Here is a 72,089-nt window from a genome sequence, read left to right as displayed (position 1 = left end):
TAGTTACATAGCACATGAATCCCCAGATTCTTCTCAATTAAGGATGCCCATAAGCACATTAAAGTTTGCCAGGAGGGAGCACAAAGCAGACATGATTCGTGTTTGTGGAACATGTTTAAAACTACAATGAAAATGTATGTTTCCAAATGCAAAGATTATGACTGGTAAAATGGGAGAGCTGGAGGGAAAATATGATGTGATTGGTGAGGCTGAAACATGGCTGAATGAATCACATTACTGGGCAGTTAATATCAGTAGCTATACTTTGTTTTGGAGGGACAGAGGCAATAGAAAAGGAGGAGGAGCATGTCTGTTTGCTAGACAGGATTTAAAAAGCGTATATAAAGGAGGAGGTTATGTTAGAAAATGAGGGGGGGAATCTCAATGGCATACATCCCCGAGTTTTAGACCGGCCCTTATTTCTGATTTTCTTAGATTCACTTTCATCTGGTATGGTACCAATGGATTGGAGAAAAGCTGATGTCTTTCCAAAATTTAAAATGGGATTATGATCTCTCTGGCAATTATAGGCCAGTAAGTTTGAAATTTGTGGTGGGCAAATCATTTGAAGGCTTGTTAAGGGATCGCATTGAAAATGTTGTCCTAGTGAATGGCATTATGAGCAGCAATCAGGAATGGATGGCTTTATGAAGGATAGGTCATGTCAGACAAATTTGATTGCTTTTTATGATGAGGTAATTCCATCCAGGATGTGGCATCCTTGCAACAGGAACTTGACAAACTGGCAATCTGGGCAGTTAAGTGGCAAATAAGATTCAATGTTGATAAATGGAAATTCATGCACCTGGGATGTAAAAATATCCACTTATACCCTTAATGGGACTGCACTAGGCAAATCCATTATGGAAAAAAACAATGGAGTACTTGTAGATGATAAACTTGTCTGTAGCAAGCAATGCCAGTCAGCAGCATCAAGGGCAAATAAGGTCTTGAGCTGTATTAAAAGGGACATTGATTCACTGGAGGAGGGAGTCATTCTTCCACTGTATAGAGCTCTGGTAAGGCCCCATCTAGAATATGCCGTACAGTTTTGGTCTCCATCACTCAAACAGGATTATTGTATTAGAGAGGGTACAGAGAAGGGCAACTAAGCTGGTAAAAGGAATGGAAAATCTTAGCTATGAGGAAAGACTGGTCAAGTTGGGGATGTTCACGCTGGAGAAGAGGCGCTTAAGGGGTGATATGATAACTATGTATAAATATATAAGGGGATCATATAATAATCTCTCTAATGCTTTATTTACCAGTAGGTCCTTCCAGTTGATGCAAAGTCACCCAATCCGATTAGAAAAAAAGAGGTTCCGCCTTAATATTTGGAAGGGGTTTTTTACAGTGAGAGCTGTGAAGATGTGGAATTGTCTCCCTGAATCAGTGGTACAGGCTGATACATTAGATAGCTTTAAGAAGGGGTTGGATGGTGTTTAGCAAGTGAGGGAATACAGGGTTATGGAAGATAGCTCATAGTACAAGTTGATCCAGGGACTAGTCTGATTGTCATTTTGGAGGCAGAAAGATTTTTTTTCCCCCTCTGAGGCAAATCGGAGAGGCTTCAGATGGGGTTTTTTTTTTCCTTTCTCTGGATCAACTGGCAGTTAGGCAGGTTAAAAAAAAGAGAGTTAAAACTCGATGGATGTGTGTCTTTTTTCAACCTAACTTACTATGTTACTATGTATGTGCACTATAACAAAGGCTATAGAACAAAATCCCAAGGAAATACCTAGATCCAAGCAAAAACAAAAAATCTCATCATATATTAAAAATGTATTTGGGAGTGGGGCAAAAAACAGTTTCCTTCTTCTGAACCGAATACAGTGAAACCTCAATTTTACATTGCCTGGTTTCATCATCATTTATCATCATCATTTATTTATATAGCGCTGTCAAGATACGCAGTGCTTCGGTTTTAATTTTCCCTCATTTACATTTAGATTACATTACATTACATTGTTGTTTTGTGGTCCCAGAGTTTACATTTTTTTCTGGTCCCCTGAAAAACATAAAATGGGGGTTCTACTGTATTATTATTGACTATTACATCCCTGAACAAAGAGCTCTCCTGCAAGGCCCTTTTAATTATCATCTTATTAATTCAACACATAAGCAAGACCAGTATGTCTGAGATCTCTAATTGAAGTGGATGGTGGATATCCAACAGCTTGAACAGCCCAATTTTTTTGTAAATCAAACAAACCCAAACTTCTTAGGTTGGTTGTCACGTAACCCAAACCCCAAGGGGGAGTGATTGGACTATAGCATCCTAACTTTGGCCTCGGGCCTAACCCTCAGGTACTTGGGTACACAGGGGCAAGAGAGGGAGCCAAACATATACTGTAGGGAAAGAGTATGTAAGGGCAGAACTAGACATAGTCAGGCAGGATGAATCAGTACCCAATAAACTTGAGACAAATTCGAAATCAGGAACAAGTTGGGGTCAAAACAAGGAAACAAAATAATGAACAGGACCAGGGAAAAGGGGACCAGAAAAATCAGAGCATCTAGGAACAAGCAAACTTAACTACCAAAGGCAATGAATGAGCTCAGAATGGGAATTTATATAGACAGACTGATGTCTAACTCTGAGCATTTGTGGCCAGATTAAAAACAGCTGAATCCAATATGCCTCACCTGGTCCCACAACACCATCTACCTAGCCAAGAAAGCCCAACAGCGCCTCTACTTCCTGCACAAGCTGAGGAAGTCCCATACAGAGGGACTATCGAGAGCATCCTGAGCAGCTGTATCACACTCTGGGCTGGGAACTGCACTGTCATGGAGCGTAAGACCCTACAGAGGAAAGTGAAGACAGCAGAGAAGATCATAAGTGTCTCTCTTTCTTCCATCGTGGACATTTACACCACTCTCTGCATCCGTAAAGCCACCAACATTGTGGCTGATCCAACACACAACTCACTGTTCACACTCCTGACATCTGGAAAAAGGTACCGAAGCATTAGGGCCCTCATTACCAGACTGTGTAACAGTTTCTTCCCCCAAGCCATAAGGCTCATGAATACTCAGGGACCGGACAGATCTCTCTCACACACACTCCATCTGACCTTACTATATACCACAATGTTACACAGCCACTGTAAGCCATTGTATAAATAAATAGCCATTGGATAGAATTGTTCTCTATGAGCACATCTGCACTTTATCATGTTCTTACTACTATTGTATCACAATGATACACCCATCATGTCTAACGTTTAGCATTATTTACTTAACATATTATATCTGCTGAGTGTGCACTGTCTTGTCCTGTCCCTGCACTATGCTGACCTGTCTTGCAGGAGTTGCATATTTTTGCACTTGCACTTTTTGTTTGTTGTACATCTATGTTGTGTGTAGCACCATGGTCCTAGAGGAACGTTGTTTCATTTCACTGTGTACTGTACAAATGTAGATGGATGAAATGACAATAAACTCACTCTTTACTCTTGAAACTAAAGGAGAACACAGTGTAAAGCTAGGAGCCTGGTTGTCTGATTAGATAGAGCAGCAATAATGCAGACTATGTAGCAAACAGCAGGTCACTGGCTCAAATCCAGGCAGCATATTACATTGGATCAGTATGTCTTTACATATGTATATAAAAATGCATCTTCAGAATCTGTTTCTTGAATTTACCATATACTGCCCTGGTAGCAGACCATACCTGTTTATTTCTCAAGCTGTAGACTATTGGATTTAACATTGGAACAAGGCCAACATAAAGAAAAGGAATCAGTCTGTCTAGTTCTTGAGAATCTTCTGAATTAGGTTTCACATACAAGCTAAGGGATGTCCCACAGAACATTAATACAACTGTGAGATGAGAGGAACAGCTTGAGAAAGTCTTGAGCCTGACAGCTGAGGATTTTATCTTTAAGATGGTTGCGATGATGTTCACATAGGATGTTAGAGTGAATGTAAGAGGAAGAAACCCAAAGACAACAGCTTCAACTGATATTAATGTCTGAATATGTGCGGTATTGCTGCAGGAGAGCCCTAACACAGTTTTAATATCACAAAAGATGTAATTTAGATCATGTGACTTACAGAATGATAGAGCAGAAAATAGAAAACAGTAACAAATGCCATTACAGACATACAAAATCCATGGAGTTGCTACCAGGATGATACATAGCCTTGGGCTCATGATGAAGTAGTAACGCAAAGGAATACAAATAGCCACAAAACGATCAAATGCCATGACTGCCAGTAAGAAAAAGTCTGTATCGACACATATTGCAAACATAAAAACCTGTGTTAAACAGGCAATAAAAGAAATACTGTTGTCCCCAGTAATTGTGATGGCTATCAGCTTTGGCAGAATAGCAGAAACAAACATAATGTCCTGGACTGCCAGGTTGCACAGAAAGAAATACATGGGAGTGTGCAATCTGTAATCTAAATATACAAGTATAATAATAAACAGGTTTCCAAGCATGGTTAGTAGGTAAATTAGCAAAATGACAAAGAACATTATATGAGTGTCTATTCCACAGCTGGAGAATGCAATGAGATGAAACTCCTTCCCCGTTGTATAATTCTGTTCATTTTTCATTTTGCTGTGCATCTGCACTTGGACTTTTTTGATTGCTTGAAATTTCTTTAGAAACTTACTGCTGCTGTCTTTGTAAGCACAGGTGTTTCAAAAAGAACTGAAGGACTGTAACAGCTGCATTTAAAGCTACTTTAGTCCCTTTGGGGGTGTTATTCAGGCCCAAATGTGTTAATTAAAGAAATGTTTTTCCTAGTTATTATGTGACCGCAATTAAATGCTTTCATATTTTAACCTTCTTTGCCATTATTCCAAATAACAAAAACAGATTATAATTTATAAACATATACATTTTCAAGGTATGCTTGCTAGGCAGTGGTCCCCAAACTGTGGGGGCAGCCTGAAAGGCAGTTAGGGTGTGATTTTGGAAGAATGCAGACTTGCCTTGTTAAATTCTCCTGAAAAGCCAGTTTGAAGATCAATTAGAGTAAGACTTGGGATAAACACTGAAAAAGCTATATGTTATCACAGAGCCGGGCCAAGCCGGCTGGGTGCCCTAGGCAACCCGGCTGGCCAGCCCGCTAGCCACTGTGCGTACTCCCAAATGTGTGTGTATGCACCTGACAAAGACTGTGTGCATGGGCACTAACAGAATGCTGGGGAGGGGGGAGGAAGAAGGGGAACGAAAAAGGAGAGAGGGGAAAGGAAGAGGAGGGAGGGGAGAAGTAGAGAGGGCAGATAACATGGATTAAGGGTAGGCAGAAGAAGCTCATGAGGTACTGTACCTGCCAAGTGCCTCCTTATTGTTGCAACCTAGGCAGCTGCCTCTTCTGCCTACCACTTGTTCTGGCCCTTTGTTGTCATAGCCTGTTGTATTGATGAGTTAACTATGTTTAAAGAAGAACTAAAGCCTTACTAAAGAACTATGCTGATTGTCACTCAAAAAAATTATTTTTGGTGATTTTTGTATTCGGAGTTTAGTAAATAACCTTCATAAAGATGGTATATAGCACAACTCAATAGAGTGCAGTCTGAAAAGGTTTAGGCCAAAATATCTACAAATAACATTACTCTCACGTCAGAGAACCACACCCTTTTCCAGAGGACTTTATTTTTGTACTCACACATCACTCATTTTACAACAGCTGCGCTCCTCAACAATCCCTCTGAAATGTGTAAAATTCTCTTATACACTAAAGGCTACTTTATCTTCCAGAATAAGTGGCCGCAGCAAAATAATCTAAAATAGAATAAGGCTAGAAATGCTGTATTTTGTATTTAAACTTAAACATAAGCTTATTGCACCACAAGCCTAATCAAACAAATGATTTATGCTTTCAAAATTGGCTACAGGGGGTCAACATCTTGTTACTTTGTTAAACATCTTTGCAAGACCAAGTCTGTGCACATGCTCAGTGTGGTTTGGGCTGCTTAGGGATCATTATAAATTATCAAAACAGCACAAGTCAAATAATATGTGCCAACAGCCAATACAGCAAGACTGATTCATAATCAGAATATGCAGACGGCACTGGGTCCTGTGTTGTCATGTAATCTAATGTGGATTTTATAGTTTTTGTATTGTTTAATACAAACTTTCTCCAACTCTGAAGATCCAGTTGCTGCAGCAAAATAATCCTTAAAAATAGAATCCCAGTTTATCTGTTTAAATCTGGTCTTTGCCCCTGCAGCTGGAGTTGCAAACAGTAAAAAATAAAAGACAAAAATAAAATCCAATACAAATCTCTACACAGTCACTGACTGCTCCACAGGGAAACAAACAAAGCTGCTTGAGTTTTGCATGGCTGAGAAGTAAGGTGGGGGATCCCCTGCTGTTCATAGGTATGATTGTTTCCCTGTAGAGCAGTTAGGGACTGTCTGACAATTCCTATACACAGCAGTAAATGAAGGGAGAATTTCACTGCATACAGTCAGGTTTCTTATAAAAACGGTACACATTTTTAAACTGAAGTATATTGGAAGATAGGTTTCTTTTTCATTAAAGAAAGTAAAAATGGGATTTTATTTTTTTTGCCTTTACATGCCCTTTAAGGCAATAATTTAATCAGCAGAGACAGTCAGACAGAAAGTACCCACACACAGTAAACAGCTGAGTTGAAGACATGATGGACACCATAGGGCAGGGATCCCCAACCTTTTGAACCCGTGAGCAACATTCAGAAGTAAAAGGAGGTGGGAGCAACACTAGCATGAAAATAGTTCATGGGGAGCCAAATAAGGACTGTGATTGGCTATTTGGTAGCCCCTATGAGGTCTGACAGCCTATAGGAGACTCTGTTTGGCAGTACAACTGGTTTTTATACAACCAAAACTTGTCTCCAAACCAGGAATTTAAAAAATAATCACCTGCTTTGAGGCCACTGGGAGCAACATCCAAGGGGTTGGAGAGCAACATGTTGCTCACGAGCTACTGGTTGGGGATCACTGCCATAGGGATTTAGGATTCCCATGGTGTAAGCCTCTCAGTTTTAAATATAGCCAGAGCTGTGGCCCCTACACTTTGGTGGGTTGAGGCTGCAGAATACTAACGCCACTACTTCTGCATGGGTTAGCTTTAGACTTTACTTGCTCACTAGACCTGCCTACTCCTAAGCTGTAGGTGTCGCTTAGCTAACCACATTTACAGGGCACTACGAATTCCAGGGGATACAAAAATAGGGGCAGCAACCTAAAACTTTAAAAAGCCTTGATACACACTACAGGATTTACTCAGCCCAAAAGACCTTGATGCTGTACCATCCCTGAATTTGCTATGCCCATTTTTGTAGAAAGGACACTATTAAGATCTGTTATTGTCTTTTATTTATATTAACAGACTCCATGGGGGTTATTTATCAAAGTCCGAATTCATCTCAATATTTGCTGCTACAAACTCTGATCAAATCTGCTCTGGTTTTTTACGCTTATTTATTATTACATTTTCCTGAAAATTTGCTTTGCAGGAAAAAACTCAGATTTTCACAATTTTCTTTTGGATTTTTCACCTGAAAACTCAGATTTTTGCCCGAAAACTTCTGGGGTATTGCGAGAAAACAAAGCACATCAAAAAATCATTGGGACTTCTCCCATTGAGTTGCAAACTCAACAGGTCTGAGATGCCGGATTTTTAGATTCAGACTTTTCCATCCTTGGGGTTCAATAAATTCCAAAAAATTTGTGATTTTTTTAAAAGTCTGATTTTATAAAAAACACATTTTTCGTGATTTTTTCATTTGGAGTTTAGTAAATAACCCCCCTAATGTGTTGTAAACAAGCTAAGGACATACTACTGGTGAAAGATGTAGTCCCAGATAAAACCAAGGACTTGGTCTGAAGGCCATCAGAAAAATTGTTTTATCAGTTTAAGGTTACTGTTTTGATTCTCATTGGGGATTTTGTGCAATGATCAGCATGTGTCTGCACATATGATATGATATCTTTGCTCTGCTGCTTCCATTGGGTATGCAATGGAAGCATTGCATACCCAATTTGGTTTGGTCTGGTTTTTTTATTTTAAAAAATCAGATACATTTTAATTTTGATATATAACCCCCCTAAATGTATATAACCTGATATTTGTCAACATGCTAAATATCTGTTTTAATAATAACTGAAATGTACGTAAAGCCTCTAAACATCAGGTGTGCAGTACTTAAGATAATACAATTCAATGTCATTTCTTCTGAAGGAGTTAAGTTGATGATATGAAAATTCTGTTCTTTCATGAATCCCCTTGTGCTAAGTGTGATGTACATCTTAAATCAAGTCTCTGGAGGAACCCAGTATCATCTCAGGTGAATGTCATGTTTAGATTTCCAGGGCTAATTAGTACAGTAATTGTAAAATAAATGAATGAAAGTGTTTGTGAAATAAAAACGAAATCCCCTGAGGGATGAGCTAATGTCAACACCTAATAAACTGCTTTAATGTCAATGAAAACTGGCATTAGCTAAAAATATTAAGGTTAAACATAATGTATGCAGATTTTTTCAACTTCACCTGCTTTGTAATAAAGGTCTAACAGCACAAAACATACACATATACATTACACATATCATGAAGTCAATAAATAAAACAATTTTAATAATATATTTTTATTTTCCAAGCTGGTCGGTGTATGTCTACATAAGACCTTCTTTCCCATTACATTGCTGTCATAATTATGGTCATGTCTACAAGCTTGGTATCAAATATGTGTTCAGGGTAGTAACTTGAGCTTCTTGGGCCTCGGGGATGATAACTAGCTTAGTAGGAGCCAGTTTAAATAACTGGTAAACATTGTGAGCTCTACTAGGCCCTTTACTTTCCATGGACAGTAACACAACAGAGTTTATTGTCTCCATTCTCCTAACCTTTATGCATTTTGCTAACTACTGTACAAGAAAGATGTTCAGCTTCTGAAATGGAAATATTCTTTTGGTTAATAAATTGCAGCTTTTGGACTAGGGAGTGTTTAATTATTTATTTAGGAAAATTTTTTTTTATTTTTATTCTTCAAATTCAGACAGCAATATTATTTTTTAAGGGTTTTAAGTGTTTTTCTTCCAGTTTATTTTTTGTATTAATGTAGTTAATATATAGTCATAGGAAAAAGTTTGGGAACCCCTCTCAGCCTGCATAATAATTTATTCCACTTTCAACAAAAAAGATAAGAGTGGTATGTCTTTCATTTCTCCTGGGGTGTTTTCTGAACAAAGATTTTTAGTGAAGCAGTATTCAGTTGTATTGAATTAAATCAAATGTGAAAAACTGTGTGTGTGCAAAAATGTGGGTACTTTTGTAATTTTGCTAATTTGAATGCAAGTAACTGCTCAATACTGATTACCGATTATTGCCAACACCAAATTGGTTGGCTTAGCTCGGTAAATCTTACACTTCATAGGCAGGTGTGTCCAATCATGAGAAAATGCTCCAAAGGTGAAGACTGCACACTCAGAAATTTCAATTTTTTTTTTTTACATCAAATAAAGTTTACAAAAATAATAAAGGCGCCATAAGCATAGGCCCTATGCGTTTAGACCGTTTAGGTCTTCATCAGGGGCAAAATTATACAAAAAGAAAAAGGCAGAAAGAGTGTCATGTCTGTTAAAGTTTTATACCTTCATAAGTCTGTGCTGCAGTGTCTGTTTGTATACTGAGCTTGGGAGTCTGACATCACTTCCTACCACAATGCATTCTAAGAAGCGGAACTAGTAACAAAGATTTGGAACTCATATGCGTTCCGACATCCGGAAGTTGCATCCAGGTGGAGCGCAATAGCGTTCCAGCTAATATACATATTAATCACTGTCGCTAGTGAATCCCTAACAGTGCATAATCCATCACTTATTAAAGAGTGTATATTTAGGTCAATTCTAGAAAGATTTAAATAATGAAACCCATATCACAGCCCATACCAGCGACAAGGGTATCAATCAGGGCATATGGAGTATATGTAATTATTATATTAGCCTATTATATTGATGCACAATAAACAAAAAGGGGTATTATATGGTACACTATCAATTTGTATGTTGGTATGGCATCACTGGCTTCAAACCTGGATCCATGAGCAGGAAAGGTCAAGTGGATTAAACCCATTAAATATAGGAACATCCGAGGAAATCAAATGTCCCAGATCCTAAATGTAAAAAGAGGGGGGGTCAATGGAGATATAGGAACAAGGTAAAACAAATTTAAGACAATAAGGATTTACGAACCTTATAAATGATGAGAAGTCTGATGACTTAGATAATAGATATGGCTATGTACCAGATGCTGTAAAAAACAGGAGAGTTTCAGCATGTCATTTAGTCCTTCGTGGACCACCGTGTCCAACCGAAATATCCATTCTGCCTCTCTCCTGAGTATGAGAGTATTTTTATCAACACCCCCCATAGAACAAGTCCCCTGATCTATGCCCATAATCCGTAGAGAGGAAACATTGTGTTTAAATGCCTTCCAATGTAGTACCAAGGGGGTCGTTTCTTTCCCAATTCTGATGACGCTCTTATGTCTGTGAAATCTGTCTTTCAGCTTTTGTATGGTTTTCCCCGAATAATATAATCCACATGGGCAGATAATGATATAAACAACATGGGTGGATTGACATGTTATTCTAGATTTGATATCATATCTTTTTAGAGTTTGTGGATGAGAAAAAGAGCTTCCCTGTATCATGCTGTTACATATAGAGCAATTGTAACAGCGGTAATTACCTGGTTGAGGATTGGACAAAAAATGTGGGGTAGTATAATGAGATCTGTTGTTAGCCTTTACTAAACAATCTTTAAGATTAAGATTACCACACGTATATGCAAAAATTGGGGAATCATTACATTCTGAGCCTATAATGACATCAGCTTGTAAGTGGTGCCAATGTCTTTGTATTGTAAATTTAATGAAGTGACTTGGAGTTGTGTATTTAGAGACAAAGACCTTTCTTTCATTATTAGTTTTCTGTACATATGGATTAGTGTTTACATTAGCGATATCACCCTGCACCGTGTTTTCAGAATAACCCCCGCTCTCGGAACCTATTCACCATAGATTGTAAGGAACTCAGCCAACTCCCCAGGGTCTGATGTAATACATCTAAAACTGGCCATTTTGGAAAAATGTAAAGCCCTAATTAATGCCAGCAGATGAAAACGAATTGCATGTACCGGTAGTATCAGATTTCGGTCCATGGGTTTGCAGTTAATACTCTTGATAAATGTACCTGTTTCAAATTGGACCAATATGTCAAGAAAAGCCACTGAGTGTTGTCTCCAAGCTGCTGTGAACCGAATTGTAGATGGAATAGCATTCAGGTAATTCAAGAAAGTGGTCAGGGTAGTTTCATATCCCTGCCAGACAAAAAACAAATCATCAATATATCGAAAGTAGCATAAAATATATTGCCAAAATGCAGAATGATATATATTTATCTTCATTTTCAGCCATGAATAAATTGGCGTATGATGGAGCAACATTACTGCCCATGGCAGTTCCTTGCAGTTGCCTATAAAATATGTTCTCAAAACGAAAATTATTGTGGTCCAAAATGAAACAAACTCGATTAAGAGAAATGGGACAATAGGTAATTGCCAATATTTCTCCATTAACAAACGATGGATGGTTGATTACCCCAATTCATGTGGAATATTGGTGTAGAGGCTACTGATGTCCATGGTCACTAAAAGTACCTGCGATTGATGCTGGGGATCTATTGCCAGGCTATTAAGTTTATTCAAAAAATCTCTCTCAAAAGAAAAGAGAAAAAGAATCTACATATTGTGCAAGTTGACAAATGCAACCTGAGACCGATATAATGGGTCTGCCTGGTGGATCAACTGGTGACCTTTAGATGTTAGGGAGTAAGTATAGGCACGGATGACGGGGATTATTCATAATCAAAAATTTACTTATCAATGATGTGATCATCAAGCACCTTACTCACCATCTCCCGTATGTCCTTTAACTAGGTAAATGCGGGAGTCTGTGAGTAGTTTCTCATAACACATATTATCAGATAATTGACCAACGCCTCAGTCCTATATTTAGTATAGTCCATTATGACTCTACCGCCACCCTTGTCCGCAGGTTTGACAATTCGAGATTTGTCTTTAACAATTTCCTGTATTGATGATATTTTCTTATATTGTATATTTTTTGAGTATCTACCGGTATGTTTCACATAGTTGTTGACATCACGTCTAACATTATTAACAAAGGTACTTACAGATTTATTCTGCAAAGTAGGCATAAAGGTAGATTTTAAACATAGTTGATGGCCATTGAAGTGGTCTGTTGCTCAGCCCCTGCACCAGTCTGCTCCTCTGTAGGTTTGGAAACAAAAAAAGTATTTAAATTAAGTAACGACAAAACTTAAACAGTTCAACCTCAAAATTAAAATGATTGAAAGCGGTTGTGGGGACAAAGCTCAAGCCCCTACCTAATACCTGGATGTGTGTGTCCGTCAGAAGTACTGAGGACAGTTTAAATATTATTTGTCCCTCCTGTTGCTGCGTGTTTTTCCCAGGCTGGAATTCACTTTCTTTGGGTCCTCCTGGTTTATTTGGACAGTCTCTCCCTGATTTTGCCTTATGCTGTCCTCTTATGCCTCTACCTAGAAATGTTTTTGTTTTGTTCAACTGGAGAGTCACTATCAGTACGATCTGTTCCACTGCCAGAAGAAGAGAATGTCTTAGTCAGTTGACGTTTGATCTATCTATGTGGTCTTCTTTTAAATCTATGAACCTTTAACCACTATCTATACTGATAGATGTCATTGGGCTTTTCTCTTTCCCTGTGTATTCTTATTTCTGCCTAGTCTATTCTCATTTCTGTCTAACCTTGAATTTAATTGTGAATTTGTGAACAGTAACATAGTAAGTTAGGCTGAAAAAGACACACGTTCATCAAGTTTAATCTTTTAAGACTGTATATAACCTGTCTAAGTGCCAGTTGATCCAGAGATAGGCAAAACCCCCATTCTGGAGCCTTTCCAATTTGCCTCAGAGAGGGAAAAACCCTAAGGGGGTTATTTATCAAAGTTTGAATTTATCTCATTATTTCTATTAAAAAATTAGACTAACTCCGAATTGCTGATTGGACCTTATTTATTGTAGAAAAAGCTCGCTATAATTGGTTCAAGCAAAAAATTAGAAAAAAAAAAATCGGATTTTCCTGCCAAAAGTCCGGTTTTACTGATAAAAGTCAGATTTCCCGCCAAAAAGTCAGATTTTCATGCCAAAATCGGAAAAAGTTAGGTTTTTGCAGTAAACTCAGCGCGGACCACGATATTGAAATGGGACCTTTACCATTGACTTCTATAGGATCCCAACAGCTTGGAGATGCCGGATTTTCGGATTCAGACTTTTTTCAGCCTCGGGGGTATAATAAATTCGGAAATTTTTTTTTTTTATAGTGATTTTTGTATTTGGAGTTTGATAAATAACCCCCTAAATATTTATGTATATATCATGGCAAATTACCTGTTATCTACATTGTGCTACATGTTTGATTCATCAGGAGTTTTTTCAGCAACACCCCTGTCCCCCCAAGTCAAGGATGCACTGAGATGGGCCAGTCTGATGGGGAGGAACTTATATTAGAAGAAATAATACACTATTGTAATAATATTTAAAGGGGAAGAGGAACTTTTTCTTACAATACCGAAAATTGGTATGGTTGCAGCATACTAGTGTTTGTAGAAGCATAATAATATTTGACCTTAACAATAAATATATATTAACAATATTATTTAGGCTTTGTTGTGTCTTAACAGTTTATAATAACTGTGTTCTTATAATCCCAATTTTACTTGAGAAAGCTCTGCCTTTACAATAGCATATTATTGTGAGGAATTTTGCCCAATCTATAGATGGGCACTAATAATACCTTTTCCGAAATGTGCATTTGACTTAAAAGACTTTTTTCATTTTGCTTCCTTTTCCTTAAAAAATTTGGTGGATCATTTAACAGTATCTGCTTAATAAACACACAAAAAAACACAACAAATTTCAAGAACAAAATGAAAATGAGTTAACTACAAAAACTTTGTCTATTATTAAAAATTAAGAATAGCAATATAGTATAACAATCTTTTTTAAAGGGGTGGTTCACCTTTAAGTTAACTTTTAGTATGTTATATAATGGCAAAATCTGAGCAACTTTAATATTGGTCTTCATTCTTCCTTTTTATAGTTTCTTAATTATTTGCCTACTTTTTCTGACTCTTCCAGTTTTCAAATGGGGGTCACTGCCACCATCTAAAAAACAAACGCTTTATAAGGCTACAAACATATTGTTATTGTTACATTGTATTACTCATCTTTCTATGCAGGCCTCTCCTATTCATTTTCCAGTCTCTTATTCAAATCAATGCATGGTTGCTAGGGTATTTTGGACCCTAGCAACACGACTGCTGAAATTGCAAACTAGAGATCTGCTGAATGCTAAATAACTCAAAAATCACAAATGATAAAAAATGAAAACAAATTGTTAATTGTCTTAGAATATTGTTCTACATCATAGTAAAAGTTAGTTTAAAGTTGAACAATCCCTTTAAATATTTTGTTGGTCTTCTGGATCAGTTGATATGTTATTTGGTAGGTAGGAGTTTAATGATTAATGCTGAACAGATGATCATGAAATTGAAACTACACGCAAACAAACCAATTTGAATCAGCAGGAATAAATCATGGTATCTGGCATGCGGTAGAAGACCTTAAATTCTGGGAAAAACTGGAAAAATTGGAAAAAAAATCTAAGGGGGTGATTTACTAACAATCAAACTTAGTTTTTTTCTATTATGTCCAAAAAATTCATTTTTTTTAAATGCTCTAAAAAATTTAAATTGATTAAGGGCCTTATTTATCAAAATCCAAATTTACCTGACTGTTTTCATCAAAAACAGCTGACCAAACTAGAATCCACAATTGCACCTTATTTATTATTTAAAAAAATTTGATTTTATCGGATCAGGGACAAGCACAAAAATTCTAGCTAAAATCCAAATCATGCGATTTTTCCGGGCTTTTTTCCGGAAAAAAAAAGCTCCAATTTTCTTATGTTTGCCCGAAAAGTCAGAAATAGTTGGATTTTTGGGCTAATTCCAGTGCAGACCACAGAAACTTCCAATTGACACACAACCTCAGCAGGTTTTAGATGCAGAATTTTCTGATTCTGACTTTTTCTATCCTCTCGGTATAATAAATCATGAAAAATTTGAGGTTTTTTTTTCCACTAAAAATTTGGATTCTAAAGTAAAAAAAACTATTTTTTTTGAGTTTTTGGCATTCTGACTTTAATAAATAACCCCCTTAGTGTAGAAACCACCACGAAAACCTCTAATACAAAACTTTGCCAGGTAAAAGTTATCAAGGTCCGATAGAAGTCAATGGGAGCTTCTCTGATCCTATTGGACCATTTTTAAATTTTTAGATGTATTCGCATTTTCTGTTCATGCTTTTTTTATTTGGATATTTTAATATGTTTTTTTGGACTGTTTTGAAAAGGAAACACATGCTTGTTTGGTTAGCCTTAGCTAAGAGCATATAGGGAAGCTTAATTCCCAACAAGACTATCTACAGTAGTCATGACTTGTGACATGGTTTTGAGTTTTAAAAGCATAGTTGCCATTTAGGATGCTATGACACGTAGAAAATATTAAGGGTCCTGAGTGCTCCAAAAGTTTGTATTTTTTACTTGTTCAGTTAGCCAATAAAAGTTATCACCAAACTTTAAATTTTCTGCATTTTTTTCAATGGCTAACACAGGGCGACATCTTAAAATTATTGTAACTGAGCAAAATGTAATGCTAGAACATTGGCAAATAAAGATAGAATACATAAAGGGGCAAATTCACTAAGCAGCGAAAATGCGCTAGCGACTCCTTCACCGCACTTTGTCAGGCAAATTTTCGCCAGGGCGCCGCTAATTCACTAAAATCAGAAGTTGCGCTTAGGGAGGCGTACGGTAGCGAATTTACGCAAGCGTTAATTCGTCAAGCAAAGCGAAGTTACGCTAGCGATGCCTAATTTGCATACGGCGCCAAGTTAAACTTGAATGGACGTATATGTAGCAGCAAATACATTACACTACACAAGCCTGGGAAACCTTCATAAAATAAAATAGAGTTGTTATTTTGCCCTACACATGTGCCTACTGTATAGTTAAGGTGCCATATGTTAGGAAATGTAGGCGGGAAGGAGGGTACCCCCAAATATAATTTACGATCTTTTTCAGCCTATCACCCTTAAAAAAGGAAAAAACGCCAGCGTTTTTTTGGGACTTAGAAAAAATTTCAACTATTTTTGAAGCAATCCCTATCTACTCTATTGTATTTCGTCTGGTCTGAGGTGGCGAAGGCAAGTCTGGCGCAAGAGGTAACGTTCAGTATAATGCGCAAGTTAGTGAATTAGTGTAGTTACATTGACCCTTCGCCAAAGCGCAACTTCGCCTGGCGTAAAGGTGCGAAGTAGCGCTAGAGTAGGTCCACTTCGCTAGCGAATTTAAGCCAGCGCCCGTTACTAAATTGGAGAATTAACGAAATGACATGACGCTGGCGAATTTGCGCTAATGTTAGGCGATTTGCGCTTTAGTGAATTTGCCCCAAAGAGTTAGTTTATTTTTAAATTAACTTTTAGCATGTTTAGTCTAAAACATATACAATTTCTGAGACAATGTGCAGATTGAAGCAATATTCAGCTACAATATATAAACAAAACAAAGCGAACTCACAGTAAATGACCAAGACATGGCACACAAGCTTACATATTTTGGCCAAAATATGGCACTCAATTTTTGTTAAATTTGAGAGCTGGACGTTTGAATGTGATATAATGGTTGTTTATCGTTTGTAGTAGCTGGTCAACTCCAGAGTGTAGGTTAGTCCAAAAACTGTTAAAAAAACAACTGGTCAACGCTACAGTGTGGGTTAGACCGGGCACTAACAATTTTATTGTTTTGTACTGAGTTGAACTGAGTTTTCTAAAGGTAATGCAATCATTATGTACTTTTAAATAATTATTCATGAAAACCCATAAAACAGTCAGCAAATACATACTACTATAAAATAAATACAAAAAGAAATTTGGAAGTAACGGATCCATTATTCTCTACAATTACCATATTGTTTAATTTGTCCCCAAAGATTTCATTCCATGCAGAATACTGACATATCTCAAAGGAATGCACACTACTGTATAAAAGCAACCTCACATAAGCATATTCCTTTTACAGAAAGCAAGAACTGCACTAACACAGGGGAGCTTCATCCCCAGTTTATTTAACTGGCAAGGGCTGTTACCTAGAATAGGAAGGTAAGTTTGTTTTCACATTTAAGTAAACAGAGAAGCAGATTTTCTTTCCAAGGGCAAATGGAGTATTTACAAAAAGACATGTTCTCCTCCTCTCTAGACTATTTATGTTCTCATTTTCAATTTAATAAAACATTACAGAAATAAAACATGGGTAACGCATCAATATCGCAATATATTTTGTTGGTATATAAAGTATAATATTATATTTGTCAGTTGTCAACAAGCCAAAGTGATGGCAGGTCATTATTTCAATCTATGCAGTAAAATATTATTTATCGGGTGTATTTGCACTATGAAATAGAAAGCTCTAAAATGAAAAAACTTCTGAAAAGGTAACTTTCCCAGGGATTTATGAAATGATCACAAATCACATTGTTTTGCTAATTTCATTGAAAGTGATATTTAATTTCCCCTATTGTCTCATTCACTTTTAACTGTGAAATATGTTAACGTGAAATTGTTTCATGTTTCTTACATGTGTATTGTACTGATTTGAGTCATGCAAAAATTATCAAAACGTTGTTTGCAATTTAAAGGTGTATTTGAAAAGAATATGTTACAGAATAGGAGTGAGACAGAAATTTGTTTTATTTTCTGGATTAAATTTCACATTTCAAATGAAGAGTCTTACGAGAATAATACAGAAATAGTGTGTTGAATATATCAATTTGAGAAGTGTAGTACCTCAGAAAAAGGTAGAAAAAATAACACTAATCTTAGTTCCCACTAAGAAAGCATCAAAATAAAAATGATAAAGAGAAGAAAAAAGTGAAGGAAACCAAGGACATAGAGCGTGGTTGAGATAGGAGTGCTCTGTTCCCATAGATTCAGTCATATGAATGCAACATCACATGTATCACCAGGGAGGCTTGATAAAGTGCAATATAAGGCCTGAAACATTGCCTATATATGACCTAAATAAATCACTTTTTCACCTTTGCAACCAGGAGTACTGAAGTATTGCTTCTTCTGCAACATCACAAGAAGGCATCAAGGAAACTGAGATTGGCAGTAATGGTGGGGCAGAGCTCTCTTTAAGTTAATTTCTTATCCCAGCCAGGAGAAAAGCTACCGATTTCATTCATGATTGTTGAATCTAAAATATTTGGGTGAACACAATCTTGAAGGTCTGTTATTTTTTTTAAAAAACTTGTAATTGCAAGGCATACCCGTTGTTTAGTTTACAGTAATAGCCTCATAACATCATTAGTATATGAGAGATGATTAAGGGTAGATGGAACGGATATTGCCTTGTGAGTTTAATATGATATATTTAACCAAGGCAGAGTTGTGGAAAGTTTTAAATACATCTAATTTAGTTTAATCTGCATTGAATAAACCCTAATAGTGCAAAATAAACATGGAATTGGTTTATTTTTAAAGGGATATGTGATTCATATACAGAACAGCGCTAACCTTATTTATTTTGCATTTGGTTTATTCTTTGTGGAGATTGTGTAGGGAAAGCAGCTATTCAGGAATGTTAAGTGTAATAGACAACATAGTGGGCATATAGTTACATACTCTCATTGCCATATTAGATATTATTATCCAGGTCTTGATATGTGTTCCATAAATACAGTTTCATGGTACTTTTTAATTTCTTTATTTCCTTTTTGTTAATGTACATTGATTCATTCAAAAGAATGTTTTCACTGTATAAAACAATGTTGCAAAACAAAACATATTTCGAAGACTTCCATATTTTGGCATTCTCCAACAATCCAGAGAGACGGCCTCTTCTTTTTCTAGTATTTTTCTTGATCTACTTGATCGGGGTACTTGGGAACATTGTTTTAATTATGGTCACATTTATGGACGCTCAATTGCATACCCCTATGTACTTCTTTCTTTGCAACCTTTCCACAGTTGACATCATTTTCACCACTGCCACCCTATCAAAACTGATGGATATTTTGCTTTCTGGGAACACATCCATGTCCATCACGCAATGCTTCAGCCAATTGTTCTTCTTCATATTTGCAGCAAGCACTGAAGATACCTTGCTGCCAACCATGGCCTACGATCGTTATATTGCCATTTCCCACCCCTTACACTATAACTCTATCATGACTAATAAATCATGTGTCATGCTTTTAATTGCCAACTGGATATCTGGGTGTTTGAACTCATTAACTCTGACTCTTGCAGCATCCCGTTTAACTCTGTGTCAGTCAAATAAAATACAGCACTTCTTCTGTGATATTAAAGCCCTGCAGAAAATATCCTGCCCCGACATAAAGTTTCTCATCATTATCTATGCCGAGGCAATTATACTAGGACTCCTACCATTTATACTAAGTTTAACATCCTACATCAAAATAATAAAGATCATTCTGAGCATTAAGTCAAAAACTGGTAGAAGAAAAGCCTTCTCCACCTGCTCTTCGCACTTCACTGTTCTTGTCATTTTCTATGGGGCTGCAATGTGCATGTATATGAGGCCACCCTCAGAACATTCAGAAGGATTTGATCAGGTATTTTCGCTGCTCTTTGTAGCTGTAACACCGTTTTTAAACCCACTTATTTATAGTTTAAGAAATAAGGAAGTAAAAGGGGCTTTAATGAGGTTAGTAGGACTTAAGAAAAGTGATCCAAAATTGTTCAAAACATAGAACTAAAACTGCTAGTTTGGTATAAAAAAAATTGTGCTAAGCAAACCATGAGACCAATTTTTTTTGGAGATCACATACCTGTTGATTGAAGGTTCACTTTTTGACTAATTCACACACCTGCAATAGGGGCGTGGTTTGGTGGTGGATGAATCTATAAATTATTTTCACTTGTCTATTGATGTATCTTGATAAAGGTCCATGGTGAGAACTGAAACAGCGATCAAATAAAGTACTAACTTTTTTTTCACAATAAATCCTGGTGTGCAGCAGCATTCTTCTCGAGTATATATATATATATATATATATATATATATATATATATATATATATATATATATACCGGCCCGCCCTCCACCCACACCCAACTTCCAGGTTCCTTTTATAGACCCACCCCTCCCCGCTGATGATGCAATGAAAGGGGCGGGGCACGCAGGTGTGTCTATAAAATTTCAACCCGGAAGTTGCCATTTGTAATGTCGCAGGCGGGGATTTTTGAAGATTTGATTTTTCGGACTTCCCCAATGAGAGTTAAGGAGAGATCAAGATGTGCTGCCTGTAACAATCCTCCAACAAGTCATTCAAAATACTACCAATCATGCTCTAAAAAGATGGCAGGAGAGTCAACAGTGGATCCAAATGACATTATGTCCTGGATTAAAGAGGCAGATGCTCAACGCATTGAGAAAGTTGCAGTGCCAGGTACTTCAAGACAAATGCAAAAGAGTGTTACTAAGAGGGAGATATTTTCCAGAGATGAGTCTCCATTAAGAAAAACCTCAGCAGGGGAATTATCTGAAGAGGAATTGTGGGAATTCTGAACATTTGATTGTGGAGCAATTAATTAAGGCAGTGAGAGAAGAGTTAAAAATTCCAGAAATATCGACTTTTCCACTGCACAAGACCATTAAGAGATAATCACAAGATTATCCCTGCGTTCTAAAAAATACAACATAAGATTGAGCAGACGTGATAGTTGTGATTCCAGATTGGCCATGTGCACATGCTAGCCCTCAAGGCTTGGCTATTGAAAGGCAAAGATTGAGAGATGCAGGTTTATCAAAACCAGTAATTACAATAATACCATGATGAGTTCAAGGAAGACATCTACTGACAAGTCATACCAAAAGACTTGGAAGGTGTGTATGACATCTGGAAGAGATTGGAATTCAAGTGAATAAATTTACTATTACAGAAATTTGGGATTTTTTGCAAAAAGGTCTGGGCAAACGCCTCAGGCTGTCATAGGTCTCAAGAGCTCGCTATGGTGCAATTTATGGCAGTTGTATTAAGAATCAGACTTCCAGCAAAGAATATTTCTCCTTCCTGGAATTTACCTTTGGTATTAGGGGCTTTAACAGAGCAACATTTTTAAGCCTTTGCAGGAGGTGTTAGATAAAATACTGACTTACAAAACTGTATTAATACAGCATTGACATCAGCTAAGCTAGTTAGTAAGTTGCAGGCTCTGTCAGCACAACAGCCTTATACAGTTTTCAAATTAGTCATATTTAGAACCAATCCAACTTTTCTGCCAAAGGTGGTTACTCCTTTTCAACTTGATAGAGACATTGTATTGCCAAACTTTTTTCCAGAGCCACAATCTGATCTAAAGTGGAGTAAACTTGATCTAGTCAGGTGTTTGTCTGTTTAGTTGGATAGATGTAGAAAATCACAGCAGTTATTTGTGATTCTTTCAGGAGTAAAGCTGGCCACAGACGCAAAGATCCGATCGTACGAATCAATATACGAATGGACTTTCCCATTTCCCGACCTGCCACTAACCATTCAGATCAAAGTCTTACCATTCCGACGAAATAAAGTAGTTAAAGAACAGATCAGCCGATATTCTGCCCCTGACAGCAATCGTATGATAGGCAAAGCTAGTGACAGTCTCCCATTGAAAATCGTACGATCTGCAATACACGCAGAGATATTGTCGGCAGCCGACAGAAATTTTCAAACCTGTCCGATCGACCAAACGACCGATCTCCGTACATTTCGAAATCTTTGCATCTATGTTCAGCTTTAGGAAGGGTCAAGCCACGGCAGTTTCTACCATAAGTAGGTGGATCATTACGAGCATACAGAAGGCTTATGCTTGAAAAAGAATACAGATGTCAATGGGGATTAATGCATCCTCCACTAGAGCTGTAAGTACTTCATGGCTATTAAGGCAAATATTTCACCTGATGAAATATGTAGAGCGGCAACATGGAGTTCTTTTTCAACCTTTCTGAAGCACTACCATTTGGATGTCAAGTCGACATCAGAAGCAGAATTTGGACAAATGTTTGAAAAGCAAATCAGCTTGTTACAAAATAAAAAAAATAATTTTCTCTTGCAGATAATTTTGTTAGATTTTATTTAACCCATAATAATTGCTTTAGTAAATTCCTCTTGTAAAATGATGGCACGGGAAAATTAATACCATACTAACTGATATGTTATTTTCTGATGCTTTTCACTGCATCAGAAAGTTTGCTGATCCACCAAAGAAAGAAGACCCCAGAAACTCTGTGGCCAGAGGTGAAGGCTTTACTGATGGTTCAAGACATGTTACACTGGCTAACCTCTTACTCAAACCAAATGAAGGGTCACCAAACAGAAGCTGGCTGTGGATCACTTGTAGTGAGACAAGATTTTCTGAAGTCATAGCACCAGGCAGACTCCAGGGCCCATTCTTTGAATCAGCTATTCCAGACCTCCGATTATCCCCACTGGTTTTAGTCCCTAATACAGAGTAAAATTCTTATTTTCAGATTCATCATTTATCCTATCCTGATCCTTGTCAATCCATAAAAAAATGGTATTGACAAGGAACTCTATTCTGTTTCACATGCATCATTTGAATCTGCTACTCATACATACACAGTGGTTCTGATTCCATTTTGATTTTTATTATGTGTCCGATGAATACCTAGTAATTCAACTTTGGCTCCCGCACACCCTCTGCTAATTAGTAGAACGATACGAGTCTTAGCAGAAAGAATCCAAAGGCACACAGGGTCAATGCAAGCAAGCTGCCTTGCGTGTTTATTGCGAAATGAAACGTTTCCGGGTCACACCCCTTTCTCAAGCATGGGTAGATGAATACCTACCCATGGGCTGCTAATTATATTTTGAAACCTTAAAATCTTTTATTGAATGGGTAGTGAGGAAAGAGACCTAGCTATGCACTATTTAGATGATTTTCTATTTTTGGGCTTCTATTTTTGGGGCCCAGTAATTCACAGCACTGTGAGGAATTAATAACACCTTTGCATGGCTAGCAAACAAGTTTTAAATCCCCCTAGCCTAGGAAAAACCTTATGACCATAAAGATTGACAGAGTAGCCATGGAGATGCTGCATAAGGAAAAACTGGCACAATACACTTGAATGCAACAGCAGTTGGAGTCTATTATTGGTCATCCCAACTTTGCCACGAGGGCCATGCCCATGGAGAAAGTATTCAGTAAAAGAATGGCAGCACCAACATCAGGGAATTCTAAACCTCATTCATTCATTTGGATTCCATCCTATAAAAAAAGATCTCAGGTTTTTATAGCATTTCCTGAAAACATGGAAGGGTCACTTCTGTTGGCAATCCTCATTCCAGATAACACAGAGTTGCAATTTTGGAATGAAACCAAGGCCTAAAGAATGGTGGTAAGCTTGAATGGAGCTAAAGTATTACTTGAATTCCTATCAGTATTAGCAGTAGAGGTATGGGGTGATAGGCTGGAAAAAAATGGTCCTAATTCACATTTTTGGTTTACAAAAAAACTTGAATCGATTGAGTTTAAAAAAAATAAAGAATATTTGAGATTTATTAAACCCTGACCCTTTAAATAGCTAGAATCTGAAAATACACCACCTAAAACCTGTCGAGGTTATGTCAATGGCAGAGGTCTGTTGGACCATTTGAAGAGGTTAACAGCCTGCTTGATGTTTGAGGGGTTTTTTTGGAAGGTTTTGCCTGAAAACTTGAATGATTCTAGCCATTTGAGGGTTTTTTTTGCTGAAAACTTGATCAATTATCGTTTTCAGGTTGTGGGATTCGAAGTAAGATACCTTTCTAGTTCCGCGTTCATTTGAGGTATAAAAAACTCTAACACTTGATAAATAACTCCCTAAATTGTGATTAATTTGGGGTGGTGCAGGAGTTATCAACAGACAATTTCTCCACCTTTAATTAGGCTTTTAAACCATTTTGTGTTAATGAACTACATATGTATATTGGAGTAAAGCATTTACTTGGTTTTGACATTTGACATTATCTCCCAGTTAAAAACATTTCAGGAGTACGTGGGAGCTATGGCAGCAGCATAAACACTATGCCCAGATTATGTTTGGGAAGTAGTCTGGTCTACTAAATTAAACATTTTACATAACTTGGAGTTCATAAATAAAATATTGGATATGAATCCAATTTAGGCCTAGACAAGCAGGTCTACCAAAAGTACAGGTGGGGTGGGGTGGGATGGGTTAAAAGTGGAAGCAATTAACGACTATCCTTATAGCAATTCTAGTAAGATGGACATTACAACGAATAATTCTCATTTATTTGGGGGCAGCTTGACAAACAACAGATATGAAGCCTTTGGAAAAAGTCAGATGAAAACCCTACTTCCATCAACTCTTACTCTTACCACCATGTCAAACTGCTAACAAAGGACAAAGGGCTTTACAAGATTCCACTTACCATTTGGAAGAAGGGCAAGATCTTAGGCGAGGAGGAACGAGTTTAAGATCTGGGCTTAGTAGTTAATGGGCAGAGCTCATCAGAAGTGGCTACCTTCTGAAGGTGTAATCGAGATGTGGTCCTGGACTGTATATGGTTCATCGTAAGTAGGGATGGGCGAATTTTTTCACCGAAAAAATGACGCCCATAGACTTGTATGGCGGCGTGCGTCAAAAAAAAAAAAAGATGTGCGTCAAAACAATTTCGCCGCGCAACAAAAAATTTTTTACGCCCATAGACTTTAATTGGCGTCTGCGACATTTCGTTGGCGGTGAATTTTTGGCGAAGCGAAACGGGTCAAATTCGCCCATCCCTAATCGTAAGTTAAACTTTAATGGCCAGGTGACAAGGTTCTTCTTGACTGTTTGAATTCAGTGGTTTAAAGGCTATCACAATTGTGGAATACAGTAGCAGTAACATTTTCCTCCAATTAGAAATATGTGTGTGTGTTGTAATGTGATGGCATATTCGTCAGGAAAAATGCGACGAGTCTTCCCGATAATCCAAAGTATGTTGATAAAGTGTTTACTGATTTATTTTTTTTTAATCTCCATAAAAATATGCATACAATTCATTAGCAATACCAGCAGATACAGTAGTACCTCCGAGAACATGACATGGTATAAAGGTAAGGTATAAATTCTTCCTGTTCAGTAAGTACTTTGGTCTCCACATTCGAGACATACTGTAGATATGTAATCACTTTCAACAATAGGTAAGTTTTCAAACAGTATAATTCAGTTTTTTTTAAAAATTATACATACATTTGTTTCAACATTAAAAATATTTTATGTCTTTATTGTAAGTGAAGTGCTGCCCTGAGCTCATGCTTGTGTGCTCAATCAATTCTGCTGAATCAGGACCAGCCAAAGGGACAGATTTACTAAAGAGTGAATTGTCGCTAGCGAACGCTTCGCACACTTCACTTCTCCAGGCGAAAATTTACTAAAATGAGAAGTTGCGTCCTGGGTGCCGAACGCTGGCGACTTTTCACTAGAGTTACTTCGGGAGTGCAAGTATTTCAAAGTGAAACTACAGTAGCGATCACTTCTGTCTAGCGAAACTTAATTTACAAATGTCCAAGGAACCTGAATAAAAAGGCAATCCTGCTTAAAAAAAGGAAAAGTCGCCAGAGTTTTTACAACTTTAATGCATTTCCGGCAGACAGGATATAATGTCATTGACATAAGATTGAGGAAGATGTAGCTTCATTTTAGCAATTCTTCTGGTGAGGTGGCAAAGTCAACTCTGGTGAAAGAGGTAACGTTCAGTAAAATTCGCATCTTACTGAATTTGCGGAGAAACTACCGTTTACCAGAGCAAAAAGTCGCCTGGCGATAGAATGCGAATGAATGCTAGCGACGGTCCCGTTCGCTAGCAAATTGTCAACTACATGGGATTCTGCTGAAATATCTCTAGCGCTAGCCGCTTCGCCCTTTAGTAAATCTGTCCCAAAAAGTCCTTGACTATTTCAATTCAATTGTGTTAATCCTTTAGGATTATCCCGTTCAAATTTCCATAAATCTGCCCCATGGATAATTTTCAGACTGTACATTTAAAAAGACACTTTATTTCACCCATTCCCTGACAGCTAAGAGATAAGCTTACCATATAGCTGGATACAGAACAAAAACATATTCTCACATACTGAGAGGATGCAGTCTGTTTTACTGAGCCAGATTATTATGAGTAAAAAAGATTTTATCCAAAATGTATAATTAAGTTTAGACTGTAAATTGAAACACTGAATATGAAAAAGTATGCCTGACTTTGTTTTTTCATTTATTGCAAGGAATGATGTAGAATAAAAATAAAGACACATAACTGGTAGCTACAGTAGCTTGAAACCCTTTCTGGAGATTCCGAGCAAAACACCAACAATTGGTCAGTATTCTTGTGAGACAGAGCCTTAAGTGGATGATTTCACCTGAAATTTAAATTTTATCAAAGTGTCCTAATAAAGTTCAGTTGTATGTTATATCTATCAAATGGTGAGCTTCTGGCAATTGGTGGTGAACTTAAGATTCACTCTTTGAATACTGCTGTCTACATTATACTATTTATTTTTTATTAAGGACAGTTTGAATTGGTCTTTATTTTAACTTTGTGGCTGACATGGGCTACGGGTTAAGTTACATTACTTCCTAAGTCTCATATACTAAAACACGCAAAAGTCGGGCATATTCATATGATATGGGGTGACGTATTTTTTACAGTAAGCCTTTGGGTAAAAGGTGTTGACATTTTTAGGAGTAGAATGAAAAACATAAGCTACACTTTGCATCCTCACGATCCAACAACCCAAGCAAGCCTACTGCTAATGTACATAAAGTATCTTGCTATAGCTGCCATCTGCTTGGTGCCTAATGTATGTATATATCCGCCATTCTGTGCATCTCCAGTTCCTCCACGCCTAATGGGTGGCCTTCCCTAAACCGAAATATCACTCTCCAAAGAGGAACAGGTGTTATACAAGTACACTGTGGGAGATAAGATCTATCCTTTGAAGCCACGGATGCCACCTTAGCAAAACAAGCCCCTGTAGGCTAGAATGTATGTTTTATTAAGATTAATAAACCTGCAAGCTCCATATATGGGAAACAACATGCCGCCTTCAGGAGCCATAATGGGTTGGCAGGTGTTGCTATATGGTGCACAGGAATTGCAGAGGGCGGCAGTGAGACCACTAGAAGTTTGTTTCCCTGTGAGCCAAAAGTACCTCAATCCAACACTGCAGGGTTATGTAATAACTTACAGTAACCAATTTAAGGGGGTTCTTCACCTTTAGATTAACTTTTAGTATGATGTAGGTTATTCTGAGACAATTTGCAATTGGTTTTCATTTTTTATTATTTGTGGTTTTTGAGTTAACTGTTTATTCTGCTTTCAAAAGATCTCTTAAAATGCACTTCTTTAGAGAAGCCTACAGTTTCTAACATATGGAACATTAACTATACAGTGGGCTCATGTGTAGGGCATTAGAACAATCATTTCTTTATTAAGGTTCCCTGGACTTGTGTAATGTAATGTATTCGCTGCAGCATATACAGTACGTCCATGTAACATTTCCCGCTGTATGCAAATTAGGCAACGCTAGCACATCTTCTCTTTGATTGCAGAAGTAACACTAGCAAAAATTCGCCAGCGTTTAGCGCCCTGGACACAACTTCACACTTTAGTGAATTAGCGTTGTCCTAGCGAATTTACATCTGGCGAAGTGTTGCAATGGCTGCGAAGCCGTGACGAATTTGCCCCCATGTGTTCTATATATGTAATTAACGTGATTTACTTAAACATATTTACTTTGTGAAATATGCTAGCACTATAGAAATAAATACTAATCAGCAGCCCTCCACTTGTCAGTTTCAGTAATCTGGTTGCTAGGGTCCTAGTTACCCCAGGAACCATGGGTTGATATAAATGAGAGACTATGAGCAGGAGGACTGAATATAAAGACGAGCAAGACAAAGCAGCATCTCTGCTCTTCACTCCCACAAGGCGGCTGCTTAACGCGTCGCTGCGCGCTTACGTATAGGTCGTGACGCTACAAGTCACGTGATGAGGGTTGCGGCGTTGGGATTTTTCGCATGACAGGAGGAGGGAGGTTGCCGCTAACAGCGGTGCGGGAGGTGTAAGTAGCGATGCTGGAAATGGACACTATGCATTTATATGGATAACGGGGTGTACGTTGCACTTATATAGTCCAGTCTGTCCAATCCCCTGTCAGCTCTAACAGGACTGTGACAAAACGAGCAATAGGAGAATGAGAATGCCGGTTCCCTAGCAACAGCCCTTCCCTCCTGTCTCCAGCTGACTGACAGCTCGGGGGGCGGGGCTCCTAGTGAGTGTAGCACAGTCTGCCCATGGCCTCCTTGCTTGCAGCCTCTATTTCAATTCATCCCACTGTAAGTGCTCCCAGTAAAGAGCACGGCCACTGTCAGTTATTCCTGTAGCTGTCAAGAGGTGGGTCATAGTAACATGTGAGACACCGTCCCCCCAAACCCTTGAAAAGAAGTTGCACTGTTTGCACAATTCCCTTATTGGAATCTGCAGAACTCACTGGTTTCATGTCCCACTGGGGGGGGGGCAGGACTTCCTGGAGTGACAGCTACTCCCGCCTGACACTTGGGAAACACAGCGCTGTACTGTCAAGTATTTTTAGGGAGCACCTCTGTTTTCCATGGTAGTTCCAGGGAATTATTTGCATGGAAGTGGCTGGCATGACTCCCAATTAAAGCGTATGTCTGCCAGCTGGGCATTCCTAATGTGCCAGTGCTAAGGTTGCCACCTGGCCGGTATTTCACCAGCCTAGCCAGTAAAATACCAGCCCAGGGGGCAAATTCACTAAGATTTGTAGTTGCGCCAGGCGTAACTTCGCCGCACTTCGGCAGGCGTAGTTTCGCCAGCGCTCCGCAAATTCATTAAATCCAAAGTTGCGCTCAGGGGTAGCGTAAGGTTGCGAAGTTGCACTAGCGTTGATTCGCTAAGCGAAGTTATGCTAGTGATGGTTAATTTGCATATGGCGCTAAATTCAAATTTCAATGGAGGAATATGTACAATCACTACAAATGCCTGGGAAACCTTCAAAACATCAAATAAAAATTTTTTTTTTGCCCTACACATGTGCCCACTGTATAGTTAAGTTGCCATGAGTTAGGAAATGTAGGGGGGAAGGAGGGGAGCCCCAAAAAATTTTTCGATCTTTTTCAGCCTATGACACATAATATAGAAAAAACGCCAGCGTTTTTTGGGACTTAGAAAAAATTTTAACTTTTTGAAGCAATCCCTATCTACTCTATTGCGCTTTGCCTGGTCTGAGGTGGCGCAGGAAGTCTGTCGTAAAAGGTAGCGTTCAGTACACTGCGCGCGTTAGTGAATTTGCGTAGTTACGTCCGTAGCGAAAATTCGCCAGGCGTAAGGGTGCGAAGTAATACTAGCGAATTTACGCCAGAGTTCGTTAGTGAATTTGCGAAGTAACGAAAATGCCCAACGCTAGCGAATTGACGCTAGCGTTAGGCGCTTAGTGAATTTGCCCCCAGGCCGGTATTACAAATTTACCGGCAATGTAGCTGCCGGTAAATTTGTGATCACCATTCAAACTGCTCCCGGCCTGCCTCCGGTGCACCCTCAGCCCACCCTTTTCTTCCCTCTATAGCTAAAAAATACTAACATATTCCACGATCCACGACTCTGGCCCGCCCCTTAACGTCATGGCCAACGCCCCCAGTGACAGCGCTATGCCGCCCCGTGACATCACAGCCCCGCCCATTTTAGACCGATCCTCCACCTCGTGGACCCGCCCCCTTCCCTGGCCGGTAACATTTTTTCAAAAAGGTGGCAACCCTGGCCAGTGCCCCAACCTTTAGGCTCCTGGCCTAGTGTAAAACACCCATAAGTGCATCCGTTATGCCTAGGGTTGCCACCTGGCCAGTATTTTACCAGCCTGGCCAGTAAAAATTATGGCTGATCCCAATGTTATTAATAGGGAAAAAAGATAAATAGATAGGAAGGCTGGTATTTTTTTCCAGAAAAGATGGCAACCCTAGTTATGCCCAAGCTGTGGTTGAAGGTGTTGGTGCCGAAATTGAGCCTATTTAAAGGAATTGTTCAGTATAAAAATTGGCTAAATAGATAGGCTGTGCAAAATAAAAAATGTTTCTAATATAGTTAGTTAGCCAAAAATGTAATGTATAAAGGCTGGAGTGACTGGATGTGTAACAGAACAGAACACTACTTCCTGCTTTTCAGCTCTCTAACTCTGAGTTGGACCACATGGGACATAACTGCTCCCCACGTCGGCGCTCGTGCATGCGAGCAGGGGGGCCCCGAAGTTTGGAACCCGATGGGCCCCCAATCATCCAGTCCAATCCTGTAACTGTTTGCTTTTAAATCTGATCTTCAAGCTTAAGGATCAATTGCAAACTTCCTGACTAACCTGACTTTAAAGGGGTTGTTAACCTTTGAATTAACTTTTAGTATGATGTAGAGAGAGATATTCTGAGACTATTTGCAATTGGTTTTCATTTTTTATTATTTGTGGCTTTTTAGTTATTTAGCTTTTTATTCAGCAGTTCTCCAGTTTGCAGTTTCAGCAATCTGGTTGCTAGGGTTCAAATTTGAAGAAGAGACTGGAATATGAATAGGAGAGGCCTGAATAGAAAGAGGAGTAATAAAAAGCAGCAATAGCAATACATTTGTAGCATTACAGAGCATTTGTTTTTTAGATAGGGTCAATGACCCTCATTTGAAAACTGAAAAGAGTCAGAAGAAAAAGGCAAATAATTCAAAAACTATAAAAAAAATAAAATAATGAAGACCAATTGAAAAGTTTCTTAGAATTAGCCATTCTATAACATACTAAAAGTTAACTTGAAGGTGAACCACCCCTTTAAAGGCGCTGACTTACTCCGAGTTAGAGAGCTGAGAAGCAGGAAGTAGTGTTCTGGCTATTATGTTACACATCCAGTCACTCCAGTCTTCATACATTACATATTTGGCTAACTAACAACTGTATATTAGAAATAATTTCTATTTTGCATAACCTATCTATTTGTAAAGGGAAATCAGGGAGGTATGGAGCTGATCACCACTGATTGCTGTGGGTACAGCAACACACATCCTGGCCTTATTGAGCCCCATTGACTGCGCAAAGATCACAGCACACTGACATTTGAATGCAGTACTGCTCTTTTCTGAGTGAAGGCTTCATCTGTGAATAGGAACTCTGTTGTTTCTGCCTCCATCCAGCAGCAGCCCACATCCATTCATACATAGAGAATTCCCTGCCCGCTGCATCCTTCCCCTGTACCATATAGTGATCTACAGCCTGTTCTCTGTGCCGCCATTCTTTATTTCTGCTTTTCCTCTACCCTAGGCATTCCACATATACTTTTATTATTCCCCTGAAAAGCCATAACATCATCCACCTGAAGGTGCCCAAATCAGGAATAAAATCTCAGGCATTACTAATAACTTCATTAAAATTAATTCTCGTTGCAGCCAGTGTAACTGCCCCAGATTTCTCAAACACTCTTGCAAACCGTGGCTGACTTAGGGTGATCAGATTCATTGTTGAGAATATGAAACCAGCATTGGGAAGTGTTTACTACATGAGCTTGGCAAAGGGGCATGTCCCAAAAACATTGAAAATACATATGCATTGTTTAGCCAGCATCATATTGTCTACTAGTATTTGGTTAGGTGCTGACCCTCCACACTGAGCACAGAGCTATCCTATGAGAAGAGGTGAGGCTGTGCTGGTGATGATAAACCACTGAAGGGTGCAATTTAGGAATTCCAGTGTGACCTTGTATAAGCAAATCAGTTGTAAACAATACCCAAATTCCTGTGCCTTGTTCCTAGTAGGTTCCAATATGGAATTCCTGCTAGATTCGACTGGTGTACATATGAACACTTATAGCAGTAATGTGACTTGTTAAAGGGACTGTTTACCTTTAAATTAACTTGAACTATGATGTAGAGTCATATTCTGAGAGAATTTTATTAGTTCTGGTTCCTGAACTATTAAGCATTTTGTTCAGCCACTTTCCAGCATGACATTTCAGCTACCTGGTTGCTATGGTCAAAATAACCCTAGAATCCAGGCACCGGTTTGAATGAAATAGTAGGAGAAGGCCTGAATAGAAAGATAGTTCTAGTGATGGAAGTTTTTGGTTCTTCTTATACTTTTTCATGTAAGTGGGCTATCTCTAATAGTCAAAGAGGCTAGGCAAAGGGCTATGTTGTTGGCAGCATTTGTTTGACATGACTTGGAAACTCCTCTTGTGATTGGTCAGCTTTGACTAATATGGAAATGAAGAGGACTTGGTAGATTTTCTCTCCCTATTGGCTTGGAGGAAAGTTGAAAGGCCAAATAATGTAAGAGATGGGAAGGTTGACGTTTGCTGGGTATAGACTGACACACGGCAATGTGATGGGTGTATAGCTGTAGTGATGGCAGTGTTTGGTTCTTCCTATACTTCTTTTATGTAAGTGGGTAATCTCTCATAGTCAAAGAGGCTAGGCAAAAGGGCTATGTTGTTGACATGGCTTGGAAACTCCTCTTGTGATTGTTCAACTTTGACTAATGTGGAAATGAAGAGGACTTGTTAGCTTTTCTCTCCCTATGGTTTATGGGGAAAAATTGAAAGGCCAAGTAATGCAAGCCATGTGAAACAAAAGCTATCAACAACCTGTTTGGTGCTTCTGGAGGAGCTTCCACCTCACACCCACATCAGTGATCACCTTTTCGTTTGCTTCGGATAGCCCTTAGCCGAGAAGCGATCCAGAGCTATCAGCCCATCACATTGCCATGTGTCAGTCAATCTTTTCACAGCAAGCTTTAACCTTTCCATCTCTTACATTACTTGGCCTTTCAACTTTCCCCCATAAACCATAGAAAGAGAAAACCTACCAAGTCTTCTTCATTTCAATATTAGTCAAAGTTGACCAATCCACGTCAAACAAAGGCTGTTAACAACATAGCCAACCCTTTGCCTAGCCTCTTTGACTATTAAAGATTGCCCACTACATGAAAAAGTATAGGAAGAACCAAAAACTTCCATCACTAGAGCTACCAGCCCATCACATTGTCATGTGTAAATCTATACCCAGCAAGCTTCAACTTTCCCATCTCTTCTATTACTTGGCCTTTCAACTTTCCCTCATAAACCATACGGAGAGAAAACCTACCAAGTTCTCCTCAATTCCATATTAGTCAAAGTTGACCAATCACAAGAGGACTTTCCAATCCATGTCAAGCAAAGGCTGTCAACAGCATAGCCCTTTGCCTAATTTCTTTGACTATTAGAGATTTCCCACTTACATGAAAAAGTATAGGAAGAACCAAAGACTTCCATCACTAGAGTTATCAACCCATCACATGGCCATGTGTCAATCTATACCGAGCAGGCTTCATCTTTCCCATCTCTTCCATTACTCGGCCTTTCAACTTTCCCTCATAACCATAGGGAGAGAAAGGGCTATGTTGTTGACAGACTTTGTTTGACATGGATTGGAAAGCCTTATTGTGATTGGTCAAGAGGACTTGGTAGGTTTTCACTCCCTATGGTTTATGAGGGAAAGTTAGAAGGACAAGTAATGGAAGAGATTGGAAAGTTAAAGCTTGCTGGCTATAGACACATGGCAATGTGATTGGCTGATAGCTCTATAGATGGAAGTGTTTGGTTTGTAAATGTGCAGAAAAGGGGTAACAATAATATTTTTCAGAATCATCTTGTTTGGATATTCATATATAGCATATTTAGTTCACTTTGTTGGGCCTCTGGTGAATACCTGTTTATCACAAGAAGGAGCCATGAATCCTGCTTGGGGAATACCAACCCTATTTTGTTATGGTTTTGTCAAGATTTATCTCACAGACAGTGAGGCTCCTGGGCAGGATCATGTCTAATGAAGAGTTATTTCCATATGTGACACCAGGAAACCTATAACCCCCCCCCCAAGAGTTGGGTTATAAATGACTGTCCATGTTCATTTCTCCATGTACATGTATTCAATAAATAAAATGAAAGTCTCTGCCCAGTGCAAAGTCCACAACCCCATAAAAAAAGTGGTTCCTGGAAGGCTTCTGTGTTACAATGGGGTCAGCCATTCAAAAGAGAAAAGGCTCAGGTTACACAGCAGATAAGCTCTGTAGAACATAATGGTGTTATCTGTTATCCACTATTTAACCTGTGCCATGTAGACTTGTTTCAGTTTCCGCCATTGCTACACAGCAGCTTGTTTATATAAACTATAGTAGTGTTTCTGAAGCAAACACATCAGTTTTACCAGTGCAGGGCAACACTACATGATATTTTCATTACTTTAAAACACTTTAATTTTCAGATGTTACTGTTTCTTTAATCCTGTACATCATGTATAAACACCCATAGACTGGGGTGAATTGTAGAACAAACATAGAAGTTGTGGTGCTCCAGCTGTATTGTTGTTGTTACGGGCCCATATGAACTGTGTGTTAAAATTAAACAAACTCAAATTTCTATTGGGAAATAATCAGTTAATCATTATAACAAAACAATCACACAAGTACAAACAGATATACATGAGAGGTACACATATTGTTAGTTATTTGCTTATCCCTGATTAAAGCTGGTCTTGTGCATTATTTGGGAGAAGCTTTTTATCCCAAAAACACATCTGCACATGGCCTGCATACTAGAACTGCTACTAAAGCTCAAACTTCCAAAGGAACAGTTTCTCTTTATATGTTAAAGGAAAATGATACAACCAAAGGAATACTTAAGCAACAGATAGTTTATTATCATATTAAGTGGCATATTAAAAAATCTTACCAAACTGGAATATATATTTAATTTAATTGCCCTTTTACATCTCTTGCCTTGAGCCACCATTACGTGTGCTGCCTCAGAGATCACGTGACCAGAAATACTGCAGCTCTAACTGTAACAGGAAGAAGTGTGGAAGCAAAAGACAGAACTCAGTCTTTTAATTGGCTCATGTGACCTAACAAATATGGTTTGTATGGTATGTTTGTGTTTACAATGAATCATACGATCCCAGGGGGCGGCCCTTATTTTTTAAAATGGCAATTTTCGATTATGATTACCCAATGACCCATACTACTAGAAAAGTACATTATTATGAAAATGGTTTAATTACATGAGGCAGGATTTTACAAATGAGCTGTTTTATTCAATATATTTTTATAGAGACATACATTGTTTGGGGGTATAGTTTTCCTTTAATAAAAGTTTCATCAGCAGGAATGGTGGAGCAGTCTGTATGTCCAGTCAATGCTAGTGTTCACTGGGTTTGATCCAGTTCCCAGTATCCTGAGCACAATAACACACAGCAGACTCCAATACTGTTATTCTTGGGAAAGATACCATAGATAGCTGAGCCCCCCTCCTTCCAGCTTTCCACATAGTAACAGTTGCACCCCCTTCTCTCAAGGTTCCTGGAAAAAGTGTAAACCATCTTGTGAAGAAGTAACCCTATCAGTGTCCATCATTATTCATTAAATAACACCGATCCCTTTCCCACTGACAGCCTTCGGGTGTCAGCAGAAGCTGTAAGATATAACTAAGCAGGATGATTTCATTATTTGCCAAAACAATCCATAAAAACAATCCATAAAGTACATGAGTGATGTACAGCTGCAACATTTTAAAGGGACGTTGTCATGATTTTTATGATGTATTTTTTATTTCTAAATCCGTATATACTCGACTATAAGCCGAGTTTTTCAGCACCCAAAATGTGCTGAAAAAGTCTACCTCGGCTTATACTCAAGTCAGTTCCTGTCATGGTGCACAAAGAAGCATCTGCGTCTCATGATCTCGACTACAAGATCCCAGACTAGGAACTACCCATGCCCAACCCAAAAGATATTGAGGACCTAACTTAAATCGCAATGGTTTCGTAGCTGTTCAAAAGTGTGATGATTTAGTGTGTGTAAACAATGGCTGAAGTTTTGGCAAGTTGAAAGCTTTCTCCCGCACGCATCCTAGCCCGAATGTGACATCATAACCCCAGCCCACAGAGCGTCATAACGCGAGACTGGGTGACTCACATATTGGGGTTCCTGCGGAAGGCACCAGTGATGTCCTTCACCACTCGCTGGACCAGCACCTCCACCTCCTCCTTCCATTCCGCCATCTCCGAGGCTACAGGCGGAGAAAAAGGAGAAAGATGAGCTTCCGGGTAAGGCAGTGGGAAATGGAGACACTCCCTCTTGTTATGCTGCGTGCTTAACCCTTAACCCGCCACGGGACTTTGTCGTATCTCTGTGCGTCTCTGTAGCACGCGAATGTTACCATCTGTTTTTATTTACTATGACAATTACATTGTCTGGAGCTGTCATTGATGTGTGTTTTTATCATTGGCAAAGGCCAGTATTCATTTATGATATAATGGGCCTCTGTCCTATCCTGATGTCTGGTCAGCAGGACAAAAATGCCTTTTGTGAGCGCCTGCCACCTCACCCCTTTAAAAGAGAACACAAATTGAATTCACAACCTGCATGGCTAATTAGCAATTAATTTAGATGCATAGCAGCACATAAATCAGTTCAGTCTGCAGCATGCATCTAAATGAATTGCTAATTAGCCATGCAGGCTGTGAATTCCATATGAGTTCTCTTTTAAAGGGGTGAGGTATGTGCCTTGGGCGATCTTCACTAAACGTCTGTTACTTTAAGTGCCAGTTCTTCCCTAGCAGGACGCACGCAGGAGCGTGTTCTGCTGAACCCAAAATGCATTTCTCACCCTAGGCTTATACTCGAGTCAATACATTTTCCCAGTTTTCTTAGGTAAAATTAGGTACATCGGCTTATACTCGGGTCGGATTATACTCAAGTATATACGTATGCCGTTTACACTACAAATAATTCACTCTACAATATAAAATGTAATTCCTGAACCAACAAGTGTATTTATTTATGTTGTAATATTGGTGTGTAGGTGCATCTCAGGTCATTTTGCCAGATCATGTGCTCAGAAAGAGTCAGGGCTGCACTATTAACTAATGCGTTTTGAAAAAAAAATTTTTTCCCTTTTATTGCATAAATTGTCTCCTAAGTGTGATTTCTCCCTGTTTAATACTGATATTTAGCTAAGGGACAATTTACTGTGTAGGAATGGCTGTGTGAGGATTAACCATCTAATTATACAGTGTGACTATGTGAAAGGTTTGGCCAGTACATATGGGTCGTGAATAGAACAGAATAGGCACCGTATCTATTAGAAGGAAAGTCTCATGTTTCTATAGGGTTTGGTTTCTACCAGTCTGAGTTTGTTGTATAGTTACAGTGCCAAAGCTAGACAGGACTGATTCCCAAAGCAAATTATTTGCAAATCAATTCATCCTGCTTAGGCATTTGGGTCTGGGTGCTGAAACTATAAACAACTGACTCCAACTGCCTTTTCATTATAGAGATATATTATCAGGATGGGGACTGGAAATCCTGCTATCAGCATCAACTGCACACTCGCTCTGATCTCCACCTTGGCACTGATCCGCCCCTGTGAGGTAGGTACTGATCCACACCTAAGAGGTAGGTACTGATCCATCCCTGTAAGGTAGCTACTGATTTACACGGGTGAGGTAGGTACTGATCCACCTCTGTGAGGTAGCTACTGATCCATACTTGTAATGTAGGCACGCAATAGGACTGTGCCTAGAATAGCAGCTTTAGTGGGTGGTCCTTGGGTTCCTTTATGGTAAATAGAAATTGTTTGGATAAGAATCTCCTTAGGGCACTGCTAGATACTTGACAACTTAAAGGAAAACTATACCCCCAAACAATGTAGGTCTCTATTAAAAGATACTGAGTAAAACAGCTCATGTGTAAAACCCTGCTTCATGTAAATGAACCATTATCATAATAATATACTTTTTTAGTAGTATGTGCCATTGGGTAATCATAAATAGAAAATTGCCATTTTAAAAAATAAGGGCCGCCCCCAGAGATCGTAAGATTCACTGTGCACACATACAAACCACATGTAAGGTCACATGAGCCAATTAACAGACAGAGTTCTGCCTTTTGCTTCCTCACTTCTTCCTGTTACAGTTAGTGTTGTAGTATTTCTGGTCAGGTGATCTCTGAGGCAGCACAGATAGAGTCACAAAATGGTGGTTCAAGGCAAGAGATGTAAAAGGGCAATATTTATGTAAATATATATTCCAGTTTGGTAAGATTCTTTAATGTCATTCAATTTGATATAAACTATCTGTTGCTTAAGTATTCATTTTGGGGGTATAGTTTTCCTTTAATACAGAGCTGAGGGATGATGAGGAACATGGAGCCTCCAATACAGCAGTTCCTTTTGTGCTTGAACTAATTCTGGGCTCAAGAAGTGGGCAGATATCTAGTGCATAGGGTGGCACCAGACTAATACAGCCCTCCCCTTAGATTTGAATTGAGGTTTCATACAATAAAGCATTAGATAAATTCTAAGTGAAATTGGTGTAGAGCAGGATACAAGAGAAGAAAGTGCAGCTCATAGATTGCAGGGTGGGAGAAGGGAAGAGAGTGGAGGTGCCACTTCAAACACATATGATGTTGGGTGTGAATATAAGGGGATGTACACTCAAAATATCCCCAAACTAGCACTGATACCCTGAAAGCCTTTCCTTCCAGCATGCAGAGAGTTAATGCACAGTCAGTTCCACTATTAGGGTATGGGTTTATTTAGAGCACAAAGGACTTGTTACATTTTATATTTACATAAAAAGAGAACACTGCATACATACACAAAGATGTTACAATAAAGGCTTATTTAAGATGAACAGTTTCAAACAGTAAATAAAAAAGCAGTATGTTACCTGTACAAACGTTCTTGTCCCCTTAGGAAATGTGAAAAACTGGGCACATTCTCCAAAGGAATTGGGATCCCAATCAGGTTACCAATACCATTAGCCTGGCATCAGGTAACTCTCACACACACACATGCCTGGGGGAATCACTCTATCACTCCCATGAATATATGGATTATGCCAATAATATAATGCCCAAAACTCTTTACAGCAACATAGTAGATAAACATAGTAAATGTGACCCATGAAGAGAATCACTGCACCAGGATCCCCCTTCAGATGAAGAAAAGAACTTTATTCATTTAAAGGAACAGAGTAGGGGGTTCATCACAGTGAGGTTGTGGAATGCACTGCCGGGTGATGTTGTGATGCTGATTCAGTTAATTATCCTATTTTATCATATTAGTCAAGCAAAATTAACTTTAATTACACTATATAAATTATTTGAATCTTGTTTCCTTCAGTCTGGGAATTCAAAATGATAGCAAGTAGGCAGCAGCCATTTTGTGGACACTGTTTTTTGAAGGATAGCCTTGTATCATCTCAGAATCTTGTTTTTGCACCAGAATGGGGGACCCGATGTCCATCCCCATGCCCTGGTTACACAATTATATGGTGAAAAGAATGGGAGAATGTGGGGAGAGCAGTGACATCTAGGAAGTGCTGAATGGAAAGTGAAAGTAATTGCCTAAGCCCTAAGGCATAGAGGAGGGGCAGACAATATTTGATTGACAGCTGAGATTTTTAAATGAGCTTACAACAGCTATGAATGCTTTAATAAAAAATAGAAATTGGAATTCATGTTTAATTTGAAAAGGATTTTTATTATATAGATTTTTGTGTCTGGGTGACAGGTCCCCTTTAATGACTATAAGAATGACTTGGATGATTTCTTGGACAGACATAATATCAAAGGCTATTGTGATACTAAACTCTATAGTTAGTATAGATACGTTTATATATAATTTATGTGTAAAAAGTATGGAGGGTGTGTGTATGGATGCTGGGTTTTCATTTGGAAGGGCTGAACTTGATGGACATTGCCTTTTTTCAACCTGATTTTACTATGTAATGGATTGACCAGATTTGTAAATCCTATCCGACCCAGAGGTCCTTATCTGCCAAGTCTCCATCAAATGATTCACAGCCCTAGGGCCACAATTGCATCAGCCTCGTTTGTGTTAGAAAGTGAATGGTCGAAATTTAGGCCAAATCTGCTAATTTGGCAACCTCACCAAATGAACTAATCTGACCATGTATGGTCACATTAAGTCCCCCTGTAAGCTTGTGCTCCACCAAATACCATGGTTTTCTTATCAGTCTGTTAACTGCCAAGGCTAAGATTTGTGGCACACCTGCGATTTTTAAAAGCGAGTTTTGTTGACAGCCAGCTACTTCATACACAATGCTACTTGAAATTGCCTGTTGCCCAAAACACACAGAGATCTTTTTTTGAGCGATTTATTAGAAGTAGCAAACCCATTCAGAGGTATTGAAATATATGATAGCAAAACACACCATAGAGATTAGTAGCCACAAACAACAGTATGTACATTTTTATGATGAGGGTGGCAATTTCACCCCAGCGTCTAAACATTCACTTATTATTTGCATATGAAGACACACTGAGGAAGTCACGCTGATGACAATACACTGAGGAAAGAAGAAAAATTTTATTTTGGAAGCATTTCTTTTATACAGATAGACTGTGTGGATGGAGAAATTAGTGTGTTGCACTGTGGAATGTAAATTGCTTGGAAGCCAAAGTTGCCTGAAATCTTCACTTGCAGAAAGAGGACCGACTTGCAGCCGAAAAAACTTGGTTTTAAAAGTCGTAGGTGGCTAATCTTTCCATGTGCCACAACCCTAAAGTGGAGCAACAAAACATATGACACCTTTACATATCTCTCTAACAGATTTGTGTTACATACAGTATGTTGATTTACTGTTTACCAGAAAGATCACTTTAAAATACCTTGAGTGGTGCCAGTTAACCCTTCCATGGCCTTTCACATTACAGCATGGGCATAAAGATATTAAAAGGGAAGAGAGTAGAGTGCAGCATAGAATATAGAGTGGGAATAATGGAGGAACACAATGGAGCACATTTAGGGCCAGGGCACACTCTGCTGTTTGGGGAGATTAGTCGCAAGCGACAAACCGCTTCTTCTTCGGGCAACTAATCGTACTGCCTTCCAGCCGGCTAGAATGTAAATCTCCGGCGGGATGGCGCTCAGATCGATTCGGCTTTGCGAATTTTCCTCGTGAGGCAACTTTTGTGGACTTTGGGAAAATGAAGTATTCTGAGTGCCACCCCGCCGGTGATTTACATTCTAGTCGGTGGGAAGGCAGTGCGGGAAGATTAATCGCACGAAGAAGAAGCAGATTTACAGTAAATTATAAACCCTACCCTTCTAATGTTGAAGAGCTTCACATTGACACTGTGTTTGGGGGTGACTTGGGTGGGATGATGTTCAGTAGAAATAGCCCAGTGATTATATTGTGTCTCTGTACAGGGGGACAAGAGGTTCAGGAGGGATGCATCACAGGAGATTGTGTTGGACATGGCAGCCTCTTCCTATGATGATCGGTACCTAGAGTGCACTGAGGCCATGGATAGCAAGATCCCCGGAATCCTTCATGATGAGCAGACCTCAAACGAGGAGTTTGCTATAGCCTGGGAGGACGCCACTGATGAATGGCAAAATAGAAAGGGAGACACTGAGATTCCCCCTGGATTTAAGGATGAGTATGCAATATCAATACTTGCCTATACCAATGACAATCCAGACATTTACCGTTCCTTCAATGCAGCCGTGCGCCAGGCTGGGCAGTCCAGAGATTTCTATCTGAATAATTTCCATTTCAAGGCTTTACACTATTATCTAGCCAGGGTCCTTCAGCTGCTGCGTGAGTCAACACCACAGGATTACTCAGTCTACAGAGGAGTAAATGGGGTGCGATTCATCACTGAGCCAGGGTCCGTTTTGGCCAGTTCACATCTTCATCAACAGATGAAAACAAAACTTTGAAGTTTGGAAATGACACCTTCTTTACCATCACTACCGGCTACGGGGTCACAATTAGCGAATTCTCGTTCTTCGACAGCGAGACAGAAGTGCTTATCCCGCCCTTTGAGAAATTCACTGTCACCGATTTCTCAACAGAAAGTAATAAAAATAAAATTACCCTTCAGTCTAATGGAATTTATAGTAAATACAACTGCGTGCTTTTGGAAAAAACAGGTAAGGTTCAACTCAGAATCACTGCTTGTGTGTTTGCTCCACCTTTACATAAATCCCTTGCTCTTACTTCTTGCTCTTATTTGCCTCTAAAGCTCCCATGGGCACCAGAGTAGGTTGCCATGAAGAGTGAGACTTTAGGGGCAGTAATTATTTTAATTGTCTCCTACATTTTGTCCCTGTCACACATGATAAATCATTAGTTTGTATTATTGGCCTCTTGTCCTGCATTTGCTGAATCTGACTGGGTCTTGTCTAGTGACTGGGGATATATATTTAATAAGTTTAGCAAATTCCTTGCAAAGGTGACAGGGTGCTACATTTAGTTCTAGTCTCCAGAGAGGGCAGCTCAGCGGTCACTTTAGCCCAAGGCCAGACTGGCAATCTGTCCATTCGGCCGCTTTATTTTTTGTTTAAATTTAATCCGAATTAGAAACTATGCTGCACTTGCCAGTGAGCAGAGCTTTTAGACACCTGAACTAGCACGGCTATGACACCTAATCAGCTTACAGTGTAGGACTGGGATGCCAGGGACCACCAGAAAACCTTAGACCGGGGGCTCACTTTCCAAACTATTAGTAAGATAAGATTAGTATTAGTAAGAATAGAAAGAAAAATTGTAGCCTAACCGGGCAATAGTGTGTTGGCTGCCAGGGTCAGTGACCCCCCATTTGAAAGCTGGAAAGATAGAAGGGAAAGTTGCTTAGAACTGGCCATTCTGGAACATACTAAAAAAGAATTAACCCTATAAACATACAGGTGACTGATTATGTGGGACTCCAGTGTAACTGTGATTTTAATATTTGTCATATTTGCATACGTAGTTCATGCTATAATGCTTCTAGTAGTTTCTTTCAGGAAAGGTTTTTTGGAATAATGACATAAAATGATAAGTGTTAGTTGGGATTAGTAACTATCATTTAATCCAAATGTGATACTGCTAATTATTATTTAAGTATTATTTGCAAACACTGCCTGAGCTGAAACCCCCCCCCCGCCCTCTCCATCTTCACTTTGCTCCACTCTCGCTGCCATTCTACTCATGTCTTTTTCCTTCTTGTTACTTTCTGGTTCTTCTTCTCACCATCTTCACCTTTCCCTTTATTATTATTAACATGATTATACAACTAAATCGGGTACAGAAAGGTGAGGAAGACCCTATGCATAGGCATACAGTCTAAAGGGAAGGGAGTAAAACACATGGTGTGGGAGTGGGCAAGATCGAATTAAGTGGGTGAGAAATGTGATACTGTATGTGGTGTTGCGTTTGGTAGTTAAGCAGAGTGAGGGTAGGCTTCTCAAAAGAAGTGCGTTTTAAGAGATTTCTTGAAAGCAGAAAGGTTGGGAGAAAGTCAGACAGATCGTGGGAGAGAGTTCCAGAGGAGGGGTGCAGCCCTTGCAAAGTCTTGAATGTGAGCATGTGAGGAGGTAATGAGAGAAGAGTTGAGTAGCAGGTCAGTAGAGGAGCGTAGTAAGCACTTGGGTGAGTATATAGAGATGAGTTCAGTGATGTAGGGTGGGGCAGAGTTATGAAGTGCTTTGAAAGTTAGTGTCATTAATTTGAATTTGATTCTGAAAGGTAACGGAAGCCAGTGCAGAGATTTACAGAATGGCGTGGCAGAGGAGGTGCGGTTACTGAGGTGTATGAGCCTCGCAGCAGTGTTCATTATGGACTGGAGAGGTGACAGTCTCTGGAGGGGAAGACCAATTAAAAGAGAATTACAGTAGTCTAAACGTGATATGACGAGAGAGTGAATAAGAATTTTGGCAGCATCTTGGGTGATAAATGATCGTATTTTGGATATGTTCCTTAGGTGGAAGTGACATGATTTAATAAGTGACTGGATATGAGGAGTGAAGGACAGGGCACAATCTAGGATAACCCCAAGGCATCGGGCCTGGGGAGAGGGGGTGATAGTGGAATTGTTAACTATGATGGATACTTCCGGGATGTTACTCATGTTAGTTGGAGGAAAGAGAACCATTTCAGTTTTAGAGAGGTTTAATTGAAGGTAGCGTTGCGACATCCAGGTAGAGATAGCGGACAGGCAGGAGGAGACGTGAGTTAGGAGTTCTGGGTTGAGATCAGGAGAGAAAGATAGATCTGAGTATCTTTAGCATAGAGGTGGTAGTGGAAACCATATGAGATGATTAATTTGCTGAGGGAGGAAGTATAGAGGGAGAATAGTAATGGTCCCAGGACAGCCTTGAGGAACTCCAACAGAAAGAGGTAGGGGAGAAGATGCTACTCCGTTGTAGGAGACACTGAAGGAACGATTGGTGATGTAAGAAGAGAACTAGGACAGGGCTGTGTCACGAAGGCCAAGCGAATGGAGGGACTGGAGGAGGAGAGGGTGATCTACAGTGTCAAATGCGGCTGAGAGATCAAGCAGTATTAGTTGTGAGAAATGATTGTTGGCTTTAGCGGTTAAAAGGTTATTAGTTAGTCGAGTCAGGGCAGTTTCCGTGGAGTGTTGTGGCTTAAAACCAGGGGTCCAGCAGGTTATTGTCAGAGAGGAATGAGGTTAGTCAGTTGTAGACTAGGCGCTTAAGTAATTTAGAGATGAAAGGTAGCAGAGAGATAGGTCGGAGGTTGTCAAGATTGGAGGGATCAAGAGAGGATTTTTTCAGAATGGGGGTTATAAGAGCATATTTTAGTTGAGAAGGAAACAGTCCAGTTGAGAGCGAAAGATTAAATAGGTTACTAAAGGCTTTGATTAGACAAGGATTGGTATTGCGGAGAAGTTTTGAGGGAATTGGATCAAGCGGGCAGGTGGTAAGGTGAGAAGAGGCCAAAAGCTTTGAGACTTCCTCGTCAGTGACAGGGGTGAAGGAGCACAGGAGAGACTGGGGAGTGTGGAGGGAGGGTGGTGGAACTCTAGGGGGTTGAGTAGTGTAATGTCCCTTTTGATAGTGTTAATTTTGTTTTTGAAGTGCTCAGCAATATCTTGAGCAGAGACAGATGTGCACGGAGGGAGTGGGAAAAGTTGTGCTGTTTTTTTAGAAAGGGAGTTAATGAGTGAAGTAAAGTATGTTTGTTTGGCTTGGAAGAGGCTGGTCAGATTTGCAGCTCCATCAGTCTGATTCTGAACGGGATTTGAGCCAGCGACGCTCAAGTGCACGTGAGTGTCTTTGGAGCGCTTTTGTATGAGCAGTATGCCAAGGTGGAAGTGGTTTGGGTCTAGGACGTTTGTTTTTTATAGGAGCAAGCTCATTAAGGGCAGTAATGAGAGTACTATAGTAGACAGAGGTAGCCACATTAGGACAAGAGATGGCTGAGATATTAGAGTGAAGAGAGTCAAAGGAAGATGAGAGATGTGACACATCTACGGTAAGTACGTCACGGTAAGTACATGTTTGGGGAATAGCAGGGGGTGAGGAGGGAGTTAGTGAGAGTTGAAATGTGAGCATATTGTGATCAGAAAGGGGAAATGGTGAGTTAGTAAAATTTGTGGTTGAACAGAGTCTGGTAAATATGAGATTCAGAGCATTACCATTGGAGTGAGAGGGGGAGTCTGAGCACAAAAATCAGCCTAGGGAGGAGGTTAGTGAGAGAAGTTTTGAGACAGATGAGTTGTTAATGTTGTTAACAGGTATATTAAAGTCACCTAATATGATGGATGGGATGTATAGCGGTGAGCTTGTTGCAAATAGATCTGGCATTCCAGAGAGCACAGGAAAGATGAAGTGGGTTTTTTTGAGTATAGGAGTAAGAGTTCTGTACTGTTTGAATTTGCACCGAAGAGAAGGAGCTTGTGGCCGTGATATAACTGGGATGGGGTAAGTGCCAGGGTTTGGGGGAATGTCCCCAGCTGCCAGCAATAGAAAGGAAAGATAGACTATGTGAAAGCAGGATTTGTTGCTATGAAAAAGAGGAGTTTTGTGGAATAGCTAAACAGAGTACTTTATAAACTTCATGTGTGGAGAGGGAAGGAGAGGAGAGTAGAGAGGCTGAGATTTGTATAGAACTGAGATTTGATGGGGGAGGTAGTGAAAAATGTTTTATGAAGCATGAGAGTGAAAGGAGGAGAAATGCAGAATAAAGCATGTTTGGAGTAAGAAGTTACAAACTGGCAGGTACAAACACATCTGTGTTCTTCTTATCCCAGCTGGTTCAAAGTTGATAGAAGATAGTCCGGTTCCTTTTCCCTTGTCAAACTGCCTTGTATAACTTTAATTTCTAAGTACTTGTGAAATATTAGCACTTAGCAAATGTTAGCACTAGTGCCATCTCCTATACTGGGTCTGAATTTATATGTAGCTGATTGGGAAAACCAGAGCCTAATTAATCAATTAAACAGCTAGCAAAGGGCAGAGTTTTACAGACACCAGAACCAGGTTTGGGGCTAAAAAAATATCTCTTGTTCACTGAGGAGTGGACACAGATATGTGCTTGAGATATTTATCAAAGAACTAAAACAGAATAGGCCTAACAGACAAAAGTTATTGGGGGTTAAACAGATACAAGTATGGATATAGCAGAATTACCAGACTGAGGAGTTGCAATAGATATGTAGCAGTATATGGATATAGCAGAATTACCAGACCTATTTCTTCTTTTTTTCTAATAATCCCTACACCCAAGGATTGCTTCTATCTGTACTCCCATTCAGCACCACTGGGTATAAGTTGCCCTATCGAGTCCGCTCCTTTTTGCTTCCTTTTCAGCATTCCTTCTCTCTCCCTCTTTGAGCACTCTGGCTCCTCTCAGACAAAGCAAGCCTATCCCTCAGTCCAGACGAATCCTCTTTGTCAGTAGCAGTGAGTATATCTCCCTCAGACTCTGAGTCCTGATGAATTAGAGCTGCTGAGCAAACTGCAGGGCAGGGGCCTTTTACACTGGGATTCAAAATACTGGTTTTCAAAATAGGCCCTGGAATTTCAGGTACCCAGAAGCCCAAATAGCCTCCCACCAGCCCAGTAAATAGTGACTGTTTGTGGCATCTTACAGCGGCCCCCTGGCATTTGCCAAAATCCACAGATTGCCAGTCTGGCCCTGCCAGGGGAACATACACTGACAGTATGTTTGTGATTGTGGTGGGTAATTGTGGACTTGCAGGATGCTGTTTATATATGGTAAGAATTGTACTCTATGGACACATTTTGTGGATCTTATGTCCGTGAGTGATGGAAGATGTCCTCTGTTCTCCAGTTATCCAGCAATGTTGTCCAACATGTGTATGGACTCCTTCAAGTGAACTAAATTTATTGCCAGAGCCAATATTATATAATTATGGTATTTTTTCACTGAATGGCTTTCCCAGTGATGTTGTAGATCATGTATAGTTGTGATCACCGTCTCACTCATCCCATGTCTGTTTGCAGGCTTCTAGAAGCAGATTCCAAGTCTCTGCGCAGTGTCACAGGGTCCTGCAGAAGCTCCGTCACCTCCCGGGGCCATCACCTCTGGACCAGGATAGCTGGGAACTGTGGGGCCACATCATCACACACTGGGAGGAATGGACCAGGAGGAAGGAGAAGCTTTTAAAGGTACCAGTCAGTGCAGCAAAATACAAGAGAGAGATTTTCTTCCGAGTGTCTACATTCACAAAGGTACACTGAAAAAGACACCTGAATTATTACTTATTTTAAAGAATCTATTGCAAATAGGCTTTGTTTCCTTATTTGTTGCTTATTGCATGGTATAAATGAATCGGAGGTGGTCTCTTAATGCTCTTGATGACTAAAATCTGAATCCAGAAATCAATTTTGTTGATTTTGCTCACATATTAAAATGCAAAATTACTGGTTGAAATTCAGATGATTTTTTAAATGTATCCTGAATGTGTCACATCTTAAAAGGGAGTTAGAAACACCTGGGTATAAGCAGCACTGCATTTGCATTACCTGTTAGAAGCAAAAGAGAACGAAGGAGGTTTCCCCATTGTTTAAAGGAGAACTAAACCCTAAAAATGAATTTGGCTAAAAATACAAAGTTTTATATACTGAACTAATTGCACCAGCCTAAAGTTTCAGCTTCTCAATAGCAACAATGATCCAGGACTGATTGTTAAATTCTGATGCTAATTGCACTTGTTTCTGTGCTGCCATGTAGTAGCCTTATATTGTGAGAGGGTCCCTAAGCTCAGTAAGTGACAGCAGCACAGAGCATGTGCAGTGAATCAGCAGAAAAGAAGATGGGGAGCTACTGGGGCATCTTTGGAGACGCAAGGACTGTGGTTGCCTTAACATAATGTACAATATTTCTAGCTACTTATTTAGTTAAGCTTTAGGTCTCCTTTACAGACATTTTATTTTAAGCAGCAATAATGGATGAAGTAATATTGTCCTTCTTTATGATAATATTTATCTTGTGGCAGAGATACCATCAGTTAGCGTCAGAGTGGAAGCATTGTGGTGAAAAAAAAAGAACAGTGTTGGTGAACAGGGAAAACGTGCCCATCACGAGTGTTAAATATGCTGTCTTCCATTCGTCACCTTCTCGGATGCGGAAAAGGTTATACGCCCCACAGAGATCCAACTTAGTGAAGATTTTTAGCCCCTTTCAAAGAGTTCAGCAACGGTGAAACGGTGATTTTATTAAGACCCCGGTAGTCGATACAAGGACGTAGGCCTCCATCCTTCTTCTCCACGAAGAAGAATCCAGCCTCGGCAGGAGAAGTAGAAGGGCGAATGAACCCCCGCTGGAGATTCTCTTGGATATATTGCTTCATGGCAGCGGTCTCTGATGGAGAGAGAGGATAAGCACGACCTGTAGGGAGCATGGTTCCAGGCAGAAGATCGACAGGACAATCGTATTGTCGATGTGGAGGAAGGAATTCTGCAGACTTCTTACAGAATACATCGGAGAATTCCTTGTAGAAGGAGGGTAGAGTCTTCAGATCAGACATAGAGATATTCACCCTCTGGAGGGGTTCAGCAGGAAGACAGTGCTGCTGGCAAAATGGGCTCCAACGGTAAATCTGCCCTGCGGACCAATCAATGGTGGGATTATGCAGGCGCAGCCAAGGGAGACGCAAAACAACTGGAACGGATGGGCAGGAAATAATTAGGAACGATAATATTTCTTTATGCAGAGTCCCAACCTGCAAAGGCAATTCCCCAGTCGTCATAGAAACGAACTCAGCCTCCAGGGGTCTGTCGTCAATGGCAGTGACACGAAGAGGAGTGGACAATGGGAATAAGGGAACTTCCATATATTTGGCAAAAAGAGCGTCCATGAAGTTCCCAGCAGCTCCAGAGTCAATGAAAGCTGAGCTGACAATGGTCTTAGTGGCCAGACGAATCTGTAAAGGAAGGAGAAACCTGTGAGTGTTCTCTTGAGACTTCGGAGTAGTGCCCCCTACATGAGTTACCCTAGATGTACCTCGGGGAACAGAACTCGTGGGCTTCACCGGACAAGAGCTCGCAAAGTGAGACTGTCCGCCACAATACAGACATAGGCCAGCCATCCGTCTACGGAGCCTTTCTTGTTCGGAGAGACAAGCTCTTCCAACTTGCATAGGTTCCTCCGGAGGAGAAGTAGAAGCTTGAGTAGCTGGAATATGCGAGAGAGGTCTTCGGAAGCGGGGTGCCAACAAGGGTTGAAATCTTTTACTACGCTCCTTCTCTACTTGATGCTCTCTGAGACGAGTGTCCACCTTAATGGATAGAGCAATTAGATCTTCCAGCAGGTCAGGGAATTCCCTGGAGACAAGATCATCTTTAATTCGAATAGACAGACCTTGATAGAATACGGCCTTATAGGCATCGTCATTCCAGGAAGTCTCAGCCATCAAAGTTCTAAAGTCAATAGCATAGTCACTGACACTGCGGTTTCCCTGACGGAGTTGCAGAAGACGAGAAGAGGCATTAGTGACCCGACCCGGGGCATCAAACACAGTACGAAATGCTTGAAGAAAAGCCTTGGCATCAAAAGTCAGTGGAGAATTCTTCTCCCAAAGAGATGTTGCCCACTCAAGCGGTTTGCCCACCAAACGAGACATCACATACCCCACCTTGGAACGTTCATTAGGGATGTGCGAGGGTTGAAACTCGAACTGGATCTGGCATTGTGTAGCGAAACCTCTGCAGGCCTGGGGGTCCCCACTGAAGCGAGGAGGAGGCGGAATACGAGGCTCACCAGACGAGAAACCTGTGGTAGACGAGATGACCGCCATGGGAGGGTTTACAGCAGCTTGGGAAGCAGGGGGCGCTGGATGCACACGAGAGAGAAGGGTATCGAGTGCCTGCCCTATGCGTTACTGCTGGGCTTCATATTCCTCCATGCGGGATGCCAGTCCGCAGAGCGCTCGTCCGACATCAGGCGTAGCTTCCTCAGTAGGATCCATGGCCCAAGTATAATGTCAGGGAGCCGGGAGCTCCCTCCAGGGAGGTAGTCAGGATCGAGGAGGAAGCCCTCTTGAGGGAGCAAGGTCGCAGTGTCCAAAGGGTTAATCAAAGGAGTAGTCAGAATCCAGGCAAGAGTTCACGGGCAGGCAGATAACAGCAAAGTCCAAAGTCCAGGCAAAGGGTCAGGATAACAATCAGGAACAAGATTTAAACAATAGCAGCTCACAGGGAACCCAGGATACACTCAGGAAATGTTTCCTATACTTGGGCGCCATTCTGTCGTCTGGGTTGCGCTTTTAAGTTCAAATTTGGCGCCATAGTGACGTCATTGGCGTCGATGCGCTGGCGTGTTTGCGCCAGTGCCACTACCCACGTGGCGGCCATGGGCCCCGCCATTTTGGGAGCGACGCCGGAAGGAATAGACGCGCCGCCCGGAGCTCCTGGAACTGCTCCAGGCGGCGTTCATGACAATATATCATCTATCTATAATCTGTTGTGTTTGTTTAACACAAAGGCTTACATACTAAATAGTTACTTTCTAATAGATTATTGACATGCTAAATAGTATATTAAACCAATGGATAAATTGGGAATTTCGTGATTTAAATCACAAATTTTTCAGAATTTATTAAACACCGAGGATGGAAAAGTATGAATCTGAAAATCCAGGATCTCAGACCTGCCAAGGTTGCATATAATGCAAAAAATTATATCAAAAGATATATGTCCCAAGGCTTCTTATAGTAAAAATAAATAATTTATTAATGTTCACATTAAAAAAGCTTTCGGTACATACTGACCCCACATGGCCCACCTTACGCGTTTCGTACCCTCTGGCACTTAAGTGCTGAAGGGTATGAAACGTGTAATCCAATAAAAAAACATTAACAGAAATCTACAAGAATATAAAAAGTAGATCTAAGGGATTCATGAAATTCTTGGCCTTATAATTAAGTGCAATATTTGCTTTCTGATTTATTCATTTTCAAATATGTGTTTTTTTTCTGATCCTTATCGTATCAAGTCACCAAATAAAATTATATATATATATAATTTGATAGTTGAAAAAACTCAAAAAATAAAATAGCTCAAAGGGTTGTTCACCTTTACATTAACTTTTAGACAATTTGCAATTGGTTTTCATTTTGTATCATTTGTGCTTTTTGTGATAATGAGCTTTTTAATTAAACAGCTCTCCAGTTTCAGCAGTCTAGTTGCTAGGGTCCAAATTCCTGTAGCAACCATGCATTGATTTGAATAAGAGACTGGAATATGAATATGAGAGGCCTGAATAGAAAGATGTGTAATAAAAAGTGGCAATAAAAATATATTTGCAGCTTTACAGAGTATTTGTTTTTAGATGGGGTCAGTGACTCCAATTTGAAAGTTAGGAGTCAGAAGAAGGCAAATAATTAAAAAAACTATATAAAATAAATAATGAAGATTGAAAAGTTGCTTAGAATTGGCCATGCTATAACATAACATAACTAAACTATAACTAAAGTTAAATTAAAAGTGGACCACCCCTTTAAATGCTGAAAATACACTTTCTATTGGCTTCTTTAGAATTTTCATACATTTTTTGACCGATAAATCTTGAAAATTTCTGTTTGAAAAACTCAGATTTAAAAAAAAAATCTAAATTTTTTTTTGCAATTCTCAAATCGCAGAATAAACATAATCTCCACGGGCGATTGAGTTGCCATGGCCAATATCTATATCTATATATATATATATATATATATTCAAATTTATGAAATTCAATCATTTTTGGAAACTAAAATAATACTTTATAAGGCTTAATCCTTGCGGCAGCTTCCTATAACATTATGTCATTATGTAGGGACCCACAGGGTTAATGTGTCCCCCATGGCTTTAATTCCCTACACGTCCTCATTTCCCTAGTTGCTGGGCAGATGCCCATGTTGCTAGATGTGATTTGCATAGTTGTGCTATTGGCCAGGAGGCACTGTGACCACACCCTGTCACACTTGGTATAGTGAGAGAGATGGGTGAGTCTTGGCTCTTTGGCTGCTGATCTAGTTGGGCGTACCCAGGGGGGGCCTGGGACCAGCAATGCCCAGTGGAGCCATGTGCTCTAGAGGGACCAGTACCTCTAGAGAGATAAGTCGGGGAACAGGGACCCAGTGAATGAGGCTAGTAAGTAACAGGGATATATCTGTAATAGTCTCTCTAGGAGAGTAAGAGGTCAAGTCGCAAGAGCAGCTTGGCTCCACCTAGGAGGGATAACAAGGAGGTAGCTCTTCCCCCAGGCAAGACTGGCCTGTAGTATAGGGACACCGACTAATAGGGATTAGGTCTAGTGAGTTCCCTGATCCCCAGTGTGAATATCCAGGTCAAGGTGCTGAGATCATGAGGGGCCTCTATCCAGGGGGACGCTATATCTTCAGGGAGTTCCACTGTGCTGTCTCTGGAGGAAAGTCCCCGGCATCTACTTGGGAGCCCTGTGTGAGCAGGTGTGCCTGTATATTCTGCACCTACCTCTGTAGCGGGGTGTGAGCAGGTGTGCCTGTATATTCTGCACCTACCTCTGTAGCGGGGTGTGAGCAGGTGTGCCTATATATATGCTGCCAATGCCTCTGTACCACTGTAAGTAAAACCTGTGGATCATTTGTCTTGGACAAATAAAAGTTATTGTTATACTGCAAGAACCTCCTGGTTCCTATTATTCTTATTTTTATTGCACAGTAGTCTGTTGTAGTTGCACTACACTACACTGTGAAACTTCCACTTAGCGAAGGCCCTAGCCTGGGGTGTTTGAGTCACATGTAACCCATGCTCTAAGCACTAGCTGCCAACGTGTAAAAGAAACGGATCCGCACACACACCGATTAGTGCAGTCGGGGATTATCCCCTTTTATTCAGCCACCAAACATTTGATGTTTGGTGGCTGAATAAAAGGGGATAATCCCCGACTGCACTAATTGGTGTGTGTGCGGATCCGTTTCTTTTACACGTTGGTTGCTAAGGGACCCGGCCGGGTCAACGGAAGGAACGCACCACCAGCTTGCAGGATTGGTGAACTACAGGTGTGCGGTAGGAGAATTACATTCTAAGCACTAGCTGGACACTAACCCCTTTTTGGTCTGCTTAGCCAAGTTAGCGTTACAATAACTAAGCACTCATATATTTAATTTTATGATTTGTAGGTGCTGTAGTCATGTATACTGAATATTACTACATAGATATTTACCATTCTAATATTAGTGGGAAATGGAACAAAATCCCTGTCGTGCTGCGGATTGCTACCCTATCTGGGATTTCTCATAGCTGCTTATGTTTCGGTGAGTTACTTTGGGTTGCTTAATAGAACGCTATTTTAAAATATTCTGCAAATGTTGTCATAATGCATTAGAACCCCTAGTCCTAAATTTACCGTTTGTTTTACATAAAACATAACCTTGAGAAAGCAAAGTAGCATAACTTTTACACGTAATGGAAGAGGTTTGTACATGGTTCCTGTATATATGCATATGAAGCATTTCCATTAAACTTGGTGCCATGTTTGGCCAGAACAAATCTCATTATTTTAGCTTGTATTCCTCCCAAACTGATCTCTGATATACAGACTTTCTGTAAATCCAAATGAAATGGTAAATATACCTGGTGCTCAAAAGGTAGAGGTTCAGCCGCCTCACAAGAACGGTTCCATTGTACCATCGCAACTCTGCCTGAATACAGTTACCTATTTTCGGACATATAAATATCCCCCCACATTAAAGGAAATATAAATGTGTAAAACTGCTCAGAGCACTTTTAACTAGTGATGAGCTACACCAGAATATTTTTGAAATGGCTAAAAAATACACAAAACACATCAGATTCATGGGTATTTTTTCACTACATTTTTTTTGACACACAATGCATTGGGAGACAATGGCAGTTTTACTCAAGTGTTTTTCTCACTCCAAATGCAATAACGGATCGTCAGTTCAAAGATCTTGCGTGATTTGAATTGGCACCGGATTTTGTCACTACGCAGTTCCTGGGTCCTAGCACCGGTTAGCCATTGATACACTGAGTGCTACGCATAATCCTTCTCCATCTTGGGCACTCTGTCTTTTGAATCCAGCAGTTCATGCTTATATGTTTCCACATTCTCTTTCAATTTATTAATATAATCTGTTGAAGTAGCATCGCTCAGCAATGTTTGATATCTTGTTTGTAATGCAGCCATTTCTTTGTGTATTTTAGTAAATTCTTGTTCCACTTCTTCAACAACTAACACCATCAGATCTAGTAAACATCGATTAAAGACTCCAACCCACTTCCTACAGAAATCCGGATACAGGAGCAGCCCACAAGGGCAAGGAGGAAGAAACGGACGCGGAGGGGAAAGAGGCAGACGAGGAGGACCTCCTGTGTTCTCCAAATGAATATCTTATACAATCCCTCCCATCACACTCTAACGGCGAGTGAGTTTTCATTACTTTCCAAAGGGACTTCATTTGTACCAACTGTGCCGTTTAACAGCTTTTCATGGGATATTGATTGTTTTAAGCTGGGTAGGAAACTAAGACTAATAGATAAATGTGGAGGCAACACACAAGAGGATAGTGGTTCAGGATGGAAACTCAAAAGAAACTTTGACCCAACATCTAATAACAGTAGCATTAAAACATTTCTACAGACTGTGACACATGATATCAGTAAAATACCAGAGTATAAAATGAAAGTCCATCCTAATTTAACGAAAGAAGAAAGACATGCGTTGAAAACATTAAATGATGATTGTTCCATTATTTTGAAACCAGCGGATAAGGGAGGGGGTATTGTTATAATGGATTATTGTGATTATCGATCAGAAGTGATTAGGCAGTTCCAAGATACAAATACTTATGAGAAATTAAAAAATGATCCAGTGGAGGGATATAAGAAGGAAGTAGTATCAATTATGGATAGGGCACTCTCACAGGGATATATTACACCTAATGAGAAATTGTTTTTGGTGCAACAATACCCCATTTGTCCTGTTTTGTATTGCTGCCCCAAGGTCCATAAGAATGTAATTAATCCACCGGGTTGGCCCATCGTATGATCAAGGGGCAGTTTATTACACCCGGTAGGTCTATTTTTGGATCATCATTTACAGCAAACAGTCAAATCTTTATCATATTTTTTTAAAAGACACCGGCCATTTTTTACAACACATTTCCGGGGTGGTTATCCTAGAAAGTGATTGGATCCTGGCAAGCATGGATGTATGTAGCCTGTATACAATAATTCCACACCAAGAGGGAGTGGAATCAGTGCGGTGGGCTTTACAAAATTAAAGTTCCTATAACGGTCCCCCCATTGAATTTTTCTGTGAATTGCTACAAATGTGTTTAACGTAATTATTTTCACTTTGAAAACCAGTTTTTCTTACAGAGGAGCGGAACATCAACGGGAGCCCCTATGGCTCCTGCGTATGCTAATTGCTATATGGCACATTATGAACAGATGCATATTATTCCCAAATATGGTGATTGTCTGGCAATATACTTATGCTACATCGATGATGTATTTGTTGTGTGTAAGGGGGATCTAGAGTCTTTAAATCAAATGGCAACTGAGTTAAATGGGCTAGATACCCCAGTCCGCTTCACATTATCTGCAGACAGAGAGAGGACTCACTTTCTGGATGAAGGGGTGTATAAAAGAGAAAATGGTTTGGGCTTTAAGCTTTTCCGTAAAGACACGGATCGCAATAATTTATTGCACTTTAGTGGGCCGATTCACTAACTTCGAGTGAAGGATTCGAAGTAAAAAAACTTCGAATTTTTGTGCTCCTCGACTATCGAATTGGCGTAAATTTGCTTGAGTACAATGATTCGAATAGATCGAGCGCAAAAACGCTGCGACTATTCGCCATTCGATAGTCGAAGTACTGGATCGAGCGCAAAAACGCTGCGACTATTCGCCCATTCGATAGTCGAAGTACTGTCTCTTTTAAAAATACTTCGACTGCCTACTTCGCCACCTAAAACCTACCGAATTGCTTTAAAAGCCTATGGGAAAGTCCCATAGGCTTGTTTTCCAAGTTTTTGATCGAATAAAAAGGCATTCGATCGAATGAAATCCTTTGAGCGAAGATGCGATCGAGCGCCTATTCGCCTGGCGAATAGTCGCCAATTCGACTATTCGCCAGCGCGTAAATTCGCCCGTATTGTCTATTCGATTGTATTCCCCAGTCGAATTTCGAGGGATTTAACCCCTCGAAATTCGACCCTTGATGAATTTGCCCCTTACAGTTTCCACCCTCCAAGTATTAAGAAGTCTTTGCCATATTCTCAATTTTTAAGAACCATGAGAAATAATTCAGATCATGATATCTGTGAAGAACAACTAGTGGACATGGGTAAACGTTTTGGGGGGAGAGGTTATAAACACAGTCAATTGGATGCATCTCATTAAAGCACGGGCATATGTAGAGGGTCAGGAGGGACAGCCGATTGATGAGAACAAATTTGTGATCTCTACAAAATACGATACAGGTGAAAAAAATTGTAAACCAACATTGGAGCATTATTGAAAGTGACAAAACTCGAAAACAATTAAATCTAAGCCCACTTGGGGATACAGATGGGGTAAGAACCTAAAAGATTTACTGATGAAGACTGATGCCGTACAATGCTATCAGACTGGGAAGGGATCCCTATGGGCCCTAAAGAAAGGGTGCTTTAAATGTGCTGGGTGTACTACGTGTTGCAACATGATAACAGGCACCACCTTTTATCATCCCCACTCAGGTAGAAGCATTACAATCAAACAACGTATCACATGTACATCCACACATGCTGTTTATATGATTATATGTCCACGTGGTTTGATGTATGTAGGTAAAGCCCAAACCACAATATGTGAACGAATGGGCAATCATAGATCGGACATTCCCCTGGCAAAACATTTCCTAGCAATGGGACACAGGTTGCCTACTTTTAAATTCATGGGAATTGATATGGTACCTAAACCAAAGAGAGGCGGGGACTGGGACCACTTATTAATGCAGAGGGAAACTTACTGGATCAGATTTTTGGACATGGTAGCTCCACAAGGGTTAAATGAATATTGTTCCTTTGTGCCATTTTTAGAACCTAGATGAAGTCATGTTTTTTAATGATGTATATTTATCAACATTTTATACAATGCAACAAGTGCAAAAATGTTTTTTATACATTTTTCTTTCCTTCTTTCTCTTTTTTGTCTTAGGGTTTTTTCTACACACTTTTAAAGTTTGCCTTTGATACCCATAATGCCCTATGAGGAAAGTGAGGGGCGGATTGTGGGAGTGTTTCACTGGGGGGGTGAGTGCTTAAATGTCTGTAAACTATTGTTGTTTTTATCTTGAGAAAGGTCCCAGCAGAGGATCGAAATGTCGATTGAATAAAGGTTATTTTTTTTGAATGCACCAGCATCTGCTTACCTGTATACTGAAATTCTGGGAGCACCAGGGTATATAACTTATCGGCAAGCATGTGCAGTAGCCTTGGAATGTGTATATATATATATATATATATATATATCTATATATCTATATATAATAAAAGTATACAGATAACACATAACCAAAAATGTATGCAAAAATATATTTTTATTTATATATAATTGTATGCATAAAAATAATAAAATGTACAAAATAGAAAACAGAAAACAAATACTAAAATCAAGGTCTCTGTGTAAACAATAGACTGACGAATTATAGAGAGGTTTTGATTGCTTCGGCAAGTGGCGATTGAATTTCTGTGTTACAGCCTTGGGTGCTCTGTTCAGAATGCCTGCAGGGAGAATGAAATTTGGTTTACTTTGACATCAAAATAAACAGACACATAGTACATTTATTTTATTACATGGGCCCTGCCATGCAGAAATCAAAATAATATGAATTAATAAATAATATGAATTAACCAGAACTCCTAACAGCACCCCTCTATTCTACAACACCCCAAAGTACCTGGTTATTTCTGGATGATGATAGCTGATAGCATCTCTGCCTTCTTCTTTTTCTTCTTCAGGCGATATACAGTAATAAAGAAAAATACTGCTCCGATCAGTGCCATTACTGGTATAATTGTCATAGCAAACTGCATACTCGTCAGCTTAGTGCCATTAGGAATGATCTTCATTAATGCTTCAGAGACCTGGCAGAAATAAGATTTCACTGCAGATTAGGTGTGAACAGTATTTAAGCAAAGAAACTGCTGGTAATTCTAATTAATTGGCTAAGACTAAATCTAACAACAGAATTTAAAATTGTCCTATTCACTAGACCCAATAATAGAAAGGATAAGAGACGCTACTTACCTTTATAATAAATACTGAAGGCCCGATACTTCCTATCAGCTTAGTTAAGAACAGCTCCATAACATTGGCTGTCTTATGTAGTTTTGGATCCACTAAGTCCTGGAGAGAGAAGACAAAGGGTTAGGATCATCTACCATTGATTATTTTCAGAAGCACTTAAAGGCCAAAAAAACACATTACAGGAGCTACAGAGCCATTAATTCATTTCTATTGGAAATAAGGAACAAGAAAAGAATGACGGGGATAAATAGTTTGGAGCTAAAATATAGTACAGCAAAATAGAAATACAGTAAAATATAGTAAAGTAAAGTTTACGCTACCAGTTTCATGTTAAGTATCGGGACTAGGCATATAGCTTGAAATACTCCAGCGATGGCAATGAAAACCTGGAAAAATAGAAGAGTAAGAAAAATTGACAATTAATATAAGCTAATTTCTTGTAAATGGCAGAATATTCATGTTCATTATTATATATTAGTTCCCCTAATTCTATAGCCACATAGAACAAACTGATAATACTCACATAGGCAACAATAAAGTTGATCCCTTGGAAGACTATAAAGAGCGTTAAGATGGGGGCACAGATCATGAGCCCTATTCCACACAATACTGGATCTGTATACGGATGACTCTTCTTGTAACGCTTGCTTAATTCCATGCCAATAATAAGGCCAATTAGATTCATTGCACAATTGATGACTCCATAGAACACGCTAGGAAAACAAATTGCATATAAGAACATAAACCAGAGCAGATTTTTGGCAAATCAGCAAGAACCAATTATTTGTTGTCCATAGACTTCAATGTATTTCGGCAAACTTTTGGCAAAGTGAAACGGGTCACATTCACCCATCACTACTTGTCTCAACCCTGGCCTAACTCACTGGTCATTACTAAGTTATTTTGCCTGTTTAGAAAATCTGAATAGTACTACTGATACAGGTATCTTACATGAGTGGGAGATCTTAGACATATATCATAATGCTTTGCAACTTTACAAGTTATTGGTCAATAATCTAAGACAAATCTCCACGTTTTCTGGTATAAAGGAAAAAAATGAACCAGTGGCAGTGACATATTTACACAGGGCTCCTTTACTAGACACCTGATAGGCAACTTCCCCGAGGCCGTAAGGGGCCTCAGTGTTGCTGCATAGTCTGTATGTCTGTACAAGAGTTGGAAATAGTTCACTGTAGGTAATGGGATACACAATAAAACATCTAACTTTACTTAATAAGAGCAGAACTTACTTGTCGTCATAGTGGCAGTCTGTGGTCAAACAATGTGTCTTGATATCTAACTCTGTCCGGGTTTCGTTTAATAATTTGCTGACCCATAAAAAGTTTGCACCATATACAAAAGCATAGCATAAAACGCCAGCTGTGAAGGCGAGATAGGTACAACTGAAAGAGGAGAGTTCAAGTTAGTGACCGACAGGTTTTTTTTTACCGTTCTTGGGTTATTTACCTCACATTAAAGGACCAATAAGAGAGACTTACTTTGTCAGCAATTTCTTTAGGTCAGAAAAGCAGGAAGAGTCTAATTTAAGATTGACATCTTCCTCTTCATCCATGCCTTCAGGTTCCTTCATGATTATTATGGCCAGCACCAGACCAAACAAGCCAAGTACTGGAGTTGTCTGTAATAGAATGAATATACTCGTTATTAAACACTCACAATCCATTTCAGCCACTAGAATAACAGAATTATCCCTGGGTCATACCATATAGATGGTTGTAGCATTACTTTCTCAGTTTATATTTAACTAAGTACTGCCATTAAATAAGACAGTCCTTAATGGGTGCCATGTTTCTATTTTGTTAGTAGTTAAATAAACTTTATTGTTGTGGTATGAACTGTGATTTTTATATCATATATTTCAATATACTACAAAACTGAACCCATTATATAATATTCCTACTATATCATATTAAACTATAGTTAAAAGTTTTCATTAGTTTGAATATTTGACTCTCTGAGACCCACAAATGCGACTTTTTTGTTTTACTTACCCATAGTGCATAACGCCAGTGTTGAGATGCCAAATTAAGTATTGTTGTTCCAAAGATGCAAGCGAACATACTGTAATAGAAAGACAGCAAATGATAAAGGCATAAGCATCAATGTATATTGTAATTATTTAAATCAGTGGATTAGGTAAAGGCCTCACATGCATTCATGAGAGGAGACTTTAGGAATTCAGTGGTAAAATGAGTTTGCAACATATAAATACCTAATATCCGGTATGATCTAGTACTTACCAGCAAAATGCTTTACTGCAGGTATATAAACCTAGCACGCGTGTCCTCTTCTCAGGATGGAAAAGATCAGCAATCACTAAAGGAACCGTGGCTAAGCAGCTTTCTGCCATTGCAGCCACAAATAGTCGTGCAAGTATAAAGAGCCAGAAACCCTAGAGTTGGGAAAGATAAAAAACAAATTGAGCACTTTATTAAGAGTCACACTGAATAACAAGATTCAGACTTATGCAAATAAGTCAAGTGGGGTCAATTCTATCTAAACCTTAACTTTACATCAGCTAACTCTGCTCCTGAATGGCTCAGTCAGGGGAGCTTCTGACTACCCCATGGTTAAGGCAGCAGACCTTATGTTTTTTATCCAAAAACTTAATTGCGGATAAAGTGCATTTGTACTCAATAAATAATAATAAAGTAATAACTAAATAAGCTGAAGCCGGTGGTAAGGGGAGGATTTGTCAAAATAACGTTAAAAAGGGGAGAAAACATTTGTAAAATTTACAGAAGGCAAAGTAGGTTGAATAAATAGCAAATAAGAACATAGTTACCTGCTGGGGAATAAATGTGCATCCGAAGGACAAAAAGGAATAGAAGAATAGTCCAACGCACATTACCATCTTATGATTATAGTAAGATGTGTAACAGGTTAGAAACGGCGAAAGGATCACTTGAAGGCATAGAAACGCTGTTGGGAGAAAAAAAAATTATGAGAGAAGAGAGTGACAGAGAGACTGACTCACATGTAACAGTAGGCTGGCAGAGTTGAAAGATGCATAAATATGGGTTAAATAACAGCTGCCCCCCCCCAAAAAAGTTTTACATTAAGATATTATGGGGGTTATGTAATATAAGCGCAAAGTTTCCTACAATCAGGGTTGGACTGGGTCTGTAGGAAACCGGAAGCCCTGGACCCCCAGTTTGAAGCTGGTTACAGTTATAATGGCCTATAGAAACCAATCAAAAATAAGCTTTTACTGGTTACCTGGGCAAAAATGCCTTTTATTTCATATGCTGAGTGAAAAAGAAAACACAGAGAGTGGCCTTATAGACAGACATACAGAATAAAACGAAAAGATTTGTCATACCTAAAATTAATAATGGATGTGTCACTTCCGCGGCCTGATATTCTTCTTTTATAATTGGGAGAATAGCTATAAAATGAGACAAAAAGAATTTTTTTTTAATACAGATGCTCAGGACCACACATTAAGTAGCATCCCCATTACCTGTTCTCCCACCCAAAACCCCAGAAGGGCCATTTCTCTAGTGTAGATAGTGTTATGGTGCTCTCCTGTATTAAGTATTAATGCTAAGAACATGGGAAGTTTGTTTATAAAATTGTCCTCCAGGGGAGCAAATAAGTCTTCCTGCAGGCAGCCTTTTGCTACCCTGGGGAATTGTCATCCTTATAACATTGTCTTATGGGGCATTGTCTTATGGGACATTCGCCTTCTGCAAATTTTCAACAAAAAAAGTTGCAGCAAGAAAAAAAAAACATTGACTTTAATGCATTTGGGCAAAAAAGTCACTGCAAGAAAAAAACGCCCATTGACTTTAATGCATTTGGAGTGAGAAATAAAAGTTGTGTGTCAAAAAACTATTTTTCGCCTATTGACTTCAATACACAGTGATTATGGGGCTATTGAGGGCAAATTATATCCTTATATTTTATAGAGGGGGAACAAAATCCAGCAAGCATAGCTACAGTAACTGGACAGTGAGGAATAAGTCAAAAGATTTGTCCTAATACAGTCACATCACACACACTGAGTAGTAACTTGGTTGAACTGCTTACCCAGATACATAAACTGGTCCAAGAAGGACACAAAGTATAGGTAGCCATAGAATGCGATCATCAAGCTGGCACGTTTATAGGAGATTTTCTTCTCCACCGTCTGCTCCTCTTCATTCTCTTCAAATATTACATTTCTTTCTATGTCGCGCTCTCGAGAATTTTGTTTTGATTTTTTGGAATATTGAAACATGTTGAAAAAGTTGAAAATAAATCGAAAGTAGCTGAAAATACTGAAATGACAAGACAGATAATAATATTTAGACAATATATCCTGCAAATGTTATCCTTATAAATAGTGCTCACAGATGTCCCTTATAATTGATGCTTAGTTACGTCATATATTTCACATGTGATATTATTAGTATAATGTTAGAAGTCACCTTGGAGTTTCATGATCTGGTTAAAATCACTGAATGATCACAGAGCTCCTCAGTGACATAATATTCTTCTATTTTTTAATAAGGGTACATTATTCAATTGTGCTGTATGTTGTTTATATTATGATATATATATATATATATATATATATATATATATATATATATATATATATATATATATATATATAGTCCACGGGAAAGCCAGCAATCACGTATATAAGTATAAATTGCTTGGGTGCAGTATCAATATTTGAATAAATAACCAGCAAATTGGATCCGCACTCTCAGGTCTTATATAGATTTTAAAAAAGTTTTATTATATCTATATATATATATATATATATATATATATACACAGTGCTACGCAATATGTTGGCGCTATATAAATACATGTTAATAATAATATATATTAAATAAAGCACTATGTTAACCCATGTTTCGCTCATTCATCAAGGTCATAAAAACCAGAATATTAAAGTTACAGTGATAAATAAAACTATTTTTACAATGTGAAGGCATCACAAGGTAATTTCCCTACAAAACAAAGAAAGCAGGGGCACTAGGACACTAATATAGAGAGCGCAATTCCACTCTTTGCAATAGAAGAGACGAATTTCCAAGTTAAAAACCAGAAATTCTGCTCTTAATGTTACCAGGTGTAGCTTTACTGCCCCCTGGCAACTATTGGGGTGCTGTCGCCTTGGTGCAGCGCCCCTGAAAGCAAGAAACCGATTTATTAGACCTCACATCTTTGACTTACCCACAAGACATATTGCACCTTGCAGTATCACAGCTAAAGTACAAATGATTTATAACTGACAAGCTGTGTCAGCAACCTCAGCACCCATTATGACATCATCGTGATCTGTTACTGACCAGCTGTGTAAACAAACTCAGCATTATGACATCACTGTAATGTCAGACTACTATTATGTCACAATGGAAGCTGTTGAAAGGTCGTTCACCTTTAAGATACCTTTTAGTATGTTAAAGAATGGCCATTTTAAGCAACTTTTCAATTGGTTTTCATTATTTATTTTTATATAGGTTTTAAATTATTTGCATTTTTCTTTTACCTTTTTTTTCATTTTTCTTTTTTCAAATAGGAGTCACTGACCCCATCTAAAATAAACAAATACTCTGCAAGGCTACTACACTAGTATTGCTACTTTTTATTATTTATCTTTTTATTCAGGCCCTCTTCCTATTTCAGTCTCTTATTTAAAATCAGTGCATGGTTACTATGGTAATTTGGACCCTAGTGACCAGATTGTAGAAATTGAAAATGAGAGCTGCTGAATAAAAATCTAACTAACCCAAAAACCACAAATAATAAAAAAATGAAGACCAATTGCAAATTGTCTCAGAATATCACTCTTACCTCAAAGGTGAACAACCCCTTTAAAGGGTAACTATCATTAAAATGAAAATGCAATATAAACTTCATTTTAATGAAATAAGAACATTTCTAAATCTAGTGTGATTACTGCAAAAGAATAGTCCCATTGCTAATTAGGAAACATAGAAAGATTACAAAGCAAGGAATAGATCTTTGTCATACCCGCAAGTCATTTTGTGTCTTGTCAGTATCGCAGCTAAAGTACAATTGATTTATAACTGACAAGCTGTGTCAGCAACCTCAGCACCCATTATGACATCATCGTGATCTGTTACTGACCAGCTGTGTAAACAAACTCAGCATTATGACATCACTGTAATGTCAGACTACTATTATCACAATGGAAGCTGTTGAAAGGTCGTTCACCTTTAAGATACCTTTTAGTATGTTATAGAATGGCCATTTTAAGCAACTTTTCAATTGGTTTTCATTATTTATTTTTATATAGGTTTTAAATTATTTGCATTTTTCTTTTACCTTTTTTTTCATTTTTCTTTTTTCAAATAGGGGTCACTGACCCCATCTAAAATAAACAAATGCTCTGCAAGGCTACTACACTAGTATTGCTACTTTTTATTACTTATCTTTCTATTCAGGCCCTCTTCCTATTTCAGTCTCTTATTTAAAATCAGTGCACGGTTACTATGGTAATTTGTAACCAGATTGTAGAAATTGAAAATGAGAGCTGCTGAATAAAAATCTAAATAACTAAAAACCACAAATAATAAAAAAAATGAAGACCAATTGCAAATTATCTCAGAATATCACTCTTACTAAAAGTTAACTCAAAGGTGAACAACCCCTTTAAGGGTAACTATCATTAAAATGAAAATGCAATATAAACTTCATCTTAATGAAATAAGAAAATGTCTAAATCTAGTGTGATTACTGCAAAAGAATAGTCCCATTCCTAATTAGGAAACATAGAAAGATTACAAAGCAAGGAATAGATCTTTGTCATACCCGCAAGTCATTTTGTGTCTTGTCAGTATCGCAGCTAAAGTTCAAATGATCTGTTACTGACTAGTTGTGTTAACAACCTCAGCATCCTTTATGACATCATCATCATCATTGCAATGTCAGACTACTATGATGTCACAATGCAAGCAGTTGATCATGTCATAAAGCAATGTATTGAAAGCAATCACTATCCTATACCACAAGAGAAGTGTTATTTATTTATAATGTTAAGATCAATTCTACCATCCTACCATGTAGTGAGCTGCTAATTAGTCAGGGGTTGAATTATCCTCCTTCCCTCCAGTAAATTTAATCAAGCACTAATGACTGGCATTTTTGTGCCCGTGTTCCCTCCCTTCCTTCTGCCGTTTATAATGTTTGCAACCGGTATAAATCCTCGGCTGGGGTCTCAGCATTTGGTGATATGTCCTGGGAGTAATGCAGTGTTGTCCAATCAACAACTTATTATTATATTAAAATAAAGGGGTGTAGAAAGAACTAATATTTCTGTGAAATGCCAAGGAAAATATCTGGGACCCCCGATTAATCGTGTAATAGTCCTCTTGTACAAATGTTCCATAAACACTATAGGATATACAGGTATGGGACCTATTGTCCAGAATGCTTGGGACCTGAGGTTTTCTAGATAAAGGATCTTTCCATAACCTTCATACCTTAAGTCTACGAGAAAATCATGTAAACATTAAATAAACCCAACAGGCTGGCTTTGATTCCAATAAGGATTCATTATATCTTAGTTGGGATTAGGGATGGGCGAATTTGACCAGTTTCGTTTCGCAAAAAATTCACCGCCATCGAAATGTCGCAGACGGCTATTCAAGTCTATGAGCGTCAAAATAATTTTGTCGCGGGGCGAAATTTTTTGGACGCGCGTCTTTTTTTTTTTTTTTGACGCGCGTCTTTTTTTTTTTTGGACGCATGCTGCCATACAAGTCTTTGGCGTAATTTTTTCGGTGAAACGAGGTGAAAAAAATTGCCCATCCCTAGTTGGGATCAAGTACAAGCTACTGTTTTACTATTATGGAGAAAAAGGAAATCATTTTTAAAAATGGAGGGCATGGGAGACAACCTTTGCATAATTCGGAGCTTTCCAGATAACGGGTTTCCGGATAACGAATCCCATACCTGTACTGCTTTTCTTTGTTGCTGGCAATTCCTCAGTATTTTAACTACTATTAAAGCATTTGAATGACCCAGAGGATTATGGGAAACCAGACATAATTTATCAAACAAACCCTCTTATAGGGGCAAATTCACTAACCGGCAAAAATTCGCCAGTGCTGGCTTCGTGCACATCACAACACTTCGCCAGGCGTAAATTCGCCTGAACAGCGCTAATTCACGAAGATCCGAAGTTGTGCACAGGGTACCGAACGCAGGCGAAATTACGCTCAGCAGTTCGAAGTTACTTAAGGGCCATAGTCATCCCTAAATATATGCACAGAAGCTGTATTTTCTGTGCCCTGTTACATTAGACCTCCAATAAAGTGGTATTTTTTTTATCATTGAAGATTCTAATGCTCTGATTTCTTCAAGCTGAATTGTTAGAAATAGATTCTATACCAACCACCTAACTCACAATGACAAGCCTTCAGAAATGTGATAGACATTGCATAGCTGAAATCTGTATCAGAGTGGGCTTCAGACTACAAAATTCATGCTAATTAAAGTCGGCTGCTTCCCCCAATAACACAGCCTTTTGCCTCAAGACGTTATTCAGAGCAAGCTGAAAATCAGACACGTTTTTGCTCACAGTTGGAAAATGGGAGGCAATAGGAATGAGTATAAACCTGTCTTGTTAAGGTGTTCAAGGCAGATCAACAGTGAACAACAGATTATACATTTATACAAATTACATTAGCGAGAACAAGGACGGACATCTATTCAATATGACCCAAAGGTTATTGGGTTATACCGTCTAATTATTTAAATTAGTTATTTTTTCCAAACTCACTCAGTTGCATAACTAGATATTACTGGGCCCCACAGCAAATTATTTTTCAAGCCCCCAAAATATATAGAGGTCGACCTGTTTTACCAATATTTGTTGAAATTGTAGATTGATTAGAGCCTCATGGGGCCCCTATACGTCCTGCAGCCACATCAGGTTCTGTTTCTCCTGTAGTTACTCCACTGCGAAGGAGCCACATCAGCTGGGATTGAAAGAAAATAGGGGGTAGAAATAAGGAATCAGAGATATGGTATAAGAGAACTACTACAGTGGTAAAAATTGATGGCACAGAAGACAGACAAGCAAATAAATAAGTATAAGAAAACAAGTCATAGGGGTTTGATGACAAGTCAAATTCAAGGCTTCCAACAATCCAAATCCAAAAACTAGAACATTTAAAAGCACCCCATTCTACTATGGGTACAATCATTACACACAACCATGTCAACTGCTGACCAAACATAAACTCTATCTACTTTCTACGTTTGTGATTTGCCAATATGATTAAAAGACCATTAAAAGTAGGAAGAGAGAAAGACAGATGTAGGAAAACAGGATTTAGCAGCATGGGAGAAATAATAAACCTAGATGACCCTCTAGGGCTCTGTAAAATCTAAACATATTTAAGCAGCCCCAAACCTTCAAGTTTAGTACAGGAATGGGACCTGTTACCTTGAATGCTCTGGACCTGGGGTTTTCCGGATAACGGATCTTTACATACTTTGGATCTTCATACCTTAAGTATACTAGAAAATCATGAAACATTAAATAAACCCAATTAGTTGGGATCAAATAGAAGGTACTGTTTTATTAGTACAGAGAAAAGGGAAACCATTTTTAAAAATGTGGATTATTTAGAGAAAATTGTGTCTACGGTTCTGTAATTTGGAGCTCTCTGGATAACGGATTTCCGGATAACGGATACTATGCTTGTAGTAAAAGCAGTATTAAAGTGCCCAGTAATAATTAGGTCTTCTGTAGATAAACCTACTGTACCATCTTACTGTTCTCCTGATTCGAGAGACCAGTGGAATAAGAGCAATAAATAATTACTTCCAAAAACGGTTAGCTTGATATAGCACAGGGAAAAACAATGCAAGTATTTGCACTGACCCATTTCAACTCACCTGGGAGGTTATTGACATAGCAGCCATCCAATAGTAGGTGAGAGTCCCGCGGATCACAAAACAGGGGAGGGTAAGGCGTATAAGAAGTATTGGCACGGACATAACGCCATAAACACCCTGTAGAAGGACATTGGTCACAACAAGCTACAGTGTTGTCTTTATAGGGATAGGAGAACACGCTTACCATCTCTTTGAATACGCATTGCAGAAGTGCTGATGTCAATACTGATGCAGAAATATGGCAGCCACAAGTCCTAGTGGTGATGAGAAGAATGAGAAACATGCAGAAATATGAAGAAAATGAATAAATTCCATAGTTCTAAAATTATGTAAACAATCTTGTCGTCCATTCATACAACATGCCTAGTGCAGCCACCTAAACATCACATGCATATGACACAGACTAAATACCTTTCATCCATTCCCATGACATCACATACAAACCACAACAAGGCACCACATACATATGTATTTCACCGTCACAACAGCACATATAATATACCACCTCCAACCCCATGAAAGCATACCCACTGCATCTTCACAGACACCACACTAAAATTAAACACATCCCTATCAAATCACTTGTTATTTACTAAAAATGTGTGTGTATATATATATATATATATATATATATATATATATATATATATATATATATATATTTGCAGTCAGTCTGAAAGATGGCTGCCAATTCAGTCCCTTAAGAACAAGGGCCATGTCTGGGGATCACCAACAGGCCTACCCAACCAATATCTGGCCAAATATAAGTTATGCAGGTTTGAAAACGTGGTTGGACAAGTAGTGCATTGCCACTGGTCTCTGTAGGTCCCACTGTATGATCTGAGCAGTACTGTTTTGACCAAGTGCAAGGTCACCAATAAGCAAATCTGACAGTGTCTGTAGTCTGACTTTAGACTCTTCCCTACATTCTACTACAGTGATCCCCAATCAGTAGCTTGTGAGCAACATATTGCTCTCCAACCACTTGGATGCTGCTCTCCGTGTCCTCAAAGCAGGTGCTAATTTTTGAATGCCAGGCTTGGAAGTTAGTTTTGGTTGCATAAAAAGTAAGTATAGTGCCAATTTGAGCCTCTTGTATGCTGCCAGGTGATTTAGGGGCAAACAAGTAGCCAATCACAGCCCTTATTTGGCACCCCAAGGGACTTTTTCATGCTTGCGTTGCTCCACAACTATTTTTACATTTGAATGTGGCTCATGGGTAAAAAAATAACAGACTCATGTGGGTCAGTTTCTGACCTTAAAAAGTCTATGAAGCCAACCTACTTATAGTTCTATGGTTAATCTATAAAGCTAGTGTTTGGTTTTATTGATGTCTACAGCCATTGCAGTAATGGTATTTTCAAAGGATATAAGCACACATTTCTCTCTACTGTTAAGTTTTCATCCAACACAAAGTAGCAGAAGAAAATGAAGAAAATCTTGTTATGAATATTTATGTAAGAAAGATGAATGACTAGTATATATTATGAGAACTCTTCATCTTAATGTACCTGAATTTGTCTTTCACCAAAAAGACTTTGCAGTGTATTATTGAAGGAGGAGCCTGATAAAAGTGAGGCGATAGGATAAGTAAGATGAATGGAATTAAGTTGGAGATAATTATCAAAGCTCCAATGCATCCTGCTTCTTGATGAATCATGTACAAGTGTGTGTATAAAGTTACCACCACCCTGGAGTTGTTGTTTTAGGGTTCCCACAGCAGTTTGCGTCAATAGGTGTTTCATACCTGCACCCAGGAAATCAGATGCTAATTCCAGCCACAGCCGGCACTATAAAATTAGTAGTGGAAACTTGCCCCTGATTCACAAAAATACACACACACAACAGAGTCCATTTGTAGCTTCATGAGCAACTGTGGTAGACATATCTCTGAACGAGGTTGCAGTTGTGTGAGCATTGTGGGAAAACATGGCAAAAGTGTCTGAAAGTAAATAAATGTGCCCATGTACTTGTCCACTATTTTGTTTGGGCTGCTTTTAGTTCTTCTGCATGGACACCTTCAACCACAGCCCCCATGGACGTCCCTCCAATCATATCCACAGGGATTCCAGCCTCCTCCAATAAATTTATCACTCCCACATGGACAAAGCCTCTACAGAGAAATAACAGTAGAGACCTCAGTAAAAGTCCGACTGCAGAAGTCAGAAACAGCAATGGAATAATATTATTCAAATGCATTTAAACATAGGGTTTCTTTCAGTATTTGTAATATAATTTTGAATGTGAACTTCACATTAACTTTAAGTATTATGTGCACAGTGGCATTCTATGACATGTATTTTTGTTGTAGTTCTCCCATGCTCTCAATAACCTTGACAGTTGAAGTCACAAAAAAACTCCCAATAAAAAAACATATTGCAAAGTTGAGCCTCCACCTTAAATGAATCAATGGGTGCTGCAGCTGCACCTTGCCCTGCTCCACTTACTCCCAGCACCAAACCAATGGTGTTTCCACTCAATGCAGGGGCGAGGCAAGAAAAAACAGCTTCGGTCTGAAAGACTAGTATGTATACGGCTCATGCTGCCAGATTAACCAGCAAGAAGGCACAGGAAGGAAAATTAAAAAGGTGAAAAAGATTAGGGCATACAATATGGAAAGAGTCATATTTCAGGAGTCCAAAACATTTCATTAATTTAAATGTGATATATTTACAAAGGTACGCAATGCACAGTTGTGTCCTAGCTAACCATTTCATTATAATTATCCTAATCCTATGAAATAAATGTAGATATAGACCATATTGGTCAGATTTCTGTTAAGTCTTAAACCAATAAAGCCCCATTTACAAAGTAAGGTCCGTACAAAATGGGTTTGCAGATACTGGAGTGGAAGAAGTGGACTGCCCTGCACAGAGCCCTGCTCTTAACCCACCTAAATTCATAGGGATGACCTGGAATGAAAAGAGCAACATCACTGTCCAACCTCTTATGTATGGATGGAAGTAAATCCCACTAACAATAATCCCACACCTAGTGCAGAGCCCTAACAGAAGAGTAGAGGGCAAAGGCTAAAAGCAACAACAGGATCAATTTCATATTAATACCCTTTATTTTAGAATGAGATGCTAGACAGGCAGGTGTACACATCATTTTGGCCATGCAGTGTAGCTCATTTATATATTTTTTGGAGGGATGTACCGAATTGAGTATTTAGTTTGGCACCTGGCCGACTTTTTTGGGATTTTTTTTTCTGTATGTGCATTGCACAGTTCTTTTTAACCTATATGCAAATTAGGGTTCAAATTCAGTTTGGGATTCAGACGAATCCTTCATGAAAGATTTGGTATTCAGTCAAATCTGAAATTTAACTTTAAACAAAAGTCATCAAAAATAAGAGCACACTAATAACAGACAGAGCCAATCCAATCAAATCTTTCTAACTGTAGTGCTGGAGCAGGTCAAGGAG

At 39.1% G+C, this 72,089-nt stretch overlaps 3 protein-coding genes and 1 pseudogene across 3 annotated transcripts; 2 read left to right on the top strand and 2 right to left on the bottom strand.

Annotated features, from left to right (window-relative positions):
* Nucleotides 1-3,598: 3,598 nt before the first annotated feature.
* On the bottom strand, nt 3,599-4,567 carry LOC121401265 (olfactory receptor 1G1-like). Its single transcript, XM_041585610.1, has one exon. It carries the CDS (start codon nt 4,565-4,567, stop codon nt 3,599-3,601), a length of 969 nt encoding a protein of 322 aa, XP_041441544.1.
* A 14,343-nt stretch (nt 4,568-18,910) lies between these two features.
* On the top strand, nt 18,911-19,907 carry LOC121401264 (olfactory receptor 1-like). The gene has a single exon (XM_041585609.1). The coding sequence runs from the start codon at nt 18,915-18,917 to the stop codon at nt 19,905-19,907; it is 993 nt and encodes a 330-aa protein (XP_041441543.1). The 5' UTR covers nt 18,911-18,914.
* A 21,489-nt stretch (nt 19,908-41,396) lies between these two features.
* LOC108711643 lies at nt 41,397-57,874 on the top strand (annotated as a pseudogene).
* A 492-nt stretch (nt 57,875-58,366) lies between these two features.
* Nucleotides 58,367-60,751, bottom strand: LOC108711642 (protein spinster homolog 1-like). The gene is made up of 4 exons (XM_041587108.1): nt 60,022-60,751; nt 59,092-59,484; nt 58,772-58,870; nt 58,367-58,608 (listed from the first exon to the last, which is right to left on the bottom strand). Exons 2-4 carry the CDS (start codon nt 59,098-59,100, stop codon nt 58,426-58,428), a joined length of 291 nt encoding a protein of 96 aa, XP_041443042.1. The 5' UTR covers nt 59,101-59,484; nt 60,022-60,751; the 3' UTR covers nt 58,367-58,425.
* Between the last annotated feature and the right edge of the window lie 11,338 nt (nt 60,752-72,089).

Source organism: Xenopus laevis, chromosome 3L (genome assembly GCF_017654675.1).
Source record: "Xenopus laevis strain J_2021 chromosome 3L, Xenopus_laevis_v10.1, whole genome shotgun sequence".
In the NCBI taxonomy this organism is placed as follows: Eukaryota; Metazoa; Chordata; class Amphibia; order Anura; family Pipidae; genus Xenopus; species Xenopus laevis.
Note: the sequence above shows the minus strand (reverse complement) of the source record. Positions and strands in the feature narration are given on the sequence as shown.

Coding starts and splice junctions, on each gene's coding strand:
- LOC108711642 (XM_041587108.1), bottom strand. Junction 58,609..58,771: donor CTTCAGTATTTATTATAAAG/GTAAGTAGCGTC, acceptor TATTTCTGCCAG/GTCTCTGAAGCATTAATGAA.
- LOC121401265 (XM_041585610.1), bottom strand. CDS start 4,567: ATGAAAAATGAACAGAATTATACAACGGGGAAGGAGTTTCATCTCATT.
- LOC121401264 (XM_041585609.1), top strand. CDS start 18,915: ATGTACATTGATTCATTCAAAAGAATGTTTTCACTGTATAAAACAATG.